This window comes from Hakea prostrata, unplaced genomic scaffold (genome assembly GCF_041222555.1).
Source record: "Hakea prostrata isolate BN-2017 unplaced genomic scaffold, UWA_Hpros_2 contig_161, whole genome shotgun sequence".
NCBI classification, from domain to species: domain Eukaryota; kingdom Viridiplantae; phylum Streptophyta; class Magnoliopsida; order Proteales; family Proteaceae; genus Hakea; species Hakea prostrata.
Window position 1 is genome coordinate 214 of NW_028291280.1, and position 72,089 is coordinate 72,302.

A 72,089-nucleotide genomic window follows, 5' to 3' on the forward strand; every position below is an offset into this window, starting at 1 on the left:
CCCCCCCTTTTTTTTTGAATAGAAATAAAAAGTTAAATTAGTTAAAAACACTTACATATATAAGATTGTAGGTCATTTGTTTCGATGCCAACAGAAGAAGCCGTTAGAGCTAAATTACTAAACTATTGATGAAGCACTAGGGATGGGAATACATCAAACCTAATAGCTTGTGTTGTGTTAGCTAGCTGCATTAACTTATCTATTATAGATAAAGGCCAAAAAGAGGTAATGGGTTTGGGTAGGAGATTAGCTAGTGCCAACTGGTTACTCCAGACTTCTCCCACTTCAAATCCCAGATCCTGAGCAGCATTAATTCCTGCGTGCAATCCAACAAGGGGTTCTAATCACCTGCGGCCCAAAAGCCAGCGGCCGCTCTGGATGGCCGCCACATGTCAGCGGCTGAAATCTCAGCCGCTGACACTTAATTCATTATTTCTCAAAGGAAATGGTAAGATAAAACGAACTAAACAATGGACTAATTTTCCACATGTAACGCGCCTAGAAGTTCCAGCTTTCTGACTATAGTAACGCGCCTAGAAGTTCCAACTTTCTGACTATGTTATCTCTCTTGCTCCTGATACTTCATTCTTTTACAATTCACTAACTAATTTTTATAATTGCAGCTTTATACTTGATGAAAGACGTAGCAGTACAAGCTATCATAGGGCTACAACAATCAATTCAAGCTTCATTTGTAATTGATCTTGGGGAAAAAGCTCAGGTGCCAGTTGTGTCTTTCTCAGCAACAAATCCTTCTCTTTCACCCCTTAAGAGTCCTTATTTTATAAGGACAGCAATTAATGAGTCAACTCAAGTTAAAGCCATTGCGAGCATTATCCAAACCTTTGAATGGAAGGAAGTGGTTCTGATATATGAAGATACTGCTTATGGAAATGGGGTTATACCCTATTTCATTGATGCCTTCCAAGAGATTGATATACATGTGCCATATAGGAGTATCTTTTCTCTTAATGCAACTAATAAGCAAATATTAGAAGAGCTCAATACATTAAAAACCATGCAAACTAGGGTTTTCATTGTCCACATGTCTTCTTCTATAGGATCTCAGCTTTTTATTAATGCAAAGGATGCAGGAATGATGAGCCAAGGTTATGCTTGGATTGTGAGTGATGGGCTATCAAGTTTATTGGCTCCCATGGATTCTAAGGCTACTGATCCAATGGAAGGTGTACTGGGTGTAAGACCATATGTTCCAAAGTCGAGGGAGCTTGAAGAATTCAAAGTCGGATGGAATAAAAGGTTTTATTCATCAAGCAAGTCATATCGAGAAATATCCAAGCCAGGTCTCTATGGGTTGTGGGCATATGATACGGTTTGGGCGCTGGCTATGGCAGTAGAGAGACTTGGAGCATTGGATCCTCATTTCCTGAGTGTGAACAACACCGACAATTTAACTGATATTTCAAGTCTTGGATACTCTCCAGTTGGCTCAAGACTTCTCCATAATATCTTGAGCACTAGTTTTAAAGGCCTGAGTGGTGATTTCCGTTTGGTTAATGGAGAGTTGGAATCTTCAACGTTTGAAATTTTCAATGTGATTAGTGAAGTAGAGAGAGTGATTGGATATTGGAACCCAACAGGAGGCATTTCAGGGCAGTTAAACAAGTCTTCTAAGAGCAATCTCAAAGCTATTATATGGCCAGGTGAGTCAACAACAAAGCCAAAGGGTTGGGATATATTTACAAATGGGAAAGAGAGCTTAAAAATTTTGGTGCCAATCAAGGATGGCTTCAATCAATTTATGAGCAGTGAAAGGGACCCCATCACTAATAAGACAACTAATGTCACAGGGTTTTGTGTAGAAGTATTTCGCAACATAACAAGTAGGCTGCCCTTTGGTCTCTCCTATGATTTTATAAGGTACCCACTAAATGGATCAGTTATTGATGACTATGATGAGCTTATCAGTGAAGTCAACCATGAGGTGAGTAAGAGATATTTAATTTGATTATCATTATCTTTCATGATGGAATATTTATGCATTTTTGTTATGTTGTGACCCAAATTATTGTATTCGCTATCAAAGATGTGACTCATTTACCAGATTAGAAACTATTAGTATGTAACCAATGTTTTCCCATGAGGTCATTAAGATATTTGAGATTTTTAGCTTTAGAGTTTGGGTGAGAATTCTTGTAATACTGTTCTTCTTTGTCCATGGAAATAGCATACTAAATAGGTGTGTGGACCACGTTAAATCTCTGTTCTTTTTGTTTTGTTTCTATTTCAATTTGTGATTTCTTGGGGATCATTCTAACAATTTTCAATGATGGAAACATAACAGCACTTCGATGCAGCAGTAGGGGATATATCAATTCTGATGGATCGAGCAAAAGATGTAAACTTCACCATACCTTATACAGATTCTGGGGTGGTGATGGTGGTGCCAATGAAAGATAATTTGGAGAAAGAGTTCTGGATGTTTTTGGAGCCTTTAAGCCTGGGTCTTTGGCTGCTAACAATTGCAGGTTTCATCTACATGGGGCTTGTGGTGTGGATTCTTGAACATCCTACAAATACCGAGCTTGGGATCTCACGTCGAGAACGAATTGAAGCAATTCTCTGGTACTCGTTCTTAACGCTCGTTTTTTCTCAGAGTATGTCTATACACCCACTACCTTTTCTCTGTCTTTTTTTCATTTTCTTTTTGCATCAATAACATTAGCATGAAATCTCAATGGTTGCAGGAGAGAGGATTGAGAGCAACTTAACAAGAGTTGTACTGGTCACATGGATATTCTTTATTCTGATCTTAACACAAAGTTACACAGCTAGTCTCTCTTCCACCTTAACAGCTCGACAGTTGCAGCCAACAATCACAGATGTTGATGAAATAATTAAATATGGATATTATGTTGGATACCAAGATGGGTCGTTTGTGAAAGACTTCTTGATAAGCCACTTGAAGTTGGAACCGTCCAAGCTTAGGAATTATTCCACTCCAGAGGGCTATCATTATGGTTTGTCTAATGGAACAGGTAATGGAGGAGTTGCAGCCATTTTTGATGAACTTCCTTACATCCAAGTCTTTCTCAATACATATTGTAATCGATACACAACGGTTGGTCGCAGCTACTCATCTGAAGGATTTGGCTTTGTAAGTCCCTCCATCTCCTCACTTGTTTTTTATTTTATTTATTTATTTATTTTTCATGATAACTATTAAACGTGGTTTCTATATTTATGTTATGTTAGAGAAACACGTTTTTGGGTTATGGAGAGAGAGAAAGCATAGGAGAGAGAAGAAAAAAAATGTGGGAGAGAGACGCAGTTTTAAGTGCTTCGGTTGATCTCTACAACCGAGCTAAATCTACAGGAATGTGATTTGCTTTCTTGAGATTGACTGTAGTACAGATTACATATTTATAGTTACAAGAATCCTGATAAACATTAATCTTGGACTCTAACTCTAGAGTTTGAATTACTCAAGTTATCCATTTGTGTTTGGTATGAACTGTGTCTCTTGTGTGTTTGAGTGAAACTCTAAGTCTAGTCCACTTATGGATAAGGAGTCTCTTGAGTAGTTGAGTTTTAAGTCTAGTTCTTGAAGTCTTGCACGCATGGAGGTAGTTGAGATTGAGTGGAGTTCTTGAAGCCTTGCACGCATGGAATAGTGGTGGCTAGGGTAGCCTATGATTTTCCTGTTTTGCCCTCAGACTGCGAAAGACCATTATTATCTTTAACAGTACGTATGTGACCTGAATTCTTGTACCTGATTTTGAAGATTAACCTATACCAACACGACCTGTGTGACTTGTTTGTGAAAAAATGTGATGCAAATAAAGCCCTAAGTGTTGTACAAGTTGGGTCAACCTATTTACTAGCTAGATTAAATTCTATAAATATGCATTGTATGTTCTCTTATGTAGTCATGATGAAATTTGGGATTTTTTCCTTAGGGTTTTGGGTCAGAGTCTTCATAACACCTAGTTGTTGATTGGTTGAGAAATTTCCATTGTAACTAATCTTCTTCCTACATACTAAAAATTCTTCTTCTTCGCCCATGAACACAACACATTGTGTTGGTGTGCAAATCACGTTAAATCTTTGTGTTCCTTCTATTTTTTCTATTTCTTAGTGTTCATTCTAACAATTTCTTATTGATTTCTTCCAGATTTTCCCTAAAGGCTCTCCTTTGATCTCCTATTTGTCATCGGAAGTCTTAAATATTACGGATGATGGGACCTTGGACAAAATTAAGAAAGAGTGGCTACAAGATCAAACAAATTGCAATGGCGAAGGTGGTTCTTCAACATCAACTGGCCAGCTTACCTTGAAAAGCTTTGGAGGTCTCATCCTCATCATAGGAGTTGTTTCAGGACTTTCACTGTTAATACGCTTATTCGAATTCTTGTCTGTGTTTGGTAGTCTGCATGAACAAAACACCATATTTCTGCAATCATCTTGGCAAGAAAAGATCAGTTATATGACAAATGCTCTCAGGGGGAGGTACGATGAAACCCAAGTTGTGCCCATGGAAAATCAACCTAGGGATGATGTTGCCACAGAAGGCATTGTTGAAGTAGGACACATGGAACTTCAACATAGGGTTGTTGAGATTAGGGAAGAACATATTATTGAACCACAAGACCTAGTTGGAAGACTCTCAAGTCAGTGTTCAAGGAGGTCCACGCAATCCTCTAGTCAATTACAAAGGGCAATGTCTTTCCCTTGCTAACATCCGTAATCACAACAGTAACATTAATTCTGTCACCATCTATTGACCGAATATATAGTTTTTTCCCCTCTTTCTAGGATCCATATTAGATGTAGCTTCCTAGTTGTACACATTTTGATCTTGCCTTGTGCAGTTTTGGTCCAGGGTTCATCAATCTTGTATTTGAAAGGAAGTTTTTCATAGACACCCGAAATCTTCGCCTTATTGCCCATGCCCCCATGAGTATTCAAAAAATAGTACATTTCCCCTATTTTATGTATTTCTTTTTGCTTCTTTTCTATAATCAATAGTGAAAAAAATGTAAGAAGAGTAGAAGAGTAGAAGAAAGAATAATTGCTAAATTCTTAAATTGCAACCCTATGCCTTGCCAGTAAAATGGTAAAGATGTCAACAACTAGCTGACAAAATTTTATTCAGTCTACATTCATACCTATTTAGGAGAATCTGAATAAAAAAATAATGCCTCCCCGAAACCATATGGGTCCCACTTAATTAGTCCAAAAACCAATAAGATATTACAAATTTTTTGAATATAATAGAATACTGATATGGTATTGCAACTATCCATTATGGATTGATCTATATACATCCATAGGCATGGCTATAGTTTTGATATGGATATGACAAATAATCACCATATTAATCCCATATAAATCAGGAAAACAACTTTGGCTTTGATTCGGTTGGCAACATTAGCAGCTTTTCCCTCATTGTCTTCATAGCTGTCAAAAAACTCAAACCCTATGTCCAGATCAAACAGTGATAAGTTTGAATAATCTTGGGGTTATGATGGTGCATTTTTCTTCAACCAATTTTACTTTCTCTTGTCGAGACTGGGGTGGGTGGAGTTTGGGTGGAGTAGAGAAGAAAAATTAAAGAGGAACAAAACTATCTTCCTCCTTTAACTGACAGTGTTTAGTGATAATTTTCTACTCAATGAGAAAGGAAGAATTTGTATTTTTCCTAATAAACTCCTTAGGAGTCAAATACTAACTCTTCTTCTATGGGACTTCTGATGTAGTCATTGCCTCCCTCCTTTAGGCCACTAGGTTCTCTCCTGGCACCCTACATGTCAGATACTTTAGCCGTCCCCTCATCCCTGCTCATCTCACAGCCCTTGTGCCCCCTTGTCGAACCAAATTAAGGAAAAGCTCCAGCTCTAGAAAGCCAGACTTTTGTGGTAGGCTAGTCTTGATCAAATCCGCCCTCCAATCTTTTCACATGTACTTGTGTGGAATCTTTGTCCTCCTCAAATCCACCATTTGCAATATGGAATCTTGTTTGGTAGTTTCCATTAAAGGCCAAGAAATCCACATATCCTCCAATCCATCAAATGGGCTAACATTTGCAAACCCAAAACTAAGGGTAGCCTCAACATTCGTCGTATTGGGGGCCACAACATTGCTAGCCTTCTTAGGCTCCTATGGAGAATTTCCTCCCATGATGATCATGTCTTGTCGATTGGGTCTATCCTTGTCTCCACATGAAGGACTCTCTTTGGACCAGTTCCTTGCTCTCGACCCCTCCTAGATCTTGTGGAAGTTCTCTCCCTGAGACACCTCACTCACTCTGCCTTCCACCAAGCTTGGTGATGTGTCTTCCATTCCTTCTAGCTTGACCCTTGGAATCCCTTAGGGTTCTCTTTCTTAGCTTCGGCCCTCAGGGTGTCTACTCCTCAGGATCCTTGAAGATGACCCACTCTTTTCCTCCATTTTTTCTAGTGCTTGGGACTTCCCCTTCAATTTCTCCCTGGTCTATGCCCCATTCTTTCCTCCCGACCTTCCCATGCTCCCTAACCTCTCCCACCTAGATGCCCCACTCTAGGTCCCTATTGGCCGGAATGGAATCCTCAACACCTCCTCTACTTTGCAATTCATCAAATCCCCCTCTAACTTAGTTCTTTGGTCCAAGCTTGTCTGGTTCAAGGTCAGCATCCCTAGACAATCATTCATCGTAAAGAGAGCCCTGACCACCTATCTCCCCACCTAATCTTTTCTCATCCAATGCCAACATCACTACCTCCCCTCTTTGTGCCCCTTGAAGTTCTGATTTTGAAAACATCCCCCCCCCCCCCCACCTCTTCTTCTCCCCTAAGTAGTCCCATTTGACTCCTTGCCCTGTCCTCCATCTAGTATCATTGCAAGCAACCTCACCCATTTAAAACTTCAATACGATTGGATCATCTCTATGTTAATCCCAGGTTGACACGGGCGGGTGAATTAGTGTCTTCTAAAATTCTCTTTGATGTGATGCTGCTTTAATCTCAAGACAAGGTTGGTCAAGACAATCCTGTAGTTATCAATTATGCAAGGGCACAACCACCACACACTAGAATTTGGCTAGGTCTACCAGACAGTGCACCACCACTAGATCTGCAATCAAAGCACCCCAATATATGCGATGAAAAAATAAACTAGTAATACAAGACACTAAATTTACATGGTTCAACCAAATTGCCTACATCCACGGAGTAATACCCTAAATAGAGTTTTGTAATTACTCAATACTTTCCAACTAAAATCTTGATCAATACAATGATCAAAGAGCACCCACTCTCAATGCATTCAAAACATGGAGCATTCACTCCAGTATGAACTCCTGCACCCACCAAAGTATAAGGTCACAACCTCAAACAACTCAACCCTAACAAGCAACTACTTGAAAAGTGAAACTTTTCAAATGAGGGAGATTACAATAGATTAATCACCTTCTTTAACGTTTTCACCAAAAATATGCATCCGAGCTTGTTCTCCATACCTATCTTGCTTCCCGGCTTCTCCTTCTTGTTTTTCATAGTCTCCACAAGCCAAAAACCTCAAAAATACATAGTTGTTATGCTCAAAATCAAGCACTGAAGAGAATGAATGTAAATGTCGGATTTCACCTTATGGATGAGTCCCAAAAGGAATCTAATCATAAAACCGTTGGATCTTCACTTTAAAAATGCTGGTAACATCTGAGTCGTTAGATGTCTTAAGTATGTAAGACCTCAAAAGATTATTTCAAATAGAATCCTTTTTTTTTTTTTACTCTATCTTAAACATAAAACACACTGGATCATTTTAATCAATATACATCACGGGGTACCATATAGCATACTCCTGGCCAACCAGACACCTCGCGATGGATTCTTTTCTGTCATGGACACTTGAAAACCAAGCACATGAATCTCTACCATTAAAATCGAATTTTCATGCATGTCCTTCTAATGACCATTAGATTCACACCATTCAATCTTTCAAAATTACATGCTCCTCCCTGAGATATAAAAGTTTTTTCACAAAGACCCCCAAACTAGGTGATATATAGTTAGAATTGGCAATATATCAGAATGTTAGTCAGATTTTTCATATTTTCTCTCCTCTCCAAAGCTCTCCTATTTCTTGCATTTTTCACCCTATTTTGCTTCAATTTTCGACATCTACGAGTACATATTGCTTTGTTATTTCCGGATATTACGTTGTTTATGTCAATCAAGCAGGATTTGCACTAATCTATGAGTTTTTTCGTCTCACAGGTAACCATTCTCCTCCAACTATGTTTTGACAACATGCATGCCATAATGTTGTTGGATGGTATGAAATTAAAGTATGTTGAATACCGTGAGCCAATCTACAAGCTCATTGAGTTGCAATTTTTTCACGAAGTGATTTATTTTTTTATTTTTGGGCGTAAAAATTTGTATTTTTGAAACTAAAAATGCTTACTTTTTAAGATATAAATCTATTGTATGGTGATAAAAAAACATATGTGGAACTCCATGAGCCGATATACGGACTCACAGAGTCGAAATATTTATCCACCGAATAAATAATTATTTTATTTTTCAAAAATTATTAAAATATTAATAAAAACATAAATAGTTATGAAGAGGGGATAAAATAGGGGAAAAGGTTTTTAAAATTATGGAATAATTATGTAAGTATTTCTCAAGTGTTGCCCATGTGGTTTCATAGCTGGTTTGATATGGGCAGCCTTTTTTTTTGCCAAAAAATTGTAAAAATTTATTTTATTTTTAAAAATAAAGAAAAATTTGCTAATTATACACTTATACTTAGGTACATCATACATGATTGTTTATTTGTGTAGAGAAAATTATTTTGGTATCGTTCAGTAACTTATGCAGTCATTTTGAATGCAGCAGTCATCATATCTGTTATTGGGAGTCAAAGGGGAGCTGGTTCTTCACAAAGTGGATGGGGACAGCCACGGCCACAAGGTGGACAGTCAAGACGGGGACAGCCACAAGGTTGACGGAGACAACCACAACGACAGGGAGAGCCTAAGAGACCAGAAGCAAGAGGGAGGACTGACCCAACATGGCAGTACTATGTGGCTATTGATAGAGATAAGAATAAAACACAATGTATTTTGTGGAAAGAAAATCTACTCAAGTGGCATCAGCAGGTTTAAGAGTCATATCACTGGGAGTTCAAATGATGTGACCACATAGATGCTTATCAACTTGTCACAGACTTCTTTAGCTGTATCACAATCCATTACTTTAGCTATGACCTCTTCATTCATCCCAGATATAATAGTATTTAGTGCCCTGAGATTGTGTGCATAAATATTGTTAGCCTCATTATTTGTAAGTGGATCTATTGGTTCCTCATAACCATTAAATACTGATTGTCATACATCATACCCCAGTGATCCAATGTATATATGCATTCTTCTTTTTCAAAAAACATATAATGTACCATCAACATCATGAACTTTTCCAAAGTCTTTTGAACTTCCTTCACGTGTAGTCATTCTTACAACCTCTTTGATCAGATCCCGAAGTGGTTAAACTTTTCTCCACGGGAACTTTGCTTTGATACCAATTGTAAATCCCAGGTTGACTCTGAGATGGAGGGTGAATCAATGTTTTCTAAAATTCTCTTTGATATGATGCTTCTTTAATTTCAAGACAAAATTGGTCAAATGATCCTGTAGTTATCAATTACGCAAAGGCACCACCACCAGCAACCACAATATGATTAGGTCTACCAAACAGTACTGCACGACCACTCTGCAATCAAAGCACCCCAATATGTCCAATGAAAAATTAAACTAGAAATACAAAACACCAAATTTATGTGGTTCGGTCAAATTGCTTACATCTACTGAGTAATGCTCTAAATAGAGCTTCACTTTTATTCAATACTTTTCAACTAAAATCTTGATCAATACAATGATCAGAGAGCACCCACTCTAGTATAAACTCTTGCACCCACAAAAATATAAGACACAATCTCAAACAACTCAATCCTACAAGCAACTACTTGAAAAGTGAAACTTTTCAAATGAAGGAGATTATAATAGATTACTCACCTTCTTCAACGTTTTCACCAAAATATGCATCCAAACTTGTTCTCCGTACCAATCTTGCTTCTTGGCTTCTCTTCCTTGTTTTTCTTAGTCTCCACAAGCCAAAACCTTAAAAACCCGTAACTGTTTAGCTCAAAATCGAGCATTTGAAGAGAATGAATGTAAATTTTCAGGAATTGTCAGATTTCACCTTCTGAATGAGTCCCAAAAGGAATCTAATCATAAACCATTCGATCTTCACTTTAAAAAGGCGAATAACATCTAGGTCGTTAAATGTCTTAAGTTATATAAGACCTCACAAGATTATTTCAAATAGAATATATATATATTTTTTATTATTATTATTATTCTATCTTAAACATGCAACACACTGGATCATTTTAATCACTATACATCGCGATGTACCATATAGCATACTCCAAGCCTACCAGACACCTCGCAATGGAATCTTTTCCGTCATGGACAATTGAAAACCAAGCGCATCAATCTCGTCCCTTAAATCTGGATTTTCATTCGTGTCCTAATAACCATTAGATTCGCTCCATTCAATCTTTCAAAATTACATGGTCTTCTCTGTGATATAAAACTTCTTTCACAAAGACCCCCAAATTCTTTAAAAACTATTTTCAAACCCCTGAAGGTATATTACATCACAAAGAGAAAATTTCATCACAGAGGCAAATTTCATCTGATTTCTACATTGCCCACATTTGCTTCTATATCGCACACTCTCATGAGAAACCTAATAATTTTCTTGTTTGATATTGGAATCGCAATCCAAAAAGTGCGTTGGGAAGAAGACTTCATGATCTACATTTTTGCAGTTGAATTTGAACTCATAAAACAATTTAATGACTACCATAAAATTCATCCAAGATGGCCCTTGTGCAGTGACCTATGAAATCCACCATTCTAAGGAATCTTTACTTCACCCAAAACACTTAAATCTTCTCATAAGCACTCAAAAATACTGTAATAATGTTAATAACCCTCTAAAAATATAGCAAATGACCCAAGCCTTCTATGGGACCTTCACTTCAGTACAAGCCTTGTACTCTTAGAATAATAATGACAACACATACAATCTCAGCCAATGCAACAACACTCTAGTACTCTTTGGCAGGTCTATGATGGCCAACCCCATCTGCAAGCTAGTTTCCGGTGCTTGTATCTCCCACTATTGGTTAGAGAGCAACATTTGCAGATGGTCCTCCAAATCTTGCTCTACTGATTCAGTTTGGAAGGATATCTGTAAGGATGTTACTCTTAAGGTTGCTTCCATTCGCCCCAAACCCTTGGTAGATTCTCCAATATTAAGGAACATACACATTGTTGTTACCTAGGGATTAGATTCTTCTATTTTGACTCAGCCACACTGCCCTTAGCTACAGCCCTCTCAACCCCCACCCCTTTTTCTCCCTTTCCGAGTAATTATTCATTCAAAAAAAATGGTACTAGAAATTCAATTCATTCTTGACAGATCATGGTACAGAAGAACTAGTACTACATATGAGCATGAGTTCAATGAAATTTCAATGCGATCTTAATATTCTTTTACTCTACGTTAATGACATGTTTTCTAAGGTCAAATGCTTTAAAAGAAAAAAATAGAAAGTTTATAGAATGAATACTACAACATTCAGCATAAAGTAGCCTAGACATCAAATCTACCTCTATGAAGATTGGTAAAAGATGTATTTTTTGGCCGAATTCATCTTTAAAAATTCTCCCTGGTCCTGCATTTCCTGGGTATTATATCACACTTCCATCTATATATATTTTAGCTTTGCCATCCTGGCTGAAGGCGAGAACTGTATACTTCTAGCTGGTGGTCTTCTTAGTCATCTTGCATTCAGTTGAATTAGTAAAGCCTCACCTTTGTCAGCTCTACTTGTAAAAGAATCCCTTCTTCTTAATACAAACTCCTCCAATTTCCTTTTTGAATAATAGAAGGGGATATACTGCTCTCTCTATATTCCTTCTTCACATCTTATTTACTTTTTTTGGTAAAACTTCACATCTTATTGTTGCACCAAAGTACTAGAGAGTCTCTGTTCAAAGTTTACTGTAGATCACTCTTATGCTTTTCAGCTATATATTGTCCTTAGGTCTCACTGCATCAATCCAGATTTTGGCAGTAGCAACCGAGTTGAAGCAAGAATCTAATAAATTCTTTCATGTAAGAATTGGGATTGACACAACAAATCTTAAATGATGTTTAGATTTAGCAAATACCTCCTTGTGATTATCAGCTGGTTTGTTGGATTCCTCCACTAAAGAAGGTGTTGCTCTTTGAATAATGGTCTGGGAATAAATTTATCTTATTTTTGTGCCAATATACGCTTTCTATTCTCCTTTTATCTCTATTTTATGGTTGGCATTATCAATTGAGTTGCCAATAGGTTGGCTGGATATCAATTCTTGTCTTCTACAATATTATGGAGTGCATTTTAATGCTTGTAACAACTTTATTTTTCAAAGCAACTTTCCTTCAACCCGGAAAAAAAAAATCTATATCTTATTATAATATTTAATAAAGGGGAGTAAGAGGGAGTTGTAGATGCTTCTTTAGGAGTTGTACATGCTTAGTACGACATATTGTTTTTCTTTATGTATAAATGAAGTGCACTATGTCATGTTATTTTTTTTTTTTTAATCGGAGGTTCATCCTAGCCATCTTGCGCGCACCACAATTACATCATCAGGGGAACTTTTATATAATAAATATAGAAAGGGGTTTCACCCCTGGCCCCGAGGGGATTCGAACTCTGACCTCCTCACTATGTCATGTTATTAATTAGAGCAAATTGCAATAGCACCCCAAAATGGAGGTCTTAAAGCACTGACATCCCACTTTATGTTTAAAAAGTACAGAAATCCCAAAATTTGATTTTCATTGGATATATTCGTCCAATTTGTCAATGAAAATATTTCAGACACTATTTATTATAGGGATATCTTTTTAAAATAAGCAGTAATTTAACTATTTTCAGTGATAAATTTGACAAATATATCCAACAAAAATCCAATTTTAGGGTCTCTGTGCTTTTTAAACATAAAGTAAGGTGTCAGTACTTTAAAGCCTCCATTTTGGGGTGCCAGTACAATTTGCTCTACTAATAATGTAAATCTATTTTTTATTATCTCTTGATATTTTCAGTATGAGTAGGAATTTTCCTTTTGATATTCCATTCAAGATTTGTATGTAAATTGTGGCATGAACCATGACAACATTTACGCTGTCAAGGAAAGTACCGGAGGTACTAAGTCACATAGAATTTTGAGGTGGAAAAAGGATTACATTATACTAATTTTTTTTAAGAAGTATAGCAAGCACACGTAAATGGATTTCACACTTTTCTTCATGTGTCAAGAAGCCGGATTTATAACTGTTCAATTTTGAAAAGCTTTTAAAATAAATTTAACTATAATCATAATGCCTCTTTTTTTCATTTTTCTTTTCGATTGCCCCATGGTGCATGCAAATCTTGCATCGAAATGCATTTATTTTGATTTCTTGGTCAACTAAAATCATTATTGACAAAAAAAACTAGATATTTTACAAGAGAATTTTCAAGACTTCCAAGATAATTAAAAAAAAAGTTTATGAACATAAAAAAGGTTAAATAAGCATAAAATAAATATAAAATAAGATTAAAAAATACATTTCATATTTATGAGTCATAATTAGAAAACAACCCCTCCCCCAAAAAAAATCTTGATGCTTTGTTATTTCAAATGACATTTTTTGACCCATTAAACTGCTAGTGTCACCCTGGCCTGCTTTATAAATGAGATAAAATCAGCTTGAATGTGCAGGCATGTATTTTACATGATCAAGATATAAATATTGAAAGTGAAAATAAAGAAGAAGCTTACATGGGATCCTCAATACAACACAAGACTGAAATTAAGAGGGTCAAAGGCTTTCAATTGGTTCTCATCCCCTTCATCCTAAGCACGCCAGCTTTTCTCTGAATCTCTGTGTTTTAATATAAAAGAAAGCTTTTAAGTCATCTTCTCCACCACCTTGCCTCTACTTGAATTTGTTCAGCTGGGTTTTCAATCACTAGCTACATCTGCAAGAAACCCATAAAGGATTTTTATTTTCTTGTTATCATCTGCAATGGTGAGATATTGAATTCACCATATGATCTGGTTATCCATCTTGAATTAGCTTTTTCCAGTTTCATATCTAATGGGTTTTCTGTGTTTCTATGTTGGCAACAGGTGAATACAAAGATGGAGGAGAGTACTTCTATAGATATTGATTTTGTCACAAAGAAGCTCTCTCAAACCTCTCATCCTTATTTTGGGTTGACAACCTCTTGTATTCATAGAATCGACCAAAGAATTCGTAAAATGAATGAAGATGCATACACACCAGATACCATCACCATTGGCCCTTATCACAGGAAAGCCCATAAGAAGAACACGCAAATGCAAGCCATGGAAGACCTTAAATCGCGATACTTGCAGCAACTGCTTGACAGAACGTCTGAGAGAACCAGCATTCAGAAGTATGTGAAAGCTCTCAAGGAAATAGAAATTAAAGCCCGTGAGTATTACGCAGAAGTCATCAGCTATGATGAAGATTTCATTGAAATTATGCTCTTTGATGGTGTGTTCCTCATTGAGTTATTCAGGAAAGATGCAGATGTTGTTAAGCCAGATGATAATGATCCTCTTCTCAATTCAAGTTTAAGGAGATCAAGGGTTGTTCGTGACTTATTATTGCTTGAAAATCAAATACCCTTGTTAGTTCTTCAAACCCTGTTCGATTTAAGTAAGGATCCCATCTCTGATCAGCTCTCACTCACTGAATTGGCTCGGCTTTTCTTCAAGAATTTCATCCCAGAAGCCACACACGAGTACCCAGAAGACAAACAGACCATTAAACACAACCATTTGCTTGATCTGCTAAGCTGTGCACTTGAGGAATCTCTTCCACCGATCAAGGATAAAACATCAACTGCATCACTAGAAGCTCTACCATCTGTGACAGAGCTCCGGAATGCTGGTGTCAATTTCGTAAAGAGTCCGGACAATGATCGGTTTCTGGACATTAAGTTTCAGCATGGAGTGTTTGAAATCCCTCAACTGTTGGTTGATGACTACACAGACACGTTCTTCAGGAACATTATTGCTTATGAGCAACATCGTTACAAAGGTAGAGATTACATGACATCATATGCCCAGTTGATGGATTACCTTATCAACTCTGCTGATGATGTTGCTTTTCTTCGTAGTCGTGGAATTATTAAGAATCATCTGGGTGATGACTCTAAGGTATCGAATCTAATTAACAATCTCTGCAATGAAATTTCTGTTATACATTTCTCTTATGGTGATCTTTGTGAGAAAGTTCATCAATATTATAACTCACCTTATAACCAATGGAGAGAGACATTGAGGCGTGATTACTGCAACAGTCCATGGGCGATTATTTCAGTGATTGCAGCAATTATATTACTTCTTCTAAATTTCTGGCTTGCTGTGTTTGCGGCACTACCTATCTTTACTGCTCATGCATAAACCTTGGACATTTGCCAAGGTCGATCTGCTATGGGCGGTTGTAAGCCACTGTGTGTGTCTATTTTAATTGTAGATTCTCCAAGTTGCCTATGTTGGATTTATTATATGTTTGTCAATCCAACTTAACTGTTTGTACTATTCACTTTATTGAGCATTTGATGTTTTTTGCCATGTTGAAATTAATATCCCACTCAAAGCCCAAGCCGAGACGCATATATTTGAGATTATAACGATTATAGTGTTATATGTGAACAAACTCTTGTGCCTGACTTCGAAGATAGATTTGCATCAACATAGTGTGTGATCTAGGCGATCTGGTTTATAAGATTTATGATGCAAACAGAGGACTTAGGCAGGGGCGGAACCGGGATTCAATATGGGGGGCCGAAGAATAGAAGTTCAGATTGGGAAAGCACCAATGGTTTTTCGCTACACATATTGTATGGGTCCTTAAGACCCATTGAGGGTCCCACTTATGAATTATTTTATTATATTAAGGAATAAACTCACATATATTTTGTGAGGCCTACACATATTTGATAAAAATAGGTAAATTATTGATAATGATAGTTTTTTTCAACAAGATATAGATAAATTAAAGCATATATATATACTAGTAAAGTAAGACACGTGCAAATGCACGTTGCCATATGAGAGAAAAAATATCGAGTCAATAAAGAGAAATAAAATTTTTATTAAGAAAGAAGACAATTGAAATAAATAATCAAGTTTTGAGGTGAGGAATAATCAGTGAAACGTTTGAGAGGGAGAGTAAGTAAAGGAAATAGTATTCAAAAACTTAAAAACAGAAAGAGATAAAGAGGATTATTATTAAAGCAAATATATCTAAATTTTGCACATAAATAGGAATCCAATTATTGTTTTTATTAGTTTTATAATTTTTCTTTTATGCAGTGAATGCCAATTTTTTTTATTTAGAATACCTTTAGCAAAGAGACAATAAGGACCTAGAGAGATGTAAACTGAATTTTGAATTCCAAAGAGGGAGACGTACCAAACCGCCATTTTGCTGAAACACAGCATGAAGCAATCAAAATCCAACAAGAATAGATGTAGAAAATTATAGAAGAGGAATAGAGTTTAAGGGAGAATAAATAACCAGAGCCATTTAAATTGAATTTGAATTTGAATTTTGAATTTGAGAAAAAGAGAGGGTGGAGTACCTTTTGCTTAAACACGGCGTGGTTAGAGAGGAGTACCGAACCATGAGATTCTGAAGTTTGACTCCGTCATTTCAAGTTTTCCAATTTTCATTCATCCACAAATAATACTGAGGGGAATTCAAAAATATATAGGAGAGATCAAATTGATTGCATACTTTGAAAACACTTGACAGCCTGCTTTATTTTCTTGGCACATCCTTCGCAATTCATGTCGACCTTTAAAACCGCCATTATCGATCCATCCTCAAAAAGGAAGGATAATCAAGGGTCTTAAACAAATGACACCTACCAAGTGATGAATGTATTGAACCTGATAGTTTGTTGTTGAAGAGAAACACCCCACTAAGATTATGAAGGAATCCGAGGTAAAAAGGAATTGTTCCACCAATGCTGTTATCATGGAGGCTTAATTTTCTAAGTGCTCTGAATTGACCAATCTCCTCAGATATTCGTGCACCCAATCCTTTCCCAGTGGCTCGATTGATATAAACTGTCATCTGAAGCACTTGATTCCTATTACTTAAGGAGAATTCAAAAATATACAAGAGTGATCAAATTGATTGCATACCTTGAAAACACTTGACAACCCGCTTTATTTTCTTGGCACATCCTTCCCAAAACATGTCGACTTTCAAAACTGAAGAGAGGGAAAACGATTGATTGGATGCATTAGAATACAACACAAATTTGAATCTAGGTTGAGAAAAAAACATTCCAGATATTTCCGAAGCTAACATAAATTAGGAGGTAGTAGATACCATGAAGATTCTGACGTAAGAAAACAAACAAAAGAAGTGCCAAACTTGCGATGCAACTGCACAGCCTTAGTAACCACTCACCATGGTAGATACTTTACAGAAGCTGGTGACCCCATCATCCTTCTTCTCACCATCGTTCGGCTTCTGATTATCTTTCTACAATGAGAGAACAAATAAATGGATTCAGAGAGATCAAGAAGGATCCATAGAGAGATTCAGAGAGAGTTCGAGAGGGAGAGGGATATAGAGAGCGACAGACTTTGAGAGAGACTGAAAGAGGTTGAGAGTGAAATCGAGATATAAATTATTTGAGAGTTAAAACTAATGATAAATTAATAATAATTCATGACTAAAATGTCCAAATTATCCTTGCAAAAATAACTAAAGAAATAACAAATAGTACAACATTATTGGTATTTAGAAAAATTATAAGGATAGTAAAGGACAGAAAAAGATTTACGAAAAAGGTAGAGTACATGCTTTTATTATATAGTATATATATATATATATATATATATATATATATATATATATATATATATATATATATATATATATATATATATATATATATATATATATATATATATATATATATATATATGTATATGTCAGATGCAAACTAAATTTTTTTTTTAAGGTAAGAAATGCAACCAATGATACTTAGTTACCTTACTAACTATAGACATTTTATTTATAATATAAAATCAAATAGCAAAAATTGTAGACAAAATAAAAAAACAAAGAATATAAATCAAATAAAAAATATAAAAAAACAATAAATAAATTGAGAAATAAAATGAGCACCTAATTGTGGGGAAGATTTTTTTTTCTCAAATTTTCTGTAACCCACACTTATAAAAAGGGAAGATTAAATAGGAAGAAAGAAACATAAGAGAATAAATAAATAAATAAATAAATAAATAAATAAATAAAGGAGAGAGGAGAGAGGAGAGAGGAGATATGAGAGAATATAGGAATTGAGGAGTTAGTTTCTAATTATAAATGACATTTTGAATATCTAATAAAAAAAAATTTCAAAAATTTCCTTTTTATAGAAAGAGATGAGAATAAATAGGAAGAAAAGATGAGAGAGAGAAGTGGGGAGAATAAATAGGAATTGAGGAGTTAGTTTTTAACTAGATATGACTTTTATACCCATTATTTTACATTTAAAAGTTGTTCTCAATATTTGGGGGGGGGGGGCAAATGGTGACATTACATGTGACAAGAGAAAAAAGTGAAAAAATGAAGAAAATTAATATAAAAAATCCAAAATTTAAGGGAATTCATTAAAATTTTGAAAAATCCGGGGGGGGGGGGGGGGCATGCCCCCGGCCCCTTAGTAGGTCTGCCTAGGTCCGCCCCTAGACTTAGGTCTGCCCATTTACTTGATTAAAATTAGGGGTGTAAACGGACCGAATTCGGATCGGATAGTGGTAATATCATATCTGTATCCTATTATATCCGGACGGATTCGAATAATATCCTATCGGTTTTCGGACTGATTCAGTCGGATTTGGATGATAATCAGATAATTATTTTCTTAAGTAGATTCTTCTATATGGCCATGAATACAAATTAAATACAAGTTTTTGACTACGTGTTTACATCTCTACCATTTATTTGTGAAGGCTAGGTTTGGAATTTAAGAATTTATCAACTTTGGTAGCTATTTTAGTAGAAAATCTATAAAAAACAGTCACATATCACAGGTCAAAAAAAAAATTTTAAAAATTCTAAATAACTAGCGGATTTCGGTTTTCCATTTACACCCCTAATTAAAATCTATGGTGAGATTTGAGATTTTTGCCTTAGGATTTTAGGTGAGTTTTCTATAATACCTCTTGGACGATTGGTTTGAGAGATCTATATTATGATCATTCATATTTGGGATTATGAATGATTATGGTGTTATATGTGACCAAAGTCTTGTACCTGACGTCAAAGATGGATTTATATCGACATATTTTGATTCACGATCTAGCTCTCTTTTGGGACTCAGCTGGTGGGTTTATTGCTGGGCAATGTATCGGCAGTGAGGGATCTTCTGCTGTGATTATGGAAGCTGAAGCGATTAGAGACGAGTTGCTTCTAACAAAGTCTCTCAATATTTCTGATATTCAAGTGAATTCAGATTCACAAACTCTTATATTGGCTCTCCAAGGAGAGTCTCTTTGTTTAGATTGGATGACTTCTAGTGTTATTTCTACAATTTTGATACTTGTAAATGACTTTAGATGTGTTCTGTTTAGATTTATTCCTAGATCTAGGAATTCCTTTGCTGACTTCCTTACTAAAGGAGCAAACCCAGTTTAAACTTTTTAGGCCTGGTGGGGGATTCCACCGGCTTTTATTGGTTCACCCTGCTTATTGTGTATTGGGTCTATGACCTTAAACTGTTTTACTTAATGAAATATGTTTACTGTTGACCAAAAAAAAATTCACGATCCGAGTGACCCGATTTATAAGATTTATGATGAAAACAGAGGACTTGATTGAAATCTATAAATGTGTCCGTATGTTCTCTTCTTACATCATTGTGAGATTCGAGATTTTCTCTATAAAGTTATGAATGAGTTTTTTGTAATATCTTTCTGATCAGTTGAAAGATCTCAGTTGAAAGATCTACATTAGTTAATAAATCAAAATCTTGACCATCCTACCATCAAAATAGACTGAATCCTAAAATCAAAATAGCTTTAGAGGCATCCATAGCCATGAGGCTTGTTTGTTGGTTTCATGTGCAGTTCCCTTCCCTGAATTGAGTGTGCAAAGGTGTTCAGCTATTGTAATTTTGAATCCAAACTTTACTGGCGCTGTTAGGGCTCTGCAAGACATTTATTTCAATCTACAAGCTATTTACAAATTTTTGCTGTTTTATGGACCATTGACACATTGTACACTTTCATCCACTTTACATCACATTGCCTTCTCCCCTGAAGATATTTGCAACGGGCTTCAGACAAAATCCAAACAGACTTCCATGTACAGAAACAAACAGTAATCAATCATTTCTTACATACCAACCTTCTTACATAAATCAGTTGATGTTATCCACAATATGTGCATACCAAGGTCCATGAACGTTAACCGACACAGTAGCCACCACAATCAACTTCTCTGCTACCTCTATCACTCTGTCGGTAAGAACAGCCGCTGCTCCAAGCCGCCGGAGAGCAATTTGTGCCAATTCCCTTCCCTGAGAACCATTTCCTCCAAGCACAACACCCCTAATTGCGAGGTAAACCACGTGAGAGATGCGTGCAAAAACTGCATCCCCAGCTTGCAGAGACTTAGCCAAAAAGCTTGACATGACTTCTTTCCTCATTTGGAGCTTCTCTGCGTTTACGGCACTGTCGCTGTCTTCTGGGATAACGCTGATAACTTCAATAATTTCAGCAACACCCACATCTTCAACACGGTCCAGGAGCTCAGAGAGCTGTTTAACAGATGCAGATACTATATTATCCATTTCTGAAGGACTGATCCTCGAGTTCTCACTCAAAAGAGTTTGCCGGAGTACCAGTATGCTGCACGGTATTATAAACTCAAATCAGGAAACTCACTATAATAGTTTAGAGAAAAAAGAATATGCTGACTCATTCTACAGACCACCAATCTAATTCTAGGATCAAAATTCAACAGTGTTATCCCAACTAAATGGGGTCAGCTAACAATCTCACATTTTGTGTCCTCAATCACAAGTACTTTGCTAGCATGCTCCACATGCACGCAGAAGCACTATTGTTAGAGTGTAGCACATGTGTATTGTTTTTCATATATTGTACTGCTGTCATATTCTATAAATATAAGATTGTGATCTCATATTGAGATCAAGGATTTCAGTCATTTAATAGTGAAAGACAGAGAAAGAGACAGTCTTAGTAATTTATTTTTCCAAAGCTCTTAAATATGGGTAGGTGACAATAAATTCAAGCTCCACATCTGTAGACAGTTGAGCATTGCATTTGGTATCACTTCAGCACACATATACCTACTTAGAAGTGAATGTGTTTATTAATATTTATTGAAATGATTCTTACTGCACCAAATGCCAAACATGCATTAAGGGAGGACAAAAACCTGGTTGCAATGACAATGATCTTCTGCAGTTGAGCCTGAACAGCCCTTAGCCTTGTGAAATTTAGTTTAAGGGTCTCTGGAAGAGTCTCAAGCTTCAGCCCCTCTATCCTGCCAACTAATTTCAACAAGCCAAGTCTCACCAACAAATCAAGCCTTTCTCCCTTGCATTCTGGCTGTTGATTACCTGGTAAACAAGAGATTAAAACAATTAAGCTTATACTGTCAAAGAAACTATGCTTTAGAGAAAACATACACATGAACACACAAAAACATAATACCAGAAAAACTAGCTGAGGTAGGAGGTGAAGAAACAACTTCACTTCTACTTGCTGGAATAAGGACACTGCTACCAGTTCTCAGGGTGGCAGAAGGGAGAAGACCCTGAGAAGAACTTGTGTGACTGACGGGCAAAGCTGAAAGTGAATCAGTGTGTTCTTCCCACTCCTGCTCACCGCCGGGCTTTACCGATGAAAGCCACTGGACTGTCCACGGTAACGAGGTCAATGCATCAAGGGGTGCTCCATAATGGTTTGAAAAAGCTTTTCTAAGGTATTCAAAACCAGCTGGCCCCTTGATGAGTGGTTCTATAATTTGTATGCGTGCTTTGGTGATCTCCCGCTTTAGTTCCTGCAAGAAAATCTCAAAGCTTTGAGAAAGTGCAGTAATACAATATTCAACTTTGGATAATAGATCTAACAAAAGCACATCATCTAACCAACACGTGATGACAGACAGTTTATAATAGGTGATGAGCCAAAAACGGAATCTTAAAGATCAAAATGAGAAATTTTTTTCACTCCAAAACATAACACATTTTAAACTCTGACCCATATTAATCCAAAATGGTCTCATCGCCTACTTCACATGTTTAAACTCAACGGATCATGAATCCTCCACAAGGGAAACTTAAAGATGAGAATGTGAAATTCTGTTTATTTCAACCTTCAATATTCCACAAGCATAACACATTAAACCAGATATCTGTATCAATCCAACATGTTTTCATGCCTGCTTCACATGTTTGAGCTCAATGGATAACCAATCCAAACCAAACCTCCCAACCCAGCCTTCTCCTTGGAATCCCCCCCCCCCCCCCAACATGCCATATTTGAGTGTTTCTTTCCACATGGTTTCTCTTGCACATCAACAAACAGCTTCAGTCCGCTGCAAAGTCTTAATAGAAAGATTTGGTCAACCCAAGTAACTCAGGCATAAAAGATTTTTCAGTGTCAATTTTGTGCATTTACCCATTGTTGGGTCTATAATTCATAACATCAGCAGGCAAATAGCAAGGCAATCAAATTAAGTAACACATCCACTCAGTATTGGAGGCCTGGACCACATGTGCTGAACAAGAGTACATTCTTTGTCTCTAATTATAAGGAATGAACTAAGTTGCATTTTAATTTCTTACAAAAGAGTAAAGCTAAGTTCAGCAACTTCTGTGTTGGTGAATAACTCAACAATTTCTAGTTGCCAATTCAACTTAATTTCTTATTCTCCAGCAAAACATCAAGGAAAGGGAGGAGCATGGACAGAACCAACCTGAATCTGTTCTAGAACAAAGCGGAGACCCTTGATTATCGCAAGGATAAATGAAACATTTGATTTGTCTGCAGTTTGTGCAATCTCACCAAGCTCATTCAGTAATTTCTTGTGGGTCTTCTTCATTTCTTCTTCAGCAGCTGGAGCAGAAAGCTTCTGCAGAGTAACCAATGCATACTCCAGGATTTTTCCAAGATAAACCGTGTCATGACTTCCCAACTTCAGCACCTATAAACAGAAATCAATAGTTAATTTAGCCCATCACTAGTAAATTTGATTGGGCATCTCGCAGTTACTAAATTCTATTAGAGCCTGTACATCATGACATATGGTGGTCTGTAGATCCACGGCACAAGGTAATCTACCTCAGATAGAAAGTCTAGATCAATAGCTTCAAGAATTTCCTGCTTCCAACTCTGAGGAGCCATTTTGCAGAGTTCATCCCTGACTTCCTTCACGAGCTCAACCACCCGCATATAGTTAGGCTCATCCTGTTTCATAGATTCTGCAACACCATCCCAAAATGCATTCTCCATTGTTTCTTTTATCTTTGCCTGGTCAAGCAAGAAGACAGAAGCAAACGGAAGCCATGAATTATCCAGCCATACATACAGTAAAACAATTACTTGATTTGAATATTCATGATTTAAATAACTAACTTACCTTAATACCACTCTGATCCACATCGCCAACATTCAAGGTATCAGCAAAAGCATAACGCTGTTGATGGATCATTTCATTTACGAGTAGTTCATTTTCCAAAATCCAATTTTCTGTAGAAGCAGCAGACAGTCCATCCGTACTCCTGGAAGGAGCATTAACACCTTTGGTAGGAGGAGAAGCATCATTCTGAAACAAGGAGCGAACAACATGGCTATGACCCTCAACTGGCTTACTACTTTCATCTAAGCCAGAAGCTGAAGAATGTCCAGCTGAACCAGCAGACACCGAAGAGCTGGGAAGATTTGGAGAAATATGTGCTATTTGTGACATTAGGGGACTTCCATTTTCCTTCGCTTCAAAAAATCTAGATCTCGTATCTGACAGAGCAGATTCCATACGTTCAATCCCAGTTTCACCACTTAGATGTTGTATTTTCTCTCTGAGAAGCTTCTGGTCATCAGCCACCTATCAATAGGAAAGAAAATGTCATGGGGGCAGAGTTAGCCATTTCTGTATTACTAGCCTATGATTAGTTCTCACAGCAAAGGAGGGAAAAAAGAAAAAGAAAAAAACCATTCAATAATTACAGCAATCCATGGGATAAGCATTGATATCATCACTAAAAAGATGAGATACTGTGGTATCACCGCTTAACTTGACCAACATCTTGTCAGAACACTATTGCTAACGCATATTGATAATTTCCATTAACAGCAGTGTGTCATTCCCCACCCCCCTCCTTTTATTTTATTTTTTTCCTTCATGTATGTATGTTTGTGGGGCGATGCATGGGAAGAAAAGCAAACAATTAAAGGCTGCCTCAATGAGGTGAACAAAGAATTACCTGTTTCTGAATAGCTTTCATGTCATGAGTAAGACCACCATCATTCCCTTCTGGAGACATCTTGCATGTCTGCATCATAGAGAGCTCAAGTTGGCATGCAGCTCTCACTAAATCCTCTACAAGTGACATTGCATCCTTAGCCTTCCAAACCACAAAGCAATATAGGTATGAGCACCATGCTGCATCAAAAGCAGCAAGCCGAGATCTAAACGTCCGCTCCTTTGGCAATGTGGTGGATGACTCCTCATTAGCAGATGGTGCATGACCATCTAATATAATCTTAAGTAACAATTCAAACTCCCTAATGAAATTTCCTGCAGATGTGGTGAGAGAAATCTCACGCTCACCCTGCCCACTGAAAACTGCATCTGGATGACTCAAAATCATGTAAGCACAAAGCACCACCCTAACTGGATACCTTGACAATTTAACTTGATTTTGTGCTGCAACAGCAGATTCTGCTTTCTTTGATGTTCTTCTTCTGGACGAATTACCAGGTGTGCCCCTACGGCTTGGAGAAGCCACACGTTTAAGGAGGTGATCAATGTTATCCAAGCTGTGACCACTTACAGCTGTAATAGCATGTGAGATAGCATATCGGCTCTCCAGTCGATCAAGCAAAGCTTTCACAGTCTGAAGATTTGCAGATGATTCAATCTTGAGAGCCAGTTGCTCAAATGGCATTGATTGAACAGAAATCTCATTGATCTCTAAGCCTTCAAATGCTTTTGCCAAAGAAAACGTAGTTTTCCTCAGCCTCACAAATCGCCTCCAGCACCTGAATTTACAACAAGAGAAAAAATATTATAAACAACTCCACCATCAACTCCAAAAAATCATGAACTGAAACAACAGTAAAGTAAACATAATCTGGCATGCAGCTAGACAATTCACACTAATCTAGTTGGCACTTAAATTCTTTTGGAAGAAGAGAGATATGGTTATTCTCTTGCAAGAAGAAAAATGAGTGAGACCAGATTGATGCTGATGTCTTTACTTGCTAAACTCAGATTGGCTACGACTTGCATACCTAGCCAATTTTCTTGAAAGTAAATCCCCGTGCCTGTGCATTTTATTCAAATTGACACTGACAGAAGCATGAAGGTTTCCTCTCTGGCTCAGATACTCAGCCCTCTGTCTCTTGGCCTGTTCATCATCAAATTTCTTTGAGAAACTCGGGACTGACACATTCCTTCCCAAAATTTAAGTTGAATTTAAAGATAAATTTGATTGTACTAAAAAATATACCCTTTGGAGACGCTTTTCCAACTTATCCTGTAATTTACGTCTCTCAATCTCTCGCTCTTGATACACAGACTTGGCTACCTTCCGCACCAGCAGAACCCTTGCGCGTGCCCTTGTTTTTTCTGCTTCCAACAATCCTAACCGCTTCTTCTCGGCAGCAGCACGCTTTTGGGAAATTGTGGTACGGACACGCTCCTTGTATTTGCTCTCCTGAACCATCCTTCGCAACAACGATTGAGCTGTCCTCTCCTTTGCCAAGGCCCTCTTCTGCCTGTGAGCCTTCAGAATAAGCATCCGATTTGCCTCTGCCTGCTGAACACGTGACTCCACTTTCGTCCCAAGCTCCTCACGTTCCTTCTCAAAACGCATTTTAACTCCTGTTTTAGCAGCTTGCCGCAACTTGTCCAACCTTGCTAGGCGCATCTGTGCCTTTGCGAGAATGCTCAGCCTGTTAATCCATGCATAAGGTAGTAAGTTTTACGAAGTACCACATCCCCCAACCACATCGATGCACTTAATGATGATTAGAAATCCACAATCCATAGCCTACGTTATGGGCTAATAGAAAATGGTCATATAAACTTAAAAAGGTTTCCCATGAGACCAGCATTCTGTTCTCTCACATGTTTTTTTTTATTGTTCACTTTCTCCTACCCTGACCATGTTGTCCCTATGTAGTTAATGCCACTCTGCATATAGCAATTAGTGTGAGGAAGAAGTTTTTATCCCCCTACAACGTCATTGTGGCGAACCACTACAATATAAAAAGATTGATTTCAAAAGATAGTAAAAAGGACTGGTGGTTAATCCACAACAGAACCCATAGCCTAATAATAAAGGGCCATCTGGGAGGGAGAGTATGCAACTCTGGAATACAAAATAGTCAAGGCAAAAAGACTTGTCATAGGCAAGAACATTGTGAAAGTCGAATATCACTAGAGGAAGCAGCAAACTTCAGATGCCTCAAAGGCTCAAACACAAAATAGTGGTAATAGTATGATCGGGAAGAGAGGTTAGAAAGAGATACCACATATCATTAGAATTTCTTAGTCCCAACAACTGACCGAAAAATCAAAGTACATCATTGGAGAATATAAAGTAAGAATTATAATTGAAACTATAATGATTTTGGTTTCAAAATGAAAGTCAAGCAAATCCACAGATAAGACACAAATAAATCTGGATACAACTATTTGCATCAATATCAATTTTCCAACACTAGAAAACCAAGCTAAAAAGGTCAACACTTTGAAATCCAAATAATACCTTTTCTGTTCAGCAGCATAGAGTTTAGCTTCAAGACGGTGACCCAGATCTTCTTCTTGAGAAGACCAAGAAGGACTCCTTGGCTTTGGTCTAGCTTTGCTTGACAACCATTCATGGAATTGCTGCACTCCAAGGGAAGAAAGTGAGAAAAAGTTAGTTGAGTTCACGCTTTACAAACTTCTACTCTACCAGGGGACAAACAAACAAAAAAAACCTCCGGAAATTGACATTAAGAAGTAGCTGCTGGATTTCAATTTTTGTTGGACTGAAGAGGAAACAAAGGGTTAGTGGGCAAGTGTAAGTTCCACTCGCGTATGGAGAACCTCTGAATCATCTTGGCCGAAAAACCAAAAGGCATATTTTAAAAATTAGTAAACAAAAGTAATGATAGTAAGGCGGATCAAAGACTCAAACCCAGAAAACCACCGAGGTTTTTCGGTTTTCTAAGTTAGAAATCGTAAGAATATAATCAGAAACGCATGATGGCATCACATGAACAAATAAAGCGAGCAAACAAAATTCCATCAACTGAAATTCTTGTGATGAACAAAGGAGCAAAATTAAACCCACCAAAAAAGAAAGAAAGATTGGATGAGGAAGGCAGACAAATTAACAAGAAAAAACGTAGAAACAAAGAAGAAAACTAAAATTTTACTCATCAAGCAAGAAAATAGAACAAAGAAGCAAGCTTCAAGACTCGCTACTAAAATGCTTAAGCCAAGAGAAAGCTAGAAAACATTTCAGATAAACCCAATTTCACAAGGATTACCAAAAAGGCAAAAAGGAATAGAACTTTAATTATGAAAAACAAAAGAGAAAAATCTAATTAAGGTGCAGAACAGAAGAGAACCAAAGAGAGACGGGGGGGAAAAGTACCTGTCTACGGCGTTCGGCTTCTTTAAGCTTGGTTTCAATCTCTTCGGCGGTGGATGAACCCTTAGATTCCAGAAGACGTTGCCTAAGCCTCTTCGGCAACTTCGGTGGTGAAGATGAAGAAGAAGCTTCTCCTGAATCATTCACCGGAAATTCCAACGCAACCGGTGCAACAACAACAACCTTTTCCGATTCCGTCATCTCTACTCCAGCACTCATCGATGATCCTCTTCTGTCCAAACCCCCAAAGACGAGAACGAAGACGAAGAGACGATAAAAAGAAAGAAACAGAGAAAGAAAAGCAAGCAACCAACCCCAAACGAAGAAAAGCAACGCTTCTTTGTCTATATATATTTATTCACACCATTCACAATTCATGAATACAAAAATGACGTACAGACGCGAGAGAGAGAGAGAGAGAGAGAGATGAAGCAGCGAGCCCATGACTTGCCTAAAACGTTGCCAGTTACGCCTACTGCAACGCTCCTCTTTCTATTTTCCCTTTGATGCTTTGCTTTTCCAGCTCTTTTCATTTTTTACCGCAATGCCCTTCCTATTTTCTTTCTTTTCCTTTTTTTTCTTTGAAAAATTTTCAGTGCAACTTGGGTTACCTACTAATATTAATATTTCTGTTTTATCCAATTTATAAATTATACCTCCTATTACTACCTTTTTTTTTTTTTTTGGTAAAGACCTCCTATTACTACCGATAGTCTCAATTAGTTTTCTTGTTAGGCTTCATTAAAAATTTTAAAGAAATTATATCTTTTTTTTCTTTTTTTCTTTTTCTTTTTCTTTTTTTTTCTTTTGAGAATAAATTGATTTTTGGGCAAACATGTTTGGGTTTGTTTTTCTTGGGACATACTTCAACCCAACCCAGGTGTAGTAAACTTGACTAAAACCACAAGTTTAAGCTATCCTTATATAAGCAAAAGACGCTTCTCACCAGTTGTCTTCAGGAGTCCAGTTCACGCCTTTGGAGGGTGATTTCGTAAATTCTCTAATAATCTGAGGATAAAACACTAGCCATTAAAGTAATAGTTAGGGTGATTATCGTAATTGTGCTAGCATTATGTAAGCCATTTCCAGTCTTAACCGTAGGCGGTGCCGGTCAAAGGGGGTGAGCGAAGACGATCTCAAGTCTCAACTCTCAACGTCATCCAAAAGGTTTTTCGCACGTGTGTAAATAAATCCACTTTAACACGTCATCCTAATGGATAGCAGCCACGAGTACATTCGATTACATCGCTCATCCTTTCCAGAGACGTCTTCTGGGTCCCACATGAGAACGTTGCTAAACGAGCGGTAAGCATCATGCTTTGTGACTGGGGAGGATGGATTCTTTACGGGGCCCACAGAGAAAAGAGGATGTTGACACGCTGGCATAGATTAGTGCTGTTAGGCTGATTTGTCCACCACGTCGATCCACCTGTCAGTTTCAACTTATCCTATACTTAAATTCCATTTCTTCTTTGCACAGAAAAAAAGGGAAAAAAATTCAATTTCTTCTGACCTTTTTGACAAACCACAGCCACACAATTAATGGATTAATGGCTGGATGAAATGAGCCTGTTTGGAAACGTGTACCAACCCGCACCGCCTGGTAGGCTTTATGTGCCACAAAAGTTGCTTGGGTCATAGTCTTTTACAAAATCAGACCGGAAAATAATGAAAAAAGCGGTTCAATTCTGGTCTAACTTAGTTCAACATGCCATGGTTCAAAAAACAAAACCAAAAGTTCTAATTTCAAGGGTTGTTGTTCAGTTGATAAAATACAAACACCTTATAACCCAAGAGATCAAGATGGTTCTCAAAAAACTCAACAAAAAAAAAAAATCGAATAACCATCATGATTTTTTTTCTTGTTAGTTTTTGAAGAGTTTAAATCCTCTACCCTAATGGGCAGAGGTCTCTGCTCTTTTCGTACTTTTATTCTACACATTACGAGAGAGGCCAACCTCTAATTTTTATTGTATTTAGCAATAGTATTGACCTCTACCCTGATGATTAATGAATTTCAAGTTGTTTTAAATTAGGGGTGACAAAGAAGCTGTTGTAAATATTAAAGGCTTTATAGTGATTTCATTCTTGTATGGAATATGGGTGTCTTACTTAATTGTATGTGAGGGTATTTAGGTCTATTAAGTGGTTATTATATAATCCTCTCAAAGGGCTTAGGGTTTTATATGATCATTCAATCTCATTCTTCATCTTTGTTCATGGGTTTGTGCTATGTTGCTCTGGTAAATTGATGCTCTCTTTTAATGCATCTTCTTGGTGAGTTATAGCATGGAGATTTAGAAGTTATTTGGCTTTTGATATGTTGAAGACACAGTTGCTGGTGTTCTTGGTCTGCACCTGAAGAGAGGATTTGTTTCTTACTGTTACAATTGTAGTTGTTCTCACTATGTTGTTTCTCTCTTGGTCCATGTCTAATGAGCATATGTTGGGTAGCAATAGGGTTGTAATCTGCTTTAATATTTGATAGTACAAAATTTGATGAGTTCCTTAACTCATCCTTGGATGTAGGCCTTCGTGATTGAACCAAGTAAAAACCCAGTATGTCTTGTTCTTTGTTTTCTTTCTTCTATTATTCCGCTGAAGTAAGGTATGAAATCTCAACAGAAGCCAACCAAACAAAAGGATAGAAGTCTAATTGGGCTGACCATCGGTTCAGTTGGTTCGGTTCAATTAGTCACTAAAAAACCTTTGATTGGGCATTGAAGGCTAGAGGCTAATTTTTTTCACTTTATGACAGTGAGGTTGTTTGGTTTCCCCAATATTGTGTTGTGGGCCTGTTTTAATGATTTCCAGAATTTTTAATCCTTAAGCTTTTTTTTTGGTAGAAGAGTTTTTAATCCTTAAGCAAGTAGCCACTTTATGACAATGAGGTTGTTTGGTTTCCCTAAAATTGTGTTGTGGGCCTGTTTTAATGATTTTCAGAGTTTTTTCTCCTTAAGCAACTTGCTGGGTCAGAAGATAAGGCTGGGCCCAAGAAAACCAAATTTAATTCAAGATTCGGATTGATTCCCACTAAAGTGGATTTCTACTTTTTCCTCCATGAGAAAACTAATCTTTGAAAAATGAAACCCTTTGCCCCCCACCCCCCATGGAAAAATTTAATCATTGTTGCCAAACAAAGCCATGTTACAATTTCCATAAATCTTGCAGTTGATTTGGACCTTATGTTATATGCATTCATGCCTTCTTAATGTTATTATCATATAGTTATACAAAGCTTTAAATAATTTTTTTTGGGGGGTCATTGATATTCAATGAATCTTGAAACTATATAATTTACGAGTGGGGACTGCTTATGGATTGTTATATCAATCTAACCACGTTGACATTACCACAAATTAGGCAATTATTTGAACCTCATTTTATACGCATGTCTACTTAGAACCATTATTGTTTATTACATAATAAAATATTACTTCGAATTAAGTTGAAGATGAGAAAGCCATCGGCGTATTTTAGTTGACTTAGCCATTTACATTAATTTACTTCAATTTGGTATTATTATTATAAAAAAAAAAAAAAAAGTCTCGGAGAGATGGAGAAAGATAGATTTAAATGAGAAACAAGGACGGATCTTTGAAAAAACTTATATCATGGAGAATCTTCAATGCCACGCCATAGTTGCCCTCCAATATTGATAATATGCCTCAAGATATTCAATTTTAGTGAGATTTTTTTTTTTTTTTTTGTCAACCCTGGTTTTTAAGGCTTTGCCCTGACTAATCCGGTGTTCGACCCGAGTCAAACACCTGGCTGCGGTGGGTGAGTCTCCTAGCGGGGATTTTTTGCATTCACAAGGTTTCGATATCGGAACCTTGCTTAAGCAGACCAAGCTGCTTACCACTTGGATCAACCCCCATTGGTTTTAGTGAGATTCTCTATTGCCAACACTATTAATCTTATTTTTAATTTATCTATTTTTTAATATTACCTTAAAAAAATACCCACAGAGATGGTATTTTTAACGACCTTTTGTTCTCAGCAAATATAAAAAATTATAGCGGAAAATCATATTCACGATGGTTTTTAAAGAAGCATTGAAAAATATACATATTTGACTACACTTCGGAAGAAGCGTGGGTAGAAATATATAGAAACCATCATGACAAGAGTAGGAGAAATTTTATATTTGATGACGCTTCTCAAAAAACATTCGAGAAAATGTTTCTTTAGCATGGGGGGTTTGTATATTTCGCAACACTTTTAACAAGGATATGGGAAAATGTATATTTTAGCAATAATGGAATCTATTTTTTTGGAATAATTTCAGAGAATTCCAAAATAAATAGCAAAAATATCACATCATATCATGCTATCATATCATATTATACTATCATATCATACTACTATTATAAAAGTATGAACTCAAAGAACACGATTATATTTTATTTTCCTACAATACTCTTTTGAATTCAATCAATTAAATATTTAAATTAATAATAAATGATGTCTATAATAATAAATTTAAATTCTTGAATTAATTAATTCTCAATTTTTCTCCATCTCATTTTTCAAAAAAATTATTAATCTCCATTTCCTAAAGAAACAAATCGGTAGAATCCCTTGTGAAATGGAAAGCCACTATAGGAAATCTAGCTTTTTATCCTTCGTTCAAAACCAATAGAGAATAAGACAATAATAGAGTGCCAAGAACTATGAATCCGGTCAGTCTTTTCTTCCCTCATTAAATTTTAAGTATTTCCTCTCATTAATTTCTTATGTAACTGCCCATTTTCATACTTTTTCAACCCAACAAAATCGTATGAACCACTTCATCTCCCTCATTTCTTTCATGCCTATATACTTTTAGGCTTTCACTTAGTTCTGTAAGACCCGAGAGCAGGTAGCGAGATCATAAGGGAGAAGAAAGAGTTTTGTTTATTGCCTTCCTTGGTCGTAGCCATGATTATCTCATAGAAGAATCGCAAAGAGATCTCCGAGCATCCCTTTCAGGATCATCTCTAGGGGCGGAACCAGGATTCAATGGTTGGGGGGGCGAATAATAAAAGTTCAGATTGGGAAGCAAGCCTACATATATTTTGTGGGACCCACATATATTTGACAAAAATAGATTAATTATTAATAATGGTATTTTTTTTCAACAAGATATAGGTAAATTAAAGCATCAGTTCAAAAAAAATTACACGTGACTTTAATCCTAAAAATTTTGCAAACAACAAAAAAGATTGAAGTAAAAGATGCAAACCAATGGTAATTAGTTACATTACAATTTAAAATCAAATAATAAAAATTGCAAAAGAAATACAAAAAAAAAGAATATAAAATTAAATAAAAAATAAGTAAGAGAGAAAAAATCAATAAATTGAAAAAGAAAAAGAGAACCTAAATTGTGCAGAAGATTTTTTTTCTAAGTTTTCCTTAATCCGCACTTATAGAATAAATAAAAAGAAAGAAACTGAAGAGAATAAATAGGAAAAAAAAAAGAGGAGAATGAGAAAATAAATAGGGATTGAGGAGTTAATTTCCATTAGAAATGACATTTTAAATATTTAATAATATCTTTTTTTCAAAAAATTTCCTTAACCCATGTTTATAGAAGGAGAATATATAGGAAGAAAAATTGTGAGAGAGAAGGGAGGGGAGAATTAATCGGAATTGAGGAGTTAGTTTCCATTAGAAATGACATTTTGAATATTTAATAATAATTTTTTTTCAAAAATTTCCCTTAACCCACGTTTATAAAAGAGAATAAATAGAAAGAAAAGATGTGAAAGAGAAGAGAAGGGAGAATAAATAGGGATTAAGGATTTATTTTTTAAATAGGAATGACATTTATACTCATTATTTTACCTTTAAAATTTATTTTCAAATTTGGGAAGGCCAAATAGTAATATTTCACATATGAGAAGAGAAAAAAACTGAAAAAAATGAAGAAAATTAATATAAAAAATGAAAACCTAAGCAAATAATAAAAATTTTTAAAAATCCGAGGGTGCCTTGGTCATCTCTTTCTGGCGACATCGTCAGACTTGGGCGTTTAAATTTCAAGCTTCAGGAAAGGAGACAGAACATGAGCTAACGCAAATTCAAGCTCCGACTCACCTAACTACCTATTCTACCTTATTCTCCCATACAAGTCCAGTAAACTTTCTTTGTTCAATACTCTAGTTCGGGAAGAAAGTCACCATCTTCATCCTCTGCAATTCCAAAGAAGAGAAGGCTATAAAGAAGGGGTTTATTTATAGCCATCACCAGTGACTACCCCAAGAGATTCAGACCCACCTGAGATTCAACCTTTGTTTCCTCTTGAATTCTCCAAGGCAATAGCATTGGGATCCATAAAAGGGTATAAACCACATCAAAGGATTTCTATAAAATTCTTGTTTTTCCACCATTTTTTATAGGTTCAACATCTTTCTAAGAGATTCAAGACAAATATTGTATGTCCCTGTTTTGGTTCTCTAATTCATATTGTTTGTATTGGTCTTATTATTAGGACGATTTAAAATTTCTTGCTCATTCATGAATGAAAATGGAAATGCATGGGAACTGGATCTAGGTTTTTATTATTCTTATTATTATATTTTTAAAAATAATTTGTTTACATCAGCATTTAATTGATTTTTAAATGTAAAGGGTGTGGCTGATCAATTGAAAACTTATGTAGTGAGACTTAATTTTAAGGGATACCTTTGAAGATGGGGCTGAGAATTTAACTAGATTCGATTTTTTGAACGTATTCTATGAGATTATTGTAGGTGATACTGACACAAATATGTTCGTTCTAAAGTTTTTTTTTCCCTGAAAGTAGTACTTATAATTCCCAAGGTTTTGACGAATATAATGGTAAAAGCCTTTCTTTGCTATTGGAGTTGAATGATTTAGAGACGCTTCTTCTAGGCCAACAAGTGTTTGCACTTTACAGAGTAATACTAATGAGACCAAGTTTAACGAGAATCCTAATAGATATGATAGTGAAATTAGGCTAAGAAGACCATATTGGGTGACCATATACATTTAAAAAAGAAGTACATTTCTATGTGTACATAACTCGAAGAAGTCTAAATTAGGACACATCCAAATATGCTACTTGAGTTTGAATATTTTGCCTCCTAAGTGGACCCAATTTGTGTGTCATATATTTAAATAGACTAATTAATTAATTTAAGTATTAAAATAAATAATTTTAATAGTTTATGATTCATGGATATATTCACTTGCATTTGCACGTGTGATTTTACTATTACCTAAACAATATATTAACTAGGTAGAAACACCAAAATTACTCTTAAAATGACAACTGGCCCATTTTTCGTTAGAATGGTAATTGAATTAGAGGAAAAGACAAATATATCCTTAATAATACTTCTATACTAAAAATTAAAATTAAAATTTTATTTTATTCTATATATTATAAACAAATCTACCATTTATCTTTTTTTCCCCATCAAAAACTACGATCTCCTTTCTCTTTTCTTTTCTTTTGTTTTCTATTTTAATAAATACGATCTATTTTCTCATAAATATACCAGACATAATGTATCATTAAGAGTTCAAGATTGAAAAATTGTCTACCGATCAAACACTTTATCTATTCTAACTTTTTAAAAAAATTCAAATGTTTTTTTTTGGTAAACAACACTTCATTCATATAACTAAAAGAAGTACAAACATAACTGTATGAAAACACAAGGTTCAAAACGAACCAAGGAGCGGACAATGACCAAACTGTCGTACATGCCAAATGTTTTATCTGAAAGACATAACTTTTAGGGTTTTCATAATAGAAGCAGCCCAAAAAGTTCATTGAAACCATTGTTTCTCACCAAAGCAAACAACTGTACGAGTCTTCCACTTTTTTTTTTTGGTTGCCAACCCTGCCTTGACTAATCTGGTGTTCGACTCGGGTCACTGCTGTGGTGGGTGAGTCTCCTAGTGAGAATTTTTTGCATCTAGAACTTTGCTTAAGCGGACCAAACTGCTTACCACTTGGACCAACCCGCATTGGTACTAGTCTTCCACTTTTATTCATCATTGAAAATAACATCTATCCTTCCCTGCAAAGCAACAATTACAATCAATTTTCATTGTCGAAATTAAAACCTTTTTTCTATTCAAAAGAAACGACGTTGCTAAAATCAAAACCTTTTGTTGTTGAAACGAGAACCTTACCACAATCAAAACCTTATATTGCCAAAATCAGAACTTTTTTTTTGTTCAGAGGAAATGACATGGCAAAATCAAAACATTTTTTTTTGGTTCAAAAAAACCATGTTGTCGAAATCAAAACCTTTCATTGCCAAAATTAAAACGTTTTTTTTTTTTTTTCATTTCAAAAGGAACGACATTGTCGAAATAAGAAATTTTTTTGTTCAAAAGAAACAATGTTTCCAAAATCAAAACCTTTTTTTTTTTCATTCAAAAGAAACAACATTGACGAAATCAAATTCTTTTCCTTTCACCCAAAAGATACAAAGTTGTTGAAATCAAAACTTTTCTTTCTTTTTTTTCTTCTTTCAAAAGAAACAACAGTACTAAAATCAAAACCTTTTGTTGCCGAAATCAAAATCCTTTTTTGTTCAAAAGAAACAATGTTGTCAAAATCAAAACATGTTTTTTTTTTTTTCAAAAGAAATCAAAACCAAGAATGCTCATTTTTGCTAGAAGATGTAAGCAAACCAATATGTCTCTTTTTAATTCCGTAGTTGCTCTAAAAACGACAGCCTTTTGATGGGTATCCTCATCCCCACATGGAAGGGTGGAAAATAGATGACATTTTTTTGGTAAATGGAATAAGGTAGATGACTTGTGTCTATTAATTGGGATTTATCAAATTAGAATGTCGTAAAAATCATTAGAAGGCAAGTAGTCAATGACAATTCTACAATGTCACAAGACATTAAGGGCAATTTAAGAATTATAAATTATCTAATCATGACTTAGTGGGATCTGTGGACGAAATGTACCATTGTGCCATTTTAAGAGACATTTTTAGGTATTTTTGCCAAGTTAATATATTTTTGGGTCTCTGTGATTTTCACTATTTATTTTGGAGTGTCCCTCAAATTTTTCCTATTTTTTATGATACTTGTTGATAAACATCAGGGAAACTATATATATTTAGTAACACTTATTAAAAAAGCTTGGGAAAAATAATATAAGGGAAACTATATCTTATAAAAAAAATGGGAAAAACTGTATAATCAACAACACTTCTTAATAATCGTGGGCAAAAAATGACATCTTTGTCCCTTGTTTGAATATGGATATCAAATATTTATAAATGTATTCTTCAACAACGTTCAATGTAACTTACCGGTGGACAACAACACTCAATGTAGTTTAAGCAATGTAGCTTATCTTAAACGTAAACATCAAATATACATTTTCCAACATTGTAAAATAAGTTTTCATTTGTGTAAAGTGTTTCAATGAAGTGGAGTTTTGCTATGAAATTCCCATTTAGAAGACAGTCTATATTATGTGAGGATAGGGGAGAAAGACGAGGTATTGTATACAGTTCAGATCTGACATCAATGACATTGAAGGTGACAGAATTGTTGTTTATTGTATAGGAATTCACATCAACACCATTGTCCATGAAATGTTGGGGTAATTGTATTACAAATTCTACAAAATTGCATCACAATTGAAATATGAAGATCCTTAACCAATTCGGAGAGGTTGATGTCGCAACCGAACGAACCACCAATCAATGAGGTTGAGTCACACCTTGAGTGTTTTTTTTTTGTACGAACCTTGAGTGTTGTCTTTAAGTTAATTGATGCACTCTACTACCAAGGGTTCTTCGCATCACCACCCCCAAAATAAAGCAACCTCAAACTAGAAGATGAAGTAGTTCTTCTAGTCTCTTCAAGGAGTCAAAAGCTAGAGCACAACACTTAGACAACTCAAAGAAAAAAACGAACTTTGTAAAACAAATAATGTGAGAGTGAGGAGTGTCTCTATTACACCCCACATGCAAGGAAGGGTTGGGTCTATATAGGCCCAAACTACACCTTACACCCCTTGAGATTCTCAAGGCAATGAATTGAATCATTGAATCACAATGAATTTTTTTTTTTTTTTGCCCAAACATAGAAAAATAAATTCATTCAAAGAAACAAGTCTGGGGAAATCCTCCCCAACAGAAAGCAGTATAAATGATCAAGACCTCGTGGTGGTCGCATCCACCAAACTTTAGACATACCTAAATAACGAGCACCCCTAGCTAACAAATCTGCAGAAACATTATATGCTCTCGAAATATGGATTGCTACATAGGTGTCAAACCCCAACAACAAGCTCCTAATGAGCTTAACTAAGTTTGAACTATTCCAATCCAAAGTAGTAGAGTCACCATGTAAACTAGAGACCACAGCCTGACAATCAGAAAAAAGCTTGATATGCTTGATCCCAATTGTAGAGGCAACTTGAAGAATGTCATACATTGCTTCCAGCTCCGCTTGCGGTGCAAACAAAGCCCAACCCGATTTCATACGAGCAGCTATAAAAGACCCAGAGGATGTCGTGATTAGCCCTCCACGACCACTACGAGAAGATGATGAGTCCCACGAGCCATCTGGGAATACATGAAAAAAAATTTATATCATCAACGTCTATTGTTCGTGGAGACATACTGTTTAATAATCCACCTGATGAAACGATCAACATATGAGAAGCCAACAATTCAGATGTGGTCGATGTAGAAGCATCCTCCAAAAAGAGACCACTTATATCCCCCGCATCAAACCATTTAGAGACCAAAGAAAAGTATTTATGTTGGGTTCATGTCCTTCAAACAAATAAACATTCCCGGGCTTTCCAAATTAACCAAGTTACTACACTCCAAATACTATGCACCCAATGTAAATTACCAAAATAGCCAAAAAGCCAAAAAAAAAAAACCCCACAACAAAAAAAAACAAAATGACCATGGAAAAGATCACGTATCCAACCGAAGGGGAGATATCTTCCAACAAAGTTTTGCAAAAGGACAATGAAATAAAATATGAACAATTGATTCATGGCCACTTTTGCAATAAAGACACAAAGGAGTATAGCAACCACCTATTTGGAACAAATGAAAATTTGTAGGGAGAGCATTATGACCTACTTTCCAGAGAAACATCTTAATCTTAGGAAGTGTATGCATTTTCCAAAGCTTGGACCAAAAAGATAAAGAGAAAGAAGTGGTTCCTCTAGCAGATAAGCCCAAAGAGGCGTTTAGCTCCACAAAATAAGCAGATTTAACAGTAAAAATACCTATGCGAGTATGTTTCCGCATCCATTTATCCTCCGCACGTGCCTCGGATAAAATATGAATCCTAAGAATTGCACTAATCTCAAAGCGCCGTAAACCAAAGCTGCAATTTAGAATTATCCCAGGATCTTGAGGGCCAATGTATTAATTCGCCAACCCATACAGGACTGCCAGTGGGTGAAACTCTCCAAATACGGTTCAAAGGTAAATCAGGAATCCAAGGGTCAGAAAATACCTTTGTTTGATAACCATTACCATTCGAATCAAACCCCTTTTAAGAACTTCTTTCCCAACATGTAAACTACACCAACCCCAAGAGCAACCCTTCGAACACCTAGCATCAAGAAAATCATCATTAGGGAAATATTTAGATTTAATAACCCGCCTCACAATGAACCAGGATTTTGAAGTAATCTCCAAGCTTGTTTGGCTAATAGAGCTCTATTGAAAAAGTAAAGATCACAAAACCCTAAACCACCATGCTTTTTTGATTTACATAGCTTCTCCCATGATACCCAAGAAATACCCTTCTGAGAGCCCCTTCCCCACCAAAAATGTCTAATTTGTTGGGATAACCCGTTTGTTACCTAGCTTCGTTAATAAAAAAAATTAAACATTGCATAGGTTGGGAGAGCTTGAGCAACCGCTTTAATTAGAATTTCCTTACTAGCGCTTGATAATAGCTTACCTTTCCAACAAGCCAACTTTTTAGCCATTCTTTCCCGAACATAAGCAAACACTGACTTTTTAGATTTACCAAAAGTAAAATCACAATGACTCACCTCCTCACAAAGGGGAGAATCAATTCTAAACTAGTGGATAATTAATGGGCTTGTACCTCCTCCACTAATGTGAATAAACCACCTTGACCTAACCTCTCACTACTTGGAAAAATAACTCTCATATTCACTTTTTTGAATGAATTGGATTTACTCCATTCAAAAACCTTAACCCGTAATTACCATGAATGGTCATGAAGTTGAAATGAGAATTGAGGGTCAAGAATTAGAATTTGAGTAAATTTCACCTTTCAAGTAAACCCACTTCATCACCATGATCAAGACCTTTAAGACCCATGACCAATGTCATGAAAAGCCTCATAACCAAGGTCAGAAAGGGCCTCATTTACTCATGGTGCCTCATTACCACCCTTACCTCATGATTCCCATATACTAACAAAACAATTAAATAAAAGAAATGTAAAAATTAATTTTAAAACTTAATATAAATTTTAATAAAAAAACCTAACAGAAGCTTTTAAATGCCTAGTTTTGATCAAAGGTTATGTAAAAACAATATTGAAGCATCATGTGGTTTAAGTTTGCTTCATACTTAGTTTTACCATCAGTAATAACAAAACAATCTCAATTTGGAGAAAGAGCTGTACGTCAAAAACTGAGATGATTTTAACATAAAAGTCTTAAATGTAGCTGTTATTAACAAGTTACAAATATGAATAATAAAAAGTAAATCATTTAAGCACATCTAATCTGCATTTACTAGCTAGCTCAGTTAATGTGGTAATTACAAATTTGAATCAAACACAAGGAATGATTTTAGTATTTTTCAATGTTAAGTGGCTACGTGGAAAATAATTTGTAAAGCCAGAAATTTTGTTATCATAAAAATAAAAAAGAAGAGTTTACGTAATAAAGTAAATTTTCAGTTTAATTATCTAGAATAATATATTTACGTTCATTATTGGAACATTACAAGGGAAATTTCTTATTATGCATGATTTTCTACTTTGCCAACATTACAAGGGAAGTTTCTTATTATATAATTTTCTTTCTTATTATGCATGATTTTCTACTTTGCCAACATTAGAGGGAAGTTTTTATTATGCATAATTTTCTACTTTGCCAACAACACGTAAAGGAGAAACATTAGTGGTAAGTTGTCAATAGCATATAATAAAAACCTAGAATTCACATCTTTTGTTTAAATCATCTGACTCAAGGTCTCGAGGAGATAGTGAAGTTGTTGGCGAGCTTCTTGACGGTCCAGTTTTTGCAAAACCACACCAAGATTTACAAAGACGACAAAGTATTGACGAAGAAGGCAAAGTATTGACCAGATGACGTAACATACCACCTTTGGCTCAAATTATAAATACTTAGGTTTACACATATGCTTAAGAACACATGGAAGCCTCATGCACTACCTTACCCCTTCCTAGAATCATGCAAAAACTGCAAAAGAAAAACTGAGAAAATACATCAGGAATTTCATCCAAAGTTATGCCTCACTGACACTTTTAAATCTGCCCTCTCCGGTGTTACAAAAATTAGTGGACCTAAAATTCTACTGTTACTCGCGCACTCCATTAGTTTTCTCCAATATCTCAATTTTATCTTCTTAATTTTCATGGTCATACTTTGAGAGAGAAAAACTGAACAAATAAACAAATAGTTAAATGAATAATGTTTAGCTTGAACAATAATTTATTACAAACGAGGTATCACGCTAACAATGTTATTCATGAAAGATGCATGATTTTTCTAACCAAACAAATCATAATTGAAAAACTAAATTTTCATTTTACACGATGACATTTTGTCATGAAATGCCAATCCAAATAAAACTTGATCATTTTACTCAAGTGAACAATGAACTTTTTCCAAACAATATAGGTTGATTGCTTCGATTGATTAGTAAATTAATCAATAACAATAACCTAATTTAAGATTTTAATTAAATTGGTCATTCTCAACAATATTTCAAAATTTCTTTTTCCGACTATAAATGTTTCCAATTCAATCAATTTTCAATCGTTGTTCTAGAACTCAGGAGATAGGTTTTGTGGTCTTGGTCGAAATTATAATTTTCAAAAAAATTAGCATCAAAGATGGAAAATGGGAAGGTTTGATGCGCCATGATCAAAAGAAGAAAATTACGAAATTAGGTTTTAGGAGTTATCTCTATTAAAATGCCTGGAATTTTAGACCCAAATGAGAAAGATTCCTGAAGATGAAAGGCTGATATGCAAAAATGATGTTGGTATCTGTCGTGGTAAACTTCGCATGATTGTATTATCTTTGCTAGTTCAATATTTTTTTCATATAGAAATTTAAGAATGGAAGAAGAAAAGGACTGTGAAAAGAAAGAAGAGTCTAACGTAGTTTGTGTTCAAGGGTATTCTTGTCCTTTTTAAAAATATTTAACCCTGAAATTTTTTAATGATATAGAGTGTCATTGATATATACTTTTGTTAAACAATGCATGGACTGATTAGTAAAACTAATCGGTAATAATAACCTAATTTAAGATTTTAATTAAATTATATATTACCAGCAATGTTTCAATTCAAGGCTTTTCTGGTATTAATTTCCATTCTTAATTTTTTGATAATTTTCATTTTTATGCGTGTTTGGTATCTATTCTAAAACATATTTTTATTTAAAGAATAGAAAAAGTCCACAAATCTATAGTAGGCTTGTAGTCTAATATGGAATTTGGGTAAAAAGTCATTCTTATCATCCTTCTTTCTTTCATCTCATTTTCATTTCCTCTTTCTCTCTCTTTTTTTTTTGTGGACATTTTAATCATTTTTGTGGGGGGGCGGGGGGGGGGCCCCCCAGTAGCTTTAATGAATTTCTACTCGTATGACTTGAAAAAACAAGGGTAAAAATATCATTTACTCATAGTTTGACAATTTTAAAATATCACGAGAGAAGAAAAATAAAAGTTTACTGTTTTTAAGAGTAAATAGAGAGTAAATAAAGGAGAAAGAAAATTTTCTTTTTTTCCTCCAAAAAAAAATTGTTTTTGGCTAGGTATTTGAAATCCTTTTTTTAGGGGAAATTTTCATTCACCCCAAATCCATATCGTTAGTTTCAACTTTCAAGTAGTTTCTTACTCCATTTCATGTGTTACTCCGTCATCCTAAAGAAAGAAAACAAAGACAGGGAAAAACAAAATATTTCTTGAAAGAATAAAAAAATCATAAAAACATGAGAATGAAAAAAAGAGAAGTGGTTGCAAATGCTAAAGGAAGACGAAGATGAGTCTAGTATAGTTTGTGTTCAAGGGTGTTCTTGTCTTTTAAAAAGTATAACTTGCTTATATCAACATTTTCAACTGTAATTCTCTAATGGTAGAGGTGTCATTGATTTTTAAAGGACAACTCAAGGGAGTAGTATTGAAAAATTTTTTCCGTGTTTTTTTTTTGAGCTAACACTATGTTGACGTTCAAATATTATGACAAGTTACCATGCAACAACTAAAGTGCAAGATCCCAAGCTCTGGAACTTGAAGCTATTTAATACTTTCTTCACTTTGGTATCTAATTTTTTTGTCAATATAATGCCTGGAATTCAAAACATTATGATAAGTGTCTACCCTTTTAATTTAGAATACTGTTACAATATATTACTGGTTTTCAAGTCAAGGCATTTCCATGAGACCATTTCTATACAACAATAATAACAATAAGCTTTGTCCAATTTTATCTTTTAAATCAGTTTGAGGCCATGTTGGATACAAAACCTGAGTAAATACATGGTTTTTTAACCAAAGAATTCATGAAATTAAAAACTAAAAATTTTCCCAATGATATATAAATGATGTTTTGTTGCGAAAACACCAATCCTAATAAAGACCTCGATCACTTTTACTCCATTGACCTATGAATTCCACCAAAATGTATTTTATTTAAAACAATACATGATTATTGGTTAAATACTAATCAATAATAACCCTACAACTTAAGATTTTAACAACAGCTACTTGCCCTCTCACCCGATTACATTTTGAGAGTTCAATCTAATCAATAATCTCATCTTTTGGGAAAGAAAAAAAAAAATAAAAACAAAAAAACAAAAAATTGTCCATTACCAATAATGTTTCAAATTTTTTTTGGTATAGGACAATAATTTCAATTGAAGATTTTTCTCGCGTATCAATTTTCATTATTATTTTTTCATTGATAAATTTTCATTTTTTATACGTGTTTGATATTTATTTTCAAACATATCTTTATTTTAAAATAATAATTTTTTTCCCTCCAATCTATAATAGGTATAAATTTTTGGAAAAAAAGAAATACATTCTTATTATTTTTGTAAAGTTTTAATAAACATGTACATATGACTTGAATAACAAGGATAGGGAATGTGAGTTATTCATAGTTTAGTCATTTTAAAATATCGGGGAGAAAGAGAGGGAAAAGTTCACCTAATAGGGGAATTACTAGTGAAACATTTGAGAAAGGGAATAAAAATAAATAGAGAGTAAACACAGAAGAGACAGAGAAATTTTCCCTCCCCCTCAAAAAAAAAAGTTTTAGTTTTGGTGTTTGAAATTTTTCATTGACACCTTGGTGTACCATTATAAAATTAATGCTGGAGTTATCCAATTTATTAGTAGTCAGACTGTTATTATTGCAACACAGTTAATTTCAATAAAGTTTTTTTTTTTGCAAACCAAAATTTCTAATTAGATTTACTTATCCATTTTCTATCATTATCCCCACATCTAAGAGAATAAAATGGAGAAAGAAAAGAAAAGAAAAAAATTTAGAAGAATATAAATCATATAGAAATGTAAAGAATGGAAGAAGATAAATGATTAGACTGATAGAGAAAGATAATGATGAGTCAAACATAGTTTTGTGTTGGGGGTGTTCTTAGTTGTTTCAAAATGTTTAACTTGCTTATACTAGTATTTAACTATAATTTTTCTACGGAGATTTTATTGGTTTTTTGGGTAAAAAAAGGACGCTGGGGACACTTAAAATTCCCTTTTTTCTGGTTGAACAATGTGAAGTTCAAACATTATGACAAGTAATGATGTAGCAACAAAGTGCAAGATGAAATCATGCATTTATTCTTCATTGATGATTGCCTTCATTTTTTGTCGTGAGATTTTAAGAAATTTGAATTAGAATAGCAGTATTGTCTTTGTCTTTTCTTCCTAAACCTGAGATCAAGGTGTATATGAATTGAACTCAATTTTTGCTTTTTGATTATGCACTTCTTTTTAGCAATGCATTTTTCTGTATAGTTAAAAATGTTTAATAATAAATAAAAAAGATATGTAATGATTATGAAATCTATATTATGAACTTTAGTATTCAGTATTAGCAACGATTATTGGTTTTTAGGTTATGTTAATTAACATTATAACAGTAATGATTGTATATAGGTTATTATGATTACTTTGAAGATTGTTTACTAAAAAGTTTACAGCATTTTCAATATCGAAAGATCAGATTGAAGATTGAATTTTACCCACGTATTAAGTGGCGCATCTCTAAACTTATATATTAACAAATAAAAATAACGATAGAAGATGATAGTGGTGACAACTTGATTACTGAACTGAATATTATAGGTGATGTATGAGGTAAAACATGATATAAATAGTTTTAGCTCAACATCAGATAAATATTAATTGGTTTGAAAGTTCAGACGATCAAGAAGGTGGTGAGATTTAATATATTATATTACGGAAAATGTGATTCCTTCCAATTGCAACGAAGAAAGTACCAAATGACAAATTTTGGTTTAGATGAAACAAAATTTAAATAAATATTTATACAAATAAAGCTCTTATTAAAAAACTTTATTAAAACTATTCAATTCAAAAAGCTTGAAGTGATTAATTAAAAATCTTATTAAATAAGATGACAACTGACGTATGGATTTGATTATGATATTTACTTTTTATAACGTCATTTAGAAGAAAAAAGAAAAATGGACAGATGATGATTCAGTTAAAACAATAATTTTATTTGTAAACAAGTATCACATTAACGATGTATGAATCAGATTCATGAAAAATGCATGATATTTTTAAAGCAAAAATCAAATTGGAAGCGCTATCCAAATCACTTAAAATAGATGACGTTCCAGTCACTTGAAACACCAATCAAAATGAAGAATTGATATTTTTTATAAGTGAATGATGAAAGGATCTCATGTTTTACGATCATGCCTTATCTTGTCTCGGATGGTTAAAGGGATGAAGAAGTAGCAGCAGAAAATAAGAAATGAAGTTACAAGAAGTTTGGCGTTGAATAGTGATGATGTATCTTTGCTTCACAACATAGGGATTGAAGTTGGCCTTGAATTGAACCCAAGTTTGCTTTTTGTGGTTAGATACGTCTAGTTTGGAGCATGACTATTCAATATTGTTTAAAGCAAGTATCTTGCACTACGGGTGTATGAAATTCAAAACATTATGATAGTAGAAATTTTACCTGTCTGATTTATTATGAATTATGCCACTAGGAGAGTTTGTTTATCAAAAAAAGTTTATTTATGTTTTTTGTCTTGTCTATTTTTTACCTAATAAATTAGAGAGTGAAAGTATGCTATTTCACCGATAGAAAAAATTCTAAAAAAAGAAAAATAATTTCAAACAAAAGAGGAAATAGATAAGACAACAAATTTCGAAAAATGAGAAAAAATTTATTCGTCAAGAAATTAAGATAAAGATGCATATGTCTATCGTCCAATTTGTTTTTTATTTGAATAAAAATGGGTATAGAAAATAATTGAATTAAGACTGTTTACGAACCCATTTGTTTGATAATTACCCCGAAATTGCTAGGGTTAATGTGTGGCTTGATGGTATTGATTGCATTTAATACACAATGCAAATGACAAAACAAGACAGATTCATTTGTAGCATACCACAAGGGTGAAAAATAAGAAATCAACAATTTATTGAAGAGTGCTTCAGCCAGATACAATTCTTCATTCAAATAGTTTGAGTTTAACAAATGCTCAAAAATTAAATATATATTTTTTGATAGTAGAAAGCAACTTTATAAATGCTTTAGCAAAAACGGGTTAAATTTTATACCCCGCATATGTGAGTTTGTATACTGCCCGGTGCTCTCAATGGAAATGTTTTATGAAAGGTTGGGGATTTAAATATAATAAGATGGGTCTTAATACAATTTTAAGATCAATCAACAAATGGGATAATGTTTAGGGCCGCCAAATTTAACTTCATTTTAAGGTATAGGTTTGATTCTTCATCATTGCACCAAATTTCACAATAGTTGAATATCTTGTTGATCTACTTGATCAATCGCCGATGATTCCATGAATTATAGCTTGTGTATATTTCCCTTGATAACACCTTTATTTAGGTATTATGCTCCCTTCCATGAACCTCACTTGCTCAAAAAATTACTGTGTAGCCGGTTTATAAGAAGCCCCTGCAAATAAAGTAGGTAAGTGGTTTCCTTTAAGCTTTCATATGCATATATTGATGTTTTCACCAGCCACCTTGGGACTTAGGTCATTGTCAATAAGTTGTGCAGGATCTGCCAATTTTAAGTTAAGTTCTCCACCCACATCTAGTAATGGCATTGGGTGCTGTTCAGATTTGGTTCTTTTTCAGAAAAATTCACTTATTTCTTTCCTTCCATACAAATGTAAGTTATCTTTGAATATTGACGTATCATTTTTTGTTGCAAGGTCATCTCCCATTCCAAAAGCCATAGTTTCATAAATCAGGAATAAGTCAGGGGTGATTGCTTGATATTCGGTTTGAGACGAGATCTCTTCCATGACCCATATCAGTTTGGTCCATTCGCCAGAGATGAAACGGAATGCCAATAGGTTTCATAATCTACATGAGAATGCCAATATGTTTCATTGGCTTGATTCAATTAAATATTATTACTCCCATTGGTTCACTAATATCACAAATTTTTTCTCTTAATTTTTAATAAGCCATATTTATAAACATCAACCTTAGGAGAAAAAGCTGAAAAAAAAGCGATGGATGAATGATGATTAACGGAGCAAAAATTTAAACTAGTATCACATACTTGATGTTTATAGATCCAATATTCATGAAAAATGTATGATTTTTAAACAAAAAAAAAAAAAAAATTGAAAGCGCCAATCCAAATCACTTAAAATAGATGACATTCCGTCATAAATACGGAAAAATCAAAATAGAAAGTTGATCATTTTACTTTCAGTGAACAATAGACAACAGCGAGGAAGTTTCGTTAATGCATGGTGATTCCTCGATTGATTAGTAAATTAATCAATAATAGAAATATAATTCAAGATTTTTATTAGGTATCTGGACTATTCTATTTTAAGTGATGTTTTCAATTGAAGCTGTTTTGGTTCAAGCTGAATTGATGTTATGTATATGTTTAGCTTATAGCTTAGGTTTAAGTCATATGTGCAATCGTGATTTTTAAGTTTATATTCTGCCAGGATTTGAGGAGTTTCTCTCTTTGGGCTTGCAATGCATCTTAAATCTTCAACTCTACTTGATAATGGCTTCTTGAAGTGGTTCTTGATGAATCTCTGTTGGGAGCTTTTAGTCATTGAGGCTAGCGAAATTACCCCCGATAGGAAGTATTAGCTGCATTGAACCTTTTATGTCGGGTGTTATCTGTAGCTTCCTCTTTCTTCCCACTTGCAACAATGTCTTGGACATATAGTGGATTGGATTGAACTTGAATCCAGGAGATGTAGGCATCTGATAGAGACTCGTCATCAATCTCTCTCTCTCATGTGTTATTCTCTTGCTTGATTGGTGCATCACGGTTGGGGCATGACAATTTACTCGTCCTGATTGGTGTCGAGCCTTGTGGTTTGTGCTTCTATGTTTTAGAATTAGGTTTTGCTAGATTATTTGTCCTAATTTGATTGTAATACTCATATGGTTAAGATTATCTTTAATTTGAAATTGATTTCTTGTATGTGCTTTCTTTCTTGCTTTGATATATGTCTATATGGATTAGGTTCCTCATAATCCCCACGATAATTGTATATCATATATGCCTCTCATTATAACATGATCGAATATATGTAGTAAAGGTTGGTTCTATGATACCTTAATTATGTCTCATATGTTCTTAGTTCTTTATATAATCTTGTTTTCAATTGATGGATGATAATCTATTATGAGTAGGATGATTCACGAGATGGTTATTATTTGATTAATCACATTAATTTCTTGCTATTGTCATACCAATGCTTTCATACTTTGTTATTAGTATTTGACACAATGCTGATACGTATTTAATTATAACGTGTTATGGCTGTGATTTAGGAATATTTAGAGATTAATATAAAGTTAGTTTATAAACTTGTGGTTAATTAATAATAATTGATTATTTTAATTATGATTATAAGAATCATATTTTTGAAATTGTATATTAGTATTGTTGAATTTTATTCTTATATATTGATTGGTGTATATTTTTGACTTAAAAATTGGAGCCAAGCAAATATCAAGAAAGCAATAAAAGATAAATGCACTTGAAAAACACAAGGTTGATTTCAGACAAGATGAAGCTGACCAAATGTCATACATGCAATAAACCAGTCATCACGGCTAAAGTGGAGTGAACTAAAGCCCTTAGAATAGTGGTTGTAACAACCATTACCGATTACGTACAAGGGATACAACATACCGTATCTCCATCACAAACACCCAAAGAGAGTGACACCACAAAGAGCGGTTATAAACATGCCACAAAGAGAAGCGTACATACAGGGGCGAGGAGATAACACACAGAGCGAAAGAAGATAACGTACCACAAGAAATGAAAAACAACAGCCACAACGAAAACACATCGGTGGCAATCATCAACACAAAGGAACTCTCGCACCAGCCAAAGCTTCAGGATCTGAGATCTTCGGCCTCAAACGTAAAACCTTGAAATCTGCGAATACTACCGAGATCTCGCATCAACCTAAACCTTTTTTTTCTTTGCAAAAATACTGAAACCGATTGGGAAAAAGAAGAAACGAGAGAATCTGGAGAAGAGAATGAGAAATTGAGTGTTTTTTTTTTTTTAATTTTTTGAAATTTCCCCCCTCCTAGCAGGGAGCTGCAGGGAGAGAGGTGAAGGGAAAGAGAGGTGAGAGAAAGAGGGAGAGTGGAGGGAGCACTTCTGTACGGTGGAGATGCGGAGAAAGGCACGAGAGGTGGAGGAGAGGGAAGGGCGAGGTGAGAAGGAGCAACATGATGAAAGCCCAGAAACGGCGGAAGAGGCCGAGAGGAGGTGGGAGTAGTCTCTGAGGTTTATGGGTGGGCTCTCACACCTCCAAAGAGCGACGCTTAATGTTCGGTTCCCTTCGGGACGAGTTTTACCAAACGACGGCCAATTTTGTGCTCTGGGAGAGTAATACCCCAAGCCAGACTCATTAGATCCTAGGTTGTCACATCATATCATACTATCATACTATGTACTACTAGTATAAAGTATGAACTCAAAAGCAGACATTTACGTTTTCTAATGCACTGAATTCAATCAATTAGACAATTAAATTAGTAATAAATGATGTCTATAATAATGAAATTTAAATTCTTGAATTAATTAATTCTCAATATCTCCCCTTCTCATTTTCAAAAATTATTAAATCTCCATTTCCCAAAAAAACAAATCGGTAGAATCCTCTGTGAAATGGAAAGCCACTATAAAATTCAGGTACATCCTTCGTTTCAAGTAATAGAGAATAAAACAGAATAGAGTGCCAAGAACTATGAATCCGTTGGTTAGTCTTTTCTTCCGTCATTAAATTTTATATTTCCATTATTTCCTCTCTTAATAATTCTTGTGCTTGCCCCTTCTACTTACTTTTTCAACCCAAAAAAATCATATGAACCACTTCATCTCTCATTTCTTTCGTGTATATGCTTTTGGGCTTTCACTTGGTTCCATAGGAGCCGAGCAAAGTACGCCGAATCATAAGGAAAAGAAAGAGTTTTGTTTATTGCCTTTCTTGTCGTGTCGCAGCCATGATTATCTCATAAGAGAAAGAATTGCAGAAGATCTCCGGTATCTCTTTTAAGATAATCTCTTTCTGCGGCTTATCGTCGAACTTCGACAATCATTTAAGCTTCAGAAAGGAGACGGAATATCGACAAACGCGAAATCAAGCTCAAACTCACCTAACTTCCTATTCTGTATTCTCCTTGCAATGAAGATGGAGTTTTTCTATTTGAGTACTTTTTTAATAATTTGTTTACATCAGCATTTAATTGATTTTAAAATGTAGGGTCTGCTGATCAATTGAAAACTTATGTAGTGAGATTTAATTTAAGGGATACATCTGAAGATGAGCTGAGAAATTTAACTAGATTCGATTTTTTGAATGTATTTTATAAGAGATTATTATGGGTAATCTTGAGCACATGTAATAACTAGTTCTAAAGTTTTTATTCCCTGAAAGTAGGCCTTATAATTCCCAAGGTTTTGAAATGAATGTAATGGTAAACCTCTCTTTGCTACTGGAGTTAGATGATTTAGAACACTTTCTCTAGGCAACAAGTATTTACTAACAAGTATTTGCGCTTTTCTGATAATCTTGTTTACTTGAGACCAAGTTACTTGAAATCCTAATAGATATGATAGTGAGATTAGGCTAAAGAGAAGATATTAGGCGTCATGTACATTTAAAAAAAGTACATTTCTATGCATCATAACCGATGGGAATGCGGTTTGCTTGTAATGAAGAAGCAGAATCATCGTCTTCACCACAAACCATTGAAATTAGACCAACTCTCATGCGAATTGGAAGAATGGAAAAGTGATAATTAGGATAATGGATGCACAATTACGAATAAGAGAGAGAATACAAGCAAAGCACCATGAGGAATTTAGCGTGGTTTGGAAAAACAGCCTAAGTCCACGAAGAGAAAAAATGTTCTATTTTGACACTCCCACACCTATTTAAGTGCTACCTTTGTTGCCCCAATCCTTATCTTAAGGACACCCAATCTCTTGCGATTGATTCCCCAATTTCCTACGAAGATTGATGTCCTAGGTTATCCGAGACTGTTATAGAAACCTAAAACCTTAATTCGATAAGTGCAATTTTTATCGATTATTAATAATTGGTAATATTCTTCCCGATTCACAAATACAGCAGCGTAATTACATTGGACACGAGAATACAAGACACCCAAGTAACAAAAAGTACATGCATTGAGCTATTGTACTCTTTCTTTGAAAAGGAGTTCAAAGATGCTACCATTAAATAACCACTTGGATATTAAATCCCCAAGTTATTGATAAAATTCATGGGTTATTGAAAAAACTCAAATGTCTCCTCACGATGTTACCAGAGAATTTGATACCTAAAACCATTAAAGGGAGATGCAAACACCCCTTACGGGAACCCAATTAGAGCTTGACCTAGTAAGTTGAGAAATACAAAAGGCAAAATCTAAAACTATACCGAGGAATCTTCGAATCAGAGATTGGGAAGGTGATTTACTTACCTAAATGTCTGCGGTGGGCCAGATTGTTTGTAAGATTTAGAAAACCTAAAATCCGTAAATATAAAAGAAAATTTATGGCCCCATCATCCCCATCCTTTATGGGTAAAATGTCATTTTTCTTTTTTTTTTTGGTAAGAAATTTTCATTAGGGAATCAAATTTTCCTAAGCCCTTAAAAAAAAAAAAACATTATTTTTGTTTATTATTAGAAAGCGTATACATATAAAAATTGGCCATGTCATTTTCTACTTTCCCTATGGCCACCTTCACAGTTATTTTCTTACTTTTCTTTCCTTACTCAAAATCCATAAACACTTTTAAGATAAATTATTAAGTTTAATTATTGAGGGCATGAGATGAAAGATCATATTAATATGAATCAAGCGTGTCAAAAAAGAAAAAATGCGACTTTATTCTTATCGTAATATAATTTTTTGAGGGTTTGAGTAATATAAATTATTTACCATCATCATGCATTGAATTGTTTCTAGAAGAATACTGGTCTTTTCTTTGTGAGGAATAAAAAGAATACTAAATGTTGATTCCTCCACTAGTCTTCCATTTATGAGGAAAGCTAATATTGAATATTCAAAAGTCCAATAATTATAAAACTTTGACCAAATAGATAAAATTAAAATGATGATAGAATGGGTGGGAAGAGGTGCACCACCTATTTAGATAGGAATGTTGATCCATTTAGTTCTTGGAGAATAAACAAACCATTGAAGCAGAATTCAAAATGAAAGCCAATAATCGATAGTCCAATCTTTTTGAGTCTCCAAGGATGAATGATTGTGGATCTTCATGTCGAGTATTGATCTTAATGGAGTGGGCTCACACCGAAGAAGAGTGATTAAACCGGGCCCTATATGTGCTAAAGCGCTGACAATAGAGAGAGACTAGGGTTTGTGGTTGATTGGAATGCAACCCTCGTCCGCAGGGAGAGTTTAAGGATATTCACTACTATAATTGAGTTGTGGCCATAGTTTCTTATAATAAGTCAAAATCCTTGTTCTTTACCAAAAAAAAAAAAAAAAAAAAAAAAAAATCCTTGTTCTTAAATATTATAGGATTAGATGTAGATTTGTCATCATGTAGATTCCACGAGGATTCTGGTGTTTGCAGCCAAAAGTTTTGAGCACATAAAGATAAGTGTTTGAGATTACATAAATTATTAAGAGTTTATAGAAACTATAGTTTTCTTCAAACTCTTTCTTTGGATTAGTTAGAGTCATTGTAGAGACCATTTCGCGAAAACCATCTTTGTTATAGTAGCGAGGAGTTTGATCAAAAGCTGTGGATGTCTTAGAAGCAACCTAGTCATATAAGCTTGAGAAATGACAACTAGGTTTGGGTGGTTAACTAGGTGATTTGCAGAAATACATAATACATAAACTCAAAAGGAGGTGGTAACCTTGAGGTTGGCTAGCAAAAGAAGTGAAACTTTAAGTAGAGAGGCTTGGGTAAGATGTAAATACATTGCAGTCATTAGCTGAGATGAAATGAACTTGAAGATCCCCTTTGGCAGCCTTATCACGAACAAAGTGAAGTCAATCTCCACATGTTTAGTGCGAGCATGGAAGACATGATTTGTAATTAGATAGGTTGCACCAATATTGTCACACAAGGACTGGTGCATCAACTAAATACATGGGCTCATGCGGGGAGATTGGGCCAAGTGAGCTGTTGCTGCTGATAGCCCCCTATAGGCTCAATATTCCGACTCCATGTGGAGCGACTACGTGGCTTGCTTGAGAACTTTAGAGATAATGTTGGTTCCTAAAGACTAATCACACCGGTGAGCTTACCACGCATCGGGGCAACAAAGTCCATTAGCATTAGAAAAGGCTATTAATGTCATGGTGGGTTATTTATAACAAAACCAAAACATGAAGATGGTATAGCTAAGTACCACAAGCATTGGACAGCAAACTAGTGATCAAAGTGAGACTCTACATGGATTGACACACTTTGGTGACAACAAAGCTGGATTCAGTCTAGTCATGGTAACATACTAAAAAGCCCCCACAATGCTTGATTACAAAGTAGGAGCAATGACTCCCCTAAACACTCAGCTATTGTAGAAGAGATGAGGTTGAGTACAGGAGCTTGCAATCACTAATGTTGGCCCTATGAAGAAGATTTGTAATGTACTATTGATACTCAGAGATGAAGACCATTGAAATGGCCATTAGAGAATGGAGACACAAACATCTCCAATAAAATAATGTAAGGACCAAGATCTTTTTCGGCTTAAACATAAGAGGCAATATGAGTTATAAATGGAAACTAAGTAACAGTCACAACTCCTGGTAACAATAATATCATCCATATGAATCCAGATATAAAGTGTATTAGAAATTATGATAAATGAAAGCGAAGTGTTAGTCTTAGATCCAACAAATCCATACTCTAATTAAAAAGGCTGAGTTTATCAAGCACGAGGCTTATCTACTGAGACCATAAAAAGATTGTGAAGACACCAAATATAATTAGGATGAAGAGTGACAAACCCTGGAGGTTGTTTCATGTAAATTGTTTCATTTAGGAAGCATGCAAAATGCATTTTTGGATATCTAGTTGTAATGAAATGGACCAGAAATTTGAGACATCAAGGGAATGGAACTAATCTGAGTATAGTGGATTAAACATAATAAAGGTTTCATTGTAGTCAAAGGCCTTCTGATGATTGAACCTTGCTTCACAAGCAGAGGTTTGTATCTTTCAATAGAACCATCATCAACTAAATTTAATGTGAAATACCCACTTGCAACCAACAACATTTCGCTGAATAGGAGAAGGGACAAAAAAACCAAGTGCCATTCTTTAATAGGGCATTAAATTCATAATCACTAGCCATTTTTCCGGTAAGGGAATTATTTGTTGGCTATAGTGAAGGTAGGCTTAGGCTGGCTTTCATTAGTGGTGGGTAAGAAGGGCTCTAGGAGAAGTTGAAGCCGTGCGGTAATACATGGGATGAGTGTTAAGAGAAGAGAATCGAGGAGGTGGGGAAGGAGATGGAGGTGAGGATCGTAGGGAGATCAAGGTGAGATCAATGGAAGGAGGAGAGGATGAGAGTGGTGGAGGGGATGCCCAGGTGTGGGGAGAAGGAGGGAGACATGGGGCCCAGGAGGAGATTCAGCCAAGAGAGAAGGGGTGGTGGGATCGAAGGTGGGAAGTAGGGTTAGGTAACTTCTGAGAGGAGGGCCCAAGGGAGAGAGGGATAAAGGTGGTTGATAGTAATTGGTAACCTCGTTGGGTGATTGATGTTCAAGGAAGCTGCTTCTCTCAAAAAATAACGCCAAGCGGAAATTAAGAGTTTGTCTATTTGAGGATTAAAACAACAATATACAACCAGCATGGATTCACCTACCAGAAGACATGCATGCTAGATCAAGAAAAGTCTAGTTTCGCACGTTTGTTATAAGGGGCGAGAGAATTAGCGAGACACAACTAAAAGACTCTTAAGAAGGTATGATCAGGATGGACTTTGAAGATTTTGTACTAGGGTGAAACATTGGCTGAAACTAAGGAGTGGGAATTCTATTGATAAGAACATTGCGGTTCAAGCACAATTTCCAAAATCATCTAAGGCAAGAGAAGTGAGCCAATAAGGTAAGGCGGTTTTCAACAAAATGCAGCGATATTGGTGGCTAAACAACCCCATTTTGCTCGTAAGTGTGGGGGACAAGGAAGCGTTATCAACTCACACAAGGAGGTAAAAGAAAGGTAGAAAGTTCAATATTCTCACCCCGGTCTTTGAAAATTTTAATTTGTCGGGGAAAATAAATTTTCAACAAATTACTTTAAATTTTTGAAGAATCCCAACAACATAAGTATTTTCAAATGCATAGTAAAGCCAGTGTGCTTACTAAAATCATCAATAAAAATTACATAATAATAAATCCATCAATAGAAATGTCGGGGAATGCCACTACACATTGAGATAAATCAAATCAAGATCTATAAACTGAGTTTAGAGAAAGAATGAAATTTTATGACTCTTTCAGCTAACAAGCATCACTCAAAAACTAAGTTCTCTCGACAAGCGGTAATTTAAACTTAGAAACAAGGCTATGAACTAATTTAAAGAGCGGAGTTGTCCAAGTCTGAGTGCCATTGGGAGGCAGAGGTACATTCGCAATGAAAGCTTGTGGAAAAATCACCCAAGTGCATCTGGTATAACCCATTCCTAAAGTTTTCATGGAGAAGACAATTCCATTTACTCGATGCCCCACATAAAGTATATCGAGGATGAAGCTTTGCCCTTTCAAATAGTATTGTTATCTACAGATGGCTTTTACCTAATAAACTAGAGAGTCGAAAGTATGCTATTTTACTGATAGAAATTTTTTTTTCTAAAAAAGAAAAATCATTTCAAACAAAAAAGAGAAGTAAGATAAGACAACAAATTTCCAATGCAGAAAAATTTGTTAAATCCAAAAAGAGAATTAAAATAAAGATACACCCATGTCTATCGTACATTTGTCTATTTTGAATAAGTAATTATAGAAAATAATTGAATTAGGCTGTTTACGAGCCATTTGTTTGATGGAGATTTACTGAAATTGCTAGAGTTAATGTGTGGCTTGATGGTCCTGTGCATTTAATGCACAATGCACAGGACCCAAGCAAGACCCAAGATTTACAGCTGATGCCACCACAAGGAATTTGAAAGTAAGAAATCAACAATTTGTTAGAGGGAGTGCTTCAGCTAGATACAATTCTTCATTCAAACAGTTTGAGCTTTAACCAAATGTTCAAAATTAAATATATATATTTTTTTTGATAGTAGAAAGCAACTTTATAAATGCTTTAAGCAAAACAGTTGATACAACTTGCATATGGCAGTTTGTATCTGCCGAATTAACTATCAAATAAAATGTTTTATGAAGGGTTGGGGATTTAAACATAATAAGATGGGTTTTAATACAATTTTTAAGATCAATCAACAAATGGGATAATGTTTAAGGGCCACTTGAAATTCTTCATTTCAGGGTATAGGTTTGCCAGTTCCTCATCATTGCACCAAATTTCCTGTGGTTGAATATGTTGTTGATCCGCCAATCTGATCCCTTCGATGATTCCATGAATTATAGCTTATGCCCTTGTTCCCTTGTTGATAACACCTTTATTTAGGTATTGTATTTTTTCCTTCCATAAGACCCCAACGCTCCAAGCTGCTATGTCTAGCCCTGGTTTATGAAACCCTGCACAGAATAAAGTAGGTAAGTGGTTTCCTTTAAGCTTTCACATATGCATATATTGATGTTTTCACCAGCCACCTTCGGACTTAGGTCATTGTCAATAGACTATACCGGTCCTGCCAATTTAAGTTAAAGTTCCCCCACCCATCTAGTAATGGCATTGAGTGCTATTTCTAGATTTGGTTTCTTTTCCAAAAAGAAAGCCTTATTTCTTTCCCTCCATACAAAATAGCAAGTTATGCTGAATATTGACATTATCCATTTTTTTGTTGCAAGGTCCATCTCCCATTCAAAAGCCATAGTTTCATATAAATCAAGAATAGAATCAGGGTGAGTTGTGATATTTCCGGTTCTGAGACCCAAATCTACTGCAGCCCATATCTGTTTGGTCCATTCACATGAGATGAACAGATGCCAATAGGTTTCATTAGCTTGGTTGTAGAATCTACATAGCAGAGATACCAATATGTTTCATTGGCTTGGTTCAAAATTAAATATTATTACTCCATTGGTTTCCTTCAATATCTCAATTTTTTTCTCTTAATTTTAATAATCATATTTTATAAACATCAACCTTAGGAGAGAAAACTGAAAAAAGAAACGTGGATGAATGATGATTAACTTGGAGCAAAAATTTGTTATAAACTAGTATCACATTAACGATGTTTATGAATCAAATATTCATGAAAAATGTATGATTTTTTAAACCAAATAAAATAAAAATTGAAACGCCAATCCAAATCACTTAAAATAGATGACATTCCGTCATGAAATGCAAATCAAAATGAAGAGTTGATCATTTTACTCAAGTGAACAATGAACTAACAAACAGGAAGTTTCCAGTAATACATGTCTGATTCCCTCGATTGATTAGTAAATTAATCAATAATAGAAATCTAATTCAAGATTTTTGTTAGGGGTAATCTGGACTATTCCTATTTTAAGTGATGTTTTCAATTGAACTGTTTTGGTTCAAGCTAGTTCAATGTTATGTATATGTTGGCTTATGGCTTGGGTTTAAGTCATATGTGCAAATCGTGATTTTGGGTTTATGTTCTGCGGGATTTGAGGTTTTCTTTGGAGCTGCAATGGCTGTCTTCGTCTTCAAGCTCCTGCGGTAATGGCTTCTTGGTGGTTCTTGATGATTCTCTGTTGGGGCTTTTGATCATTGAGGCTAGAAGAGCACTCGATGGAAGTATTGGCTTCATTGATGACCTGTGTCAGGTGTTATCTGTAACTTCTTTCTTTCTTCCCTTACCTATAATGTCTTGGACATATAGTGGATTGGATTCGAACTTGAATCCCGGAGATGTAGGCATCTAATGCCGAACTCCGTCATCAATCTCTCTCTCTCTCATGTGTTATTCTCTTGCTTGCTTCGGTACATACGGTTAGGGCATGACAATTGCGATCATAGATTGGTATCAGAGCCTTGTGGTTTGTGCTTCTATGTTTCGAATTAGGTTTTGTAGATTATTTACATCCTAATTTGATTGTTATACTCATATGGTTAAAGATTATCTTCAATTTGAAATTCTGATTTCTTGTATATGCTTTCGCTGTTGCCTTTGATATATGTCTATATGGATTCAGTTCTCATAGTCTGATAATTGTATGTCATATATGCTCTCTCATTATAACATGATTTGAATATATGTCAATAAAGTTTCGGTTCTATGATGCAACCCTGATTATATGCTCATATGTTCTTGGTTCTTTGTATAAATCTGTTTTCAATTGATGGATGATAATCTAGTATGAGTAGGATGATTCTGAGATGGTTAATGACTGATTAGTCATATTAATTTCTTGCTATTTGATCATACTAACTGCTGCCATACTTTCTGTTGTTAGTATTTGACACAATACTTGGTCTATATTGGTCTGTTGTGTTAGCAACTGTGATTTAAGGCTACTGAGATTGTATAAAGTTAGTCTATAAACTTGTGGTTAATTAATAATTGATTATTTAATTCTTGATTATAATAATCCTCTTTTTCAAAATTGTATATTAGTATTGTGAATTTTTTATTCTTGTATATATTGATTGGTGTATGGTACCGACTTCAAAGTGGAGCCAAGCAAGGAATATCAAAAGAAAGAAAATACAGATATATCAAAAGAAAGACAGAAATACAAAAGATAAATGCATGAAAACACAAGGTTCGATTTGAACAAAGGAATGGAAATTGACCAAATGTCATACATGCAATAAACAAGGTCATCCTGGCTAAGGAATGGGTCGAGCCCAAGCCCTTAGAATAGTGGTTGTAACAACCATTACACCGATTACGTACAAGGGATACAACATACGTATCCTCCATCACAAACACCCAAAGAGGTGACACCACAAAGGCGGACATAAACATGCCACAAGGGCGGAAATACACGCCACTAGGGCAGAGAGATAACACGCCACAAGGGCGAAAAGATAATATGCCACAAGGGCAAAAACAACAGCCACGACGAAAACACATCAGTGGCAATCATCAACACAAGACTCTCGCACCAGCAAAGCTTCCAGATCCACGGAAGATACTTCCAGCTCCGACGTAAAACCTTCAAATCTGCGGAATGCACTACCAGATCTCGCATCAACCAAAACCTTTTTTTTTTCTTTGCAAAAAACCTGAAACCCGATTGGGGAAAAAGAAGAAACAGAGAGATACGGAGAAAATGAGAAATTGAGTGTTTTTTTTCCCCCTCCTCCTAAACAGGAGCTTCACGGGAGAGAGGTGAAGGGAAGAGAGGTGGAGAAGAGGGAGAGAGTCGGGGAAGGCGCACAGCACAGAGAGGTGGAGATGGAGAAGACGCACAGAGGGGCGGAGAGAGGAAGAGACGAGGTGAAGGAGCAACACAGAAGTGAGAAACCGAAACAGAGAGGCAGAGAGACGAAGAGAGGAGGTGAGGGAGTAGATCTGAAGGTTTATGGGTGAGCTCTCCACCTCAAAGAGCGGTGGCAATGTTCGGTTCCTTCAGAGCGAGTTCTGCAAAGCAGCGGCCAATTTTGCTTAACTCCTAGGGAATACACAATAGGCTATTGAATCCTAGGGTTGTCACATCATATCATACTATCATACTATCATACTACTGGTATAAAAGTATGAACTCAAAGGAAACGGCTACATTTCGTTTTCCTACAATACCCTTTTGAATTCAATCAATTAGACAATTAAATTAGTAATAAATGATGTCTATAATAGTAAATTTAAATTCTTGAATTAATTAATTCTCAATATCTCCCCTTCTCATTTTTCAAAAAAATTATTAATCTCCATTTCCCAAAGAAACAAATCGGTAGAATCCTCTGTGAAATGGAAAGCCACTATAGGAAATTCAGATTTTTATCCTTCGTTCAAAACCAATAGAGAATAAAACAAGAATAGAGTGCCAAGAACTATGAATCCGTTGGTTAGTCTTTTCTTCCGTCATTAAATTTTATATTTCAGTATTTCCTCTCTTAATAATTTCTTACGTAACTGCCCCTTTTCATACTTTTTCAACCCAAAAAAATCATATGAACCACTTCATCTCCCTCATTTCTTTCACGTGTATATACTTTTAGGCTTTCACTTGGTTCTGTAAGACCCGAGAGCAGGTAGCAAGATCATAAGGGAGAAGAAAGAGTTTTGTTTATTGCCTTTCTTGGTCGTGTCGCAGCCATGATTATCTCATAGAAGAATTGCAGAGAGATCTCCGAGCATCTCTTTTAAGATAATCTCTTTTTGGCGACATCGTCAGACTTCGACGATCAAATTTCAAGCTTCAAGAAAGGAGACAGAATATGAGCAAACGCGAAATCAAGCTCCGACTCACCTAACTTCCTATTCTACCTTATTCTCCCATACAATGAAGATGGAGTTTTTCTATTTAGGAGTACTTTTTTTTTTAATAATTTGTTTACATCAGCATTTAATTGATTTTTAAATGTAAAGGGTCTGGCTGATCAATTGAAAACTTATGTAGTGAGATTTAATTTTAAGGGATACATCTGAAGATGGGGCTGAGAATTTAACTAGATTCGATTTTTTGAATGTATTCTATGAGATTATTGTAGGTGATACTGACACATATATGTTCGTTCTAAAGTTTTTTATTCCCTGAAAGTAGTACTTATAATTCCCAAGGTTTTGACGAATATAATGGTAAAAGCCTCTCTTTGCTACTGGAGTTGAATGATTTAGAGACACTTCCTCTAGGCCAACAAGTATTTGCACTAACAAGTATTTACACTTTACAGAGTAATACTGTTTAACGAGACCAAGTTTAACGAGAATCCTAATAGATATGATAGTGAGATTAAGCTAAGAAGACCATATTGGGCGACCATGTGCATTTAAAAAAAGAGTACATTTCTATGCATACATAACTCGATGGGCTCTGGTTTGCTTGTAGTGAAGAACGAATCATCGTCTTCACCACAAACCATTTTGAGAAATTGGAGCCAACTCTCATACGGAGTGGAAGAATGGAAAAGTGTTAGGGATAATGGATGCACAATTACGAATAGAGAGAATACAAGCAAAGCACACAAGGGAATTTAACGTGGTTTGGAAAAACCATGCCTACGTCCACCAAAGAGAAAAAATGTTTTACTATTTCAGGAAACCTCACACCACTCTCACACCCACAAAGTGCTACCTTTTGTTTACCCCCAATCCTTATCTTCAGGACACCCAATCTCTTGCAGAGATTGATTCCCCAATTTCCTACAGAGATTGATGTCTATAGGTTATCCCGAGACTATTTATAGGGAAACCTAAAACCTTAATTCCAATGTAAGTACAATTTTACTCCAGTATTAATAATTGACCCAAACACTGTTTTAATTACAAATACAACCAAAACCATAATTACATGGACCCACAGAATACAAGACACCCAAACCCAACAAAAAGTACATGCATTGAGCTATTGTACTCTTTCTTTGAAGGGTTCAAGATACTTGCAAATTAAATAACCACTTGGATATTAAATCACACGAGTTATTCGATAAAATTCATGGGTTATTGAAAGAAACTCAAATGTCTCCTCCTGATGTTGCAGAGAATTTGATACCTAAAACCATTAAGGAGATGCAAACACTTGCTTGGAGACCCAATTAGAGCTTGACCTAGTAAGTTGAGAAATACAAAACCAAAATCTAAAAACCCATACTGAGGAATCTTCGAATCAGAGATTGGGAAGGTGATTTACTTACCTAATGTGCAGGTGGAACTGGGTGTTTTTGTAAATTTAGAAACCTAAAATCCGTAAATATAAAAGAAAATTTATATTTATCATCACATCACTTTATGGGTAAAATGTCATTTTTCTTTTTTTTTTTTTTTTTTGGTAAGAAATTTTCATTAGGGGTAAATTTTCCCTAAACCCTTAAAAAAAAAAACATTGTTTTGTTTATTATTAGAAAACGTATACATATAAAAATTGGCCATGTCACATTTTCTACTTTCCCTATGGCCACCCTTCCATACGATTTATTTTCTTACTTTTCTTTCCTTCTCAAAATCCATAAACACTTTTAAGATAGAATTATTAAGTTTAATTATTGAGGGCATGAGATGAAAGATCATATTAATATGAATCAAGCGTGTCAAAAAAGAGAAAATGCGACTTTATTCTTATCGTAATATAATTTTTTTGGGGGTTTGAGTAATATAAATTATTTACCCATGCATCATGCATTGAATTGTTTCTAAGAAAAGAATACTGGTCTTTTTCTTTGTGAGGAATAAAAGAATACTAAATGTTGATTCCTCCACTAGTCTTCCATTTATGAGGAAAGCTATTGAATATTCAAAGATCAATAATTATAAAACTTTGACCAAATAGATAATTAAAATGATGATAGAATGGGTGGGAAGAGGTGCACCACCTATTTAGATAAGATATTGATCCATTGATTCTTGGAGAATAAACAAACATTAGGCTTAAGAATTCAAAATGAAAACCAATAATCGATAGTCCAATCTTTTTGAGTCTCCAAGGGATGAATGATTGTGGATCTTCATATCGAGTATTGATCTTAATGGGTGGGCTCCCTCGAAAGAGTGATTAAACCGGGCCCTATATGTGCTAAAAACTGTGACAATAGAGAGAGACTAGGGTTTTCTGTGGTTCGGTTGAATGCAACCTACGTCCACGGGAGAGTTTGAGATATTCACTACTATAATTGAGTTGTGTACATAGTTTCTTATATAGAGTCAAAATCCTTGTTCTTTACCCAAAAAAAAAAAAATCCTTGTTCATAAGTATTATAGGACTCGTGTAGTTGTCATCATGTAGATTCCCTGAGTTACAGTGTTTGTAGAGTTTTGACTTACATGAAGATAAGTGTTTGAGATTACATAAATTATTAACAAAGTTTTATAGAAACTGTAGTTTTCTTCAAACTCTTTCTTTGGATTGGTTAGAGTCTTTGTGAGGACCATTTGCAAAAACCATCTTTGATATAGTAGCAGGAGCTTGATCAACTATGGATGTCTTAGAAGCAACCCTAGTCGTATAAGCTTGAAAGGAAATGACGACTAGGGTTTTGGGTGGTTTGCTAGGTGATTTGCCAGAAATACCCTTAATACATAAACTCAAAGGAGGTGAAGTGACCTTGAGGTTGCCCAGCAAAGAAGTGAAACCTTGAGTAGAGAGAGGCTTGGGTAAGATGTCAGCCATTTGATCCTTAGTAGATAAGAAATGAACTTGAAGATCCCCTTTGGCAACCTTATCACAAACAAAGTGGAAGTCAATCTCCACATGTTTGATACGAGCATGGAAGACATGATTTGTAATTAGATAGGTTGCACCAATATTGTCACACCAAAGGACTGGTGCATCAACCAGAATTACATGGAGCTCATGCAGGAGATATTGGAGCCAAGTGAGCTCAGCAGCAACATTAGCTAGGGCTCGATATTCAAACTCCATATTGGAGCGAGCTACTGTGGTTTGCTTGCGAGAACTTTAAGAGATAATGTTGGTTCCTAAGAAGACAACATCACCACCGGTAGACTTACATGCATCAGGGCAACAAGTCCAATTAGCATCAGAAAAGGCTATTTATGTCATGGTGGAGGATTTATTTATAACAAAACCATGAGAGATGTTGCCCTTTAAGTACCACAACTGTTGGACAACAAACTAGTGATCAAAAGTCAAACTCTACATAAATTGACATACTTTGTTGACAACAAACTGGATGTCAGGTCTAGTCATGGTAACATACTAAAAAGCCCCCACAATGCTTCGGTACAAGGTAGGATCGGCAATGAGCTCCCCTAAAAACTTGCTCAACTGTGTAGAAGGAGATAGAGGGTTGGTAACAGGCTTGCAATCACTCATGTTGGCCCTATGAAGAAGATTTGTAATGTACTATTGTTAACAGAGATGAAGACCATTAGAGAATGGAGACACAAACATCCCAAGAAAATAATGTAAGGGACCAAGATCTTTTACAGCAAACATAGAGGCAAGATAGTTATAAATAGACTAAGTAACAAGTCACAACTCCCAATAACAATAATATCATCCACATTGATCAAGATATAAAGTGTATTAGAAATTCCATGATAAATGAAAAGTGAAGTGTTAGTCTTAGATCCAACAAATCCATACTCCAGTAAAAAGGAACTGAGTTTATCAAACAAGCACGAGGGGCTTATCTGAGGCCATAAAAAGATTTGTGAAGACTACAAATATAATCAGGATGAAGAGAGTTAGCAAACCCTGGAGGTTGTTTCATGTAAATTGTTTCATTTAGGAAGCCATGCAAAAATGCATTTTGGATATCTAGTTGGCGAATGGACCAAGAGCCGGAGACATCAAGAGATGGAACTAGTCTAATTGTAGTGGGTTAAACATAACTAAAGGTTTCATTGTAGTCAAGGCCTTCTTATTGATTGAACCCCTTAGCCACCAAACGGGGTTTGTATCTTTCAATGGAACCGTCATCCTTCCATTTAATGTGAAATACTCACTTGCAACCAACAACATTTCTCTGAACAGGAGGAGGGACAAAAGACCAAGTGCCATTCTTTAATAGGGCATTAAATTCCTCATCCATAGCCATTTCCCAGTGAGGGTATTTGTTGGCTATAGTGAAAGAGGTAGGCTCAGGCTGGCTTTCATCAGTGGTGGAGGTAAGAAGGGCTCTAGGAGGAAGTTGGGCTTCAAGAGGCGAGTAACCAGGGGAAAGAGAAGACAGGAGGGGGGAAGGAGAGAGGGGAGGACGAGGGGAAACAGAGAGACGAGGGGGAGGAGAGGGAGGGGAGGGGAGGGGGGGGGGGGGGGGACATGGGGCCCAAGGGAGGAGGATTCAGCCAGGGGGGGGGAAGGGGGTGGTGGGAACGAAGGTGGGCTAGGGTTAGGTAACACAAGAGGGGGGCAAAGGAGAGAGGATAAAGGTGGTTGATAGTAATTGGTAACCTCGTTGGGTGATTGATGTTCAAAGGGAAATTGCTTCTCATAAAAAATAACATGGCGGGAAATTAAGAGTTTGTCTATTTGAGGATTAAAACAACGATAGCCACAATGACATGGATTGTACCCAAGAAAGACATGCATGCTAGATTGAAAGTCTAGTTTACGTTTGTTATAAGGGCGAAGGAAGGGTAGCAGACACAACTAAAGACTCTTAAAGAGGTATGATCAGGATGGACTTTGAAGATTTTGTACTAGGATGAAACATTGGCTAAAACTAGGGTAGGAATCCTATTGATAAGAACATTGCAGTTTCAAAAGCATAATTCCAAAATCTTCTAAGGCAAGAGGAGTAGGCCAATAAGGTAAGGCCAGTTTCAACAAAATCGCGATGACGGCGCTTGACAACCCCATTTTGCTCATGCGTGTGGGGACAAAGAAGGCGATTATCGACTCACAAGAGGTAAGAAAGGTAGAGAGAGTTCAATATTCTCCACCCTAGTCACTTTGAAAATTTTCAATCTGTCAGGAAAATAAATTTTCAACAAGTAACTTAAATTTTTGAAGAATCCCAACAACCTCATATTTCAAATGCATAGGATAAAGCCAAGTGTGCTTACTAAAATCATCAATAAAAATTACATAATATCGAAATCCATCAATAGAAGTAATCAGGGAATGCCAATACACATCCGAATAAATAAAATCCAAAGGTCCTATAGAAACTGATTTAGAAGAGAAGAATGAGAATTTATGACTCTTTTCCTTCTAACAAGCATCACACAAAAACTAAGTTCTCTCAGAAGTAACTGGTAATTTAAACTTAGAAACAAGGCTATGAACTAATTTAAAGGCAGGTTGTCCAAGTCTGGAGTGCCATTGGGAGACTGAGGTACATTCACCAATGAAAGCTTGTGGAGACAAATCACCCAAGTGCATTTGGTATAGCCCATTCCTAAAGTTTTCTTGGAGAAGACAATTCCCTGTTGCTCGATACTTCACATAAAACATATCAGAATGAAACTCAAATATGGTATTGTTATCACGAGTAAACTGGGAAACCAATAATAAATTCTTCGTAATGGTAGGAACATGAAGAACTTTTTATTAAGGAAAACTAGAGAATGGGGATGTAGGGATAGATAAATTACTAGTGTGAGTGATTGGCAAGCCTACATCATTACCAACTAACATTTAATCCGAACCAAAAGGATGAGCCATGTGAAGATTTTCTAGGGCATTGGTGATGTGATGTGTAGCCCCAAACTCATGATACCAAGTCTCATCTACAATAGATCCACCAAAGAGTGCAGAAACATTCACAGAAGGGAGAGCACTGGCCATACCTTGAATAGCATGATTATAATGCTGATAGCAATCATGAGTTTTATAGCCGTGACGATCACAAATATAACAAATACTAAAAGAAAGTTGTTGTTTAAACCACCATTAGAGGGGGAAAGTGGCGTGGCAAGAAGTGGAGGACGATATCCTGGAGATCTCCCACGAAAAGACCTACCTCTGTTGTTCGATCAACCTCAAAAAAGAGGACGATAAGGCCTAGCATTGCCAGTTTGAGATAATTTAGCCAAAGGAGAGAATAAGTCATAGTCTAATTCATGCTTGAGACGAATTTCTTGAGTAAGTAAGATGCATTTTTACTCAACAAAAAGTGACAGGGAATTCACGAATAATTATAGAGGTAACAAAAGCCGAATATCAGGGCCCAAACCATTGAGAACATGCAAACAAATATCATCATTTGAAACAGTCTTACCGGCAGCCACAAAGTGATCTATAGTGGACTTAATGCAAAGAAGGTAGTTGCGAATACTACTGTTACCTCGTTTCATGTGTTGTAGTTGAAGATAAAGTTGCAAAATTTTCACCGAAGGTGGTATTGCATAGGTAGTTTCAAGATGATGCCAGACTGCTTTGGCAGTAGAACACCCAATGACTTGAGCATGTATAGGTTCAGTGAGAGAGGCAATAAGCCAGCATATGAGAAGTTGGTCCTGAAGAATCCACTTATTATAGTCAAGATTCGGGTTGCAAACAGGAATGGCCAGAGTTTTCTTCAGTTGTGATAGTGGGAGGAGGGCATGTTGAGGAGCCATCCACAAGATGAAATAACTCATAACTTTTTAAGAGAGGAACAAGTTGTGACCTCCATAGTAAGCAATTACTATCTGTGAGCTTAATGGCCAGTAGATTGTTGAGGGAGGGAAGCGAAGCAGGGGGTGAAGAAAGAACTTGGTGGTCTAATGCCATGCTAAAAACTGTGAGAATAGAGACTAGGGTTTACGTGGTTCAGTTGAATGCAACCTACGTCCACATGAGAGTTTGAGATATTTTCACTACTGTGATTGAGTTGTGTACACGGTTCCTCATATAGAGTCAACGTCCTTGTTCATAAGTATTCTAGGACTCTTGTAGTTGTCATCATGTGGATTCCTTTAGTTACAGTGTTTGTAGAGTTTTGACTTACATGAAGATAAGTGTTTGAGATTACACAAAATATTAATCGGGGTTTTATAGAAACTGTGGTCTTCTTCAAACTCTTCTTTGGATCAGTTAGTCCTTGTGAGTACCATCTGTAGAAACCATCTTTGGTGTAGTAGAAGGAGTTTGATCAACTGTGGATGTTTTAGAAGCAACCCTAGACGCATAAGCTTGAGAGGAAGTGGTGGCTAGGGTTTTGGGTGGTTTGCTAGGGGATTTTCCAGAAATACCCTTAATAATATGAGATTAGGTTGATCATTAATTGACAAGTTCCAAGCTAAAACAGTTCCTATGACTATTAACAATGAATGAACTATGAGGAATGCTTAGGTCTTTCCCTATCATTTTCAGGGATCAATGGAAGGAAAACCTTTCTCAATTTTCATGTTCAGGATAGTTTGTTGGATACCTTTAAAAATTTGGGGGAGAACATACATAAATATGGCAGGAAGTCTTACTTGAGTTACATAAAAACTTGTAGAACTGCAAATAAGGAAACTAAAAACCAGCTAAAAAGAAAGAAGAAAACAACATGTAAGGAATGATTTCATCTGGAATAAGAATTGAGCAAGGTTTTCCTAGCAAAATTGCAAAGATGGGTTGATCAAGGCTTGAATGCTGAAAAAACCACAACGGAATTGTGTCCCCCAAAGCCAAAAGAATTTGAAATTGCTGCAATTAGTAGAGAAAAATGTTTAAAATTTTGATCAGTGGAAAGATAACTTCATGAATTCCACTTCAAACTAAACATCAAATGACAAGTTCAGCAACTCACCAACATTCACTTCATGCTGCTTCTTTACATTTGGAACAGTGTCAAACTCAACAGAAGGCTCTGGATTCTGCAATTATACAAGATAATTTTCTCATAAGTAGTTCATCTAAATAGAGTGGAGTATAAATACTTAAAAGTGTTTAGATTTATTATGTTTAATTTTTAAGCAACATTCTTATTCTTTGCTCTCAAAATCATTTGATAATACATACAAACTGGTTTATTGTAGGATGCAGCCAGCCTGTAGTTATGGCCTTTATTGTAGCAATGGCTTCCAGGCCCCCAGCAGCACCTAGGCAATGCCCTATCATAGACTGTTGATAGCAGAACACACACACAAAAAAGAAGAAGAGAAAGAGAGTAAGAAATCATAAGTTGAGGATTTCTATGAGCAAAAAATACAAAAGTAATAAATCATCAAATGATATACAGTAAAGCAAACAGAGAGTTCAAAGATGCACTAATAACTCAATAGCGATTACCTTTGTTGCATTTATTGTGATCTCTGAAGTATTTTTGAATACTTTTTTAATAGCATTCACCTCAGCCAGGTCACCAGCAATAGTGGAAGTTGCATGTGCATTTATGTAATTAACCTAGATAAGATATGAGTGTTTAATTAAAAAGTGAGAACTTTGGAATGAAATCAAATCCCAATGTGTATAAAACCAATCAGAGAAAAAGTAAATATAAATAAGCAAAATATTTAACAGCTCACCAGAATTAACAGTCGTGAGCCATTACAGTGATTTTCATATTTAGTCAGCATCAGTTTTCTCAAAAAACTTTACTCGGTGAACAGCTTGGTTTTTTCACCAGAAAAAAAAAAAAGAACAGCTTGAATTTGAACAGAGTTAGAGGCCGTTGTGACCAACAAGAAGAATATGTTCAAGCTCATTGAAGCCTTCTATCAAACAGAATAATACTGATTATTGGACTTCAGACCAGGAACAAATATGTGCCTAGCAGTTTATTTGGTAGTAGCAGTTTACTTATATACAAATTTGGTAACTCTTTTGAGTCCAATCTGTAGGAATACGAAGTCTTACTGATCATCTTTTCAACTATTTTGTCATTTCCTTTTCTGGAGGTTTTCTATTTACAGAGCTGTTCAGGGTGGTACTTTTGGTGTTAATGTTTATGTAACTGAGTAGGGTTCGTTAGGAAGATGGAGTAGCCACAAGGATTTCATTGTATGACAAACTATTAATAGTCAGGAATTAGTTTCAGTCGAAGTTGTATTTTAGGAAGTTGGTAATTAAGCAGTACAGATAATAGTACTGCAAATTTGAGGGAATTAAGATTTTAATTCCATAGTGGATGAGTATGAAGGTGAAGGCTAAGTAGCTAGTAACCAGGATTCATACCCAGAAACTCCTCCCATGGACTTGTTTTATAAGGAATGATAGAGTTTTTTTCTTGAATATTTGTAAAGTTTAACCTTTGAATGAGATGCAATGAATGGAGATTTCTTTCGCTATTGCTGTGTGGGTTCAGAGTCTTCTTTGAAGGTGTACACCTTCAAACCTAGGCGAGTTATCTTAATGGGTTTCTAGAAACCTAAAAACTAAAGATTGAAACTGAATTAATTCCAGAACAGAAGCCGTGAATCCAGATTCAAGAGAACTGAAATATAGAGAAACCAGCAATTATGATTGAATGGAAACTCTGGTTGAATGTCTGACCTATGATAAAGAATAACCCCAGCAAAGAACCTGATCCAATGGTACATCTTGAAGCAGTTCTGTTTCAGAATTAAAACTTATGATCCTAAATCTAGGAACTCAAGTAACTAACAGATCACGGACACTTGTGGGCCAAATTCTGGTCCATTTCAACCTGTAGAATGTAAAGCACTTATCAAACTATAAAGACGATCTGATGGCCAGATTTGTCTCAGCAGCTCCTCTTATCATGACCAGAAATTACTCAAAACGGAATACAACAGGTCATAAAAGTGCAGGGATAAAGTGATATAAAGCTAGAACCTGACTAAGCCTGAGTTCAGCAATGATATGGGAAACCCAGTACAACATCATAAAACAGCAGTAACTTGAAAATGCAGAAACTAATACATAGTGAAACATGCATGGAATAAGCTTTGAACTGAATTGCAGAGCTCTAACAGTAAAGAAATGGTTCAGAAAGAGAAGATTATGACCAGACATCTCACCTGGTCTTCAGCAGTATCGGAATTTATCAATAGGGCAGTTGAATCAAGCAAACTATATGACAAACGATCACCTTTATTAATAAATATCATGGGGGTACCAGTACCCTCACGTCCATATAAATAGACAAACTTACCAATAAGGTCTCATTGCTTGTTAAGCAACAATCTATCATATTCTAATCTATTCCTTTGATAATGCTGTCTACATTCCTATGTAGATTAAAATGATGGAAAGACACAAGAAGTTATGTCTTCCCCTTATAATTCATTTCTTTTTGCAAGACAAGCTGCTAAATGAAGGTTCTTCCGAGAGAAGCTAGTTTTTACAGGCACAATCATGGGCATTTTTGGGTGTTAGATGAAGCACTGGACTGAGATCCAGCATTAACACAATTCTGCACCTCAAATGTATGATGTTCATCTCATAGCTGAAAAATCATACTGGTGCGACATGGACAGAAGGAACCTGAGCATGATTTGCCTTCAATGATGTAGTTGTTGATTGAATGATCAGCAGTGGGAAGACATCCTTGGTGGATCCCTTAAA

General features: G+C 35.5%; 4 protein-coding genes across 4 annotated transcripts in view; 2 read left to right on the top strand and 2 right to left on the bottom strand.

The window, feature by feature from the left end:
* The first annotated feature begins 634 nt into the window (after positions 1–634).
* On the top strand, positions 635–4,699 carry LOC148998742 (glutamate receptor 2.8-like). The gene is made up of 4 exons (XM_089141750.1): positions 635–1,945; positions 2,306–2,618; positions 2,709–3,118; positions 4,136–4,699. The coding sequence occupies exons 1-4, from the start codon at positions 635–637 to the stop codon at positions 4,697–4,699; spliced, it is 2,598 nt and encodes an 865-aa protein (XP_088997876.1).
* Positions 4,700–14,035: 9,336 nt separating this feature from the next.
* Positions 14,036–15,550, top strand: LOC148998743 (UPF0481 protein At3g47200-like). The gene is made up of 2 exons (XM_089141745.1): positions 14,036–14,144; positions 14,246–15,550. The coding sequence occupies exons 1-2, from the start codon at positions 14,142–14,144 to the stop codon at positions 15,548–15,550; spliced, it is 1,308 nt and encodes a 435-aa protein (XP_088997871.1). The 5' UTR covers positions 14,036–14,141.
* Positions 15,551–20,241: 4,691 nt separating this feature from the next.
* LOC148998744 (uncharacterized) lies at positions 20,242–28,406 on the bottom strand. Its single transcript, XM_089141749.1, has 11 exons — positions 28,018–28,406; positions 27,142–27,263; positions 25,879–26,323; positions 25,661–25,776; positions 24,631–25,408; positions 23,787–24,251; positions 23,489–23,677; positions 23,124–23,351; positions 21,857–22,205; positions 21,579–21,762; positions 20,242–21,025 (listed from the first exon to the last, which is right to left on the bottom strand). The coding sequence occupies exons 1-11, from the start codon at positions 28,231–28,233 to the stop codon at positions 20,536–20,538; spliced, it is 3,582 nt and encodes a 1,193-aa protein (XP_088997875.1). The 5' UTR covers positions 28,234–28,406; the 3' UTR covers positions 20,242–20,535.
* Positions 28,407–68,952: 40,546 nt separating this feature from the next.
* The window catches only part of LOC148998745 (3-oxoacyl-[acyl-carrier-protein] synthase I, chloroplastic-like), a 6,363-nt gene continuing 3,226 nt past the window's right edge, over positions 68,953–72,089 (bottom strand). Inside the window, exons 4-7 of the mRNA XM_089141748.1 lie at positions 69,852–69,965; positions 69,582–69,683; positions 69,370–69,436; positions 68,953–69,266 (exon numbers count right to left, since the gene is read on the bottom strand). Of these exons, the coding sequence (XP_088997874.1) occupies positions 69,199–69,266; positions 69,370–69,436; positions 69,582–69,683; positions 69,852–69,965 (351 nt within the window). The 3' untranslated portion in view covers positions 68,953–69,198. The remainder of the gene's footprint in view (positions 69,267–69,369; positions 69,437–69,581; positions 69,684–69,851; positions 69,966–72,089) is intronic.

Coding starts and splice junctions, on each gene's coding strand:
- LOC148998742 (XM_089141750.1), top strand. CDS start 635: ATGAAAGACGTAGCAGTACAAGCTATCATAGGGCTACAACAATCAATT. Junction 1,946..2,305: donor TCAGTGAAGTCAACCATGAG/GTGAGTAAGAGA, acceptor GAAACATAACAG/CACTTCGATGCAGCAGTAGG. Junction 2,619..2,708: donor AACGCTCGTTTTTTCTCAGA/GTATGTCTATAC, acceptor CAATGGTTGCAG/GAGAGAGGATTGAGAGCAAC.
- LOC148998744 (XM_089141749.1), bottom strand. CDS start 28,233: ATGAGTGCTGGAGTAGAGATGACGGAATCGGAAAAGGTTGTTGTTGTT. Junction 27,264..28,017: donor AAGCCGAACGCCGTAGACAG/GTACTTTTCCCC, acceptor CTTGGAGTGCAG/CAATTCCATGAATGGTTGTC. Junction 25,409..25,660: donor CTTTCAAGAAAATTGGCTAG/GTATGCAAGTCG, acceptor TTGTAAATTCAG/GTGCTGGAGGCGATTTGTGA.